Source organism: Aquarana catesbeiana, linkage group LG02 (genome assembly GCF_042186555.1).
Source record: "Aquarana catesbeiana isolate 2022-GZ linkage group LG02, ASM4218655v1, whole genome shotgun sequence".
Lineage (NCBI taxonomy): Eukaryota > Metazoa > Chordata > Amphibia > Anura > Ranidae > Aquarana > Aquarana catesbeiana.
Genome location: NC_133325.1, coordinates 179,460,965 through 179,533,053, shown reverse-complemented (window position 1 = coordinate 179,533,053; position 72,089 = coordinate 179,460,965). Strand labels below are relative to the sequence as shown.

General features: G+C 42.9%; 1 protein-coding gene across 1 annotated transcript; it reads left to right on the top strand.

Moving 5' to 3' along the window:
- Positions 1-21,865: 21,865 nt before the first annotated feature.
- Positions 21,866-63,862, top strand: LOC141127459 (transmembrane protein 198). The gene is made up of 5 exons (XM_073613941.1): positions 21,866-22,189; positions 52,072-52,305; positions 53,339-53,914; positions 57,650-57,798; positions 60,147-63,862. The coding sequence occupies exons 2-5, from the start codon at positions 52,119-52,121 to the stop codon at positions 60,294-60,296; spliced, it is 1,062 nt and encodes a 353-aa protein (XP_073470042.1). The 5' UTR covers positions 21,866-22,189; positions 52,072-52,118; the 3' UTR covers positions 60,297-63,862.
- Positions 63,863-72,089: the final 8,227 nt, after the last annotated feature.

The following is a 72,089-nucleotide window of genomic DNA, read 5'->3' as shown; positions in this document are numbered from 1 at the left end:
TGCATCTTTTGTATTTCTCCTTTATCCTTTTATTAGTCAGCAGCAATATTATTTGTTATGACATATTATAAATGCACAGTGAACATTTGGTGTTTGTGTCTGTGCTTAGAGAAGATTAATCTACCCCAGACTGTTTACTAATATGAATCATTCATCAGAATAATCTTTCATTGGGAACACAAAAGAAGGAAAACAAAGTGCTGTCCTATTTTTTTGGTGACGCACCATTGTGGGATAGAGAGATAAAGGACAAAAATTTGCAGCTGGGACCATCGTTCTCTAAAAAACATACTAAATTAAGAATATACTATGTATGTGTATATGTGTGTGTGTGTGTGTGTGTGTATGTGTATATATATATATATATATATATATATATATATATATATATACACACTATATAATGGCATGGCATCCCAGTCTTAGTCCTGTAGGGTTTAATATTGAGTTGGCCCACCCATTGCAGCTATAACAGGTTCAACTCTTCTGGGAAGGCTGTCCACAAGGTTTAGGAGTATGTCTATGGGAATGTTTGACCATTCTTCCAGAAGCGCATTTGTGAGGTCAAACAGTGATGTGGATGAGAAGGCCTGGCTCACAGTCTCTGCTCTAATTTATCCCAAAGGTGTTCTATTGGGTTGAGGCCAGTCAACATCCTCCACCCCTCTTTTATCGTTTATCCATGTCTTTATGGACCTTGCTTTGTGCAGTGGTGTGCAGTCATTTTGAAACAGGAAGGGGCCATCCCAAACTGTTCCCAGTTGGGAGAATGAAATTGTCCAAAATGTCTTGGTATACTGACACCTTAATTGCGTGTACACACGATCGGACTTTACGGCATACTTGGTCCGGCGTACTGGATTTCGTCGGACAATTCGATCGTGTGTGGGCTCCAGCGGACTTTGTTTTCTCAAAAGTTTGACGGACTTAGATTTGAAACATGTTTCAAATCTATCCGACGGACTCGAGTCCGGTCGAAAAGTCAGCTCGTCTGTATGCTAGTCCGACGGACAAAAAACGACGCTAGGGCAGCTATTGGCTACTGGCTATGAACTTCCTTGTTTTAGTCCGGTCGTACGTCATCACGTACGAATCCGTCGGACTTTGGTTGATCGTGTGTAGGCAAGTCCGTTCATTCGAAAAGTTGAAAAGTCCGCCGGGCAAAGTCTGCCGTAAAGTCTGGTCGTATGTACGCGGCATTAGAGTTCCCTTCACTGAAACTAAGAGGTCAAGCCCAACCCCACACCAGAATCCCCCCTCCACCAAACATTTGGACCAGTGCACAAAGCAAGGTCCATAAAGACATGAATGAGTGAGTTTGGGATGGAGGAACTTGACTGGCCTGCACAGAGTCCTGACCTCAACCTGATAGAACACCAGTGGGATGATTTAGAGTGGATACTGCAAGCCAAGCCTTCTCATCTACATCAGTGCCTGACAGCCTTCCCAGAAGAGTTGAAGCGGTTATAGCTGCAAAGGGTGGTCCAACTCAATATTGAACCCTATGGAATAAGACTGGGATGCTAATAAAGTTCATGTGTGTGTAAAGGCAGGCATCACAATAATTTTGGCAATATAGTGTTTGTTGTGTGTGTGTGTGTGTGTGTGTGTGTGTGTGTGTGTGTGTGTGTGTGTGTGTGTGTATGTGTATATATATATATATATATATGTATATATATATATATATATATATATATATATATATATATATATATATATATATATATATATATATATATACAGTATCTCACAAAAGTGAGTACACCCCCCACATTTTTGTAAATATTTTATTATGTCTTTTCATGTGACAACACTGAAGAAATGACACTTTGCTACAATGTAAAGTAGTGAGTGTACAGCTTGTATAACAGTGTAAATTTGCTGTCCCCTCAAAATAATCAACACACAGCCATTAATGTCTAAACCACTGACAACAAAAGTGAGTACACCCCTAAGTGAAAATGTCCAAATTGGGCCCAAAGTGTCAATATTTTGTGTGGCCACCATTATTTTCCAGCACTGCTTTAACCCTCTTGGGTATGGAGTTCACCAGAGCTTCACAGGTTGCCACTGGAGTCCTCTTCCACTCCTCCATGATGACATCACAGAGCTGGTGGATGTTAGAGACCTTGCGCTCCTCCACCTTACGTTTGAGGATGCCCCACAGATGCTCAATAGGGTTTAGGTCTGGAGACATGCTTTGCCGGTTCATTGCCTTTCCCCTCAGCTTCTTTAGCAAGGCAGTGGTCCTTTTGGAGGTGTGTTTAGGGTTGTTATTATGTTGGAATACTGCGGCTTCAATATGTCACAGTACATGTTGGCATTCATGGTTCCCTCAATGATCTGTAGCTTCCCAGTGCCGGCAGCACTCATACAGCTCCAGATCATGACACTCCCACCACCATGCTTGACTGTAGACAAGACACACTTGTCTTTGTACTCCTCATCTGGTTGCCGCCACACATGCTTGACACCATCTGAACCAAATAAGTTTATCTTGGTCTCATCAGACCACAGGACATGGTTCCAGTAATCCGTATCCTTAGTCTGCTTGTCTTCAGCAAACTGTTTGCGGGCTTTCTTGTGCATCATCTTTAGAAGAGGCTTCCTTCTGGGACAACAGCCAAGCAGGCCATTTTAATGCAGTGTGCGGCATATAGTCTGAGCACTGACAGGCTGACCCCCCACCCCTTCAACCTCTGCAGCAATGCTGGCAGCACTCATATGTCTAGTTATAAAGGCAACCTCTGGATATGACGCTGAGCAGGTGCACTCAACTTCTTTGGTCGACCATGGCGAAGTCTGTTCTGAGTGAAACCTGTCCTGTTAAACTGCTGTATGGTCTTGTTGACCATGCTGCAGCTCAGTTTCAGGGTCTTGGCAATCGTCTTATAACCTAGACCATCTTTATGTAAAGCAGTGGTTCTCAACTCCTGTCCTCAGGACTCACTAACAGGCCAGGTTTGCAAGATAACGGAAATACATCACAGGTGATATCATTTGCTGCTCAGTGATTGCAGTATTCTAGTCTGCATCTGCCCAAGGTAATACTTAAAATCTGGCCTGTTAGTGGGTCCTGAGGACCGGAGTTGAGAACCACTGATGTAAAGCAACAATTCTTTTTTTCAGATCCTCAGAGTTCTTTGTCATAAGGTGCCATGTTGAACTTCCAGTGACCAGTATCGGAGAGTAAGAGCGATAACACCAAATTTAACACACCTGCTCACCATTCACACCTGAGACCTTGTAACACTTAACAAGTCACATGACACCAGGGAGGGAAAATGGCTAATTGGGCCCAATTTGGACATTTTCATTTAGGGGTGTACTCACATTTGTTGCCAGCGGTTTGGACATTAATGGCTGCGTGTTGAGTTATTTTGAGGGGGCAAAATATTTACAAAAATGTGAGGGGTGTACTCACTTTTGTGAGATACTGTGTATATATATATATATATATATATATATATATATATATATATATATATATATATATATACAAAATGTCATTATTTTTTATTTTTGGGAATATTAAGAAAATGTCAGTTTTCCTTTAGAGAACACGGTTCCATAGTGCCACATATGTTTGGCCAAATAAAGAAATTATCTTGTTAAATGCAATTTACAGACCTGTAGAAGATATTTAGAGCAAACTACATCTTCAGAAATGCGGTGTATGCCATACATGCTAATAAAGTACTTCTATGCTAGTACTACCCATCTATGGGCAGTGCCAAAATGGAATGACTAAAGTGGTTAATGACTCATACCACACCTCAGAGCTTGTATCAATACCTTTAGGCAATACATAAAGAGCAAGATGGGACTCTAGACTTTCCTGCTCCTCTGCTGACCAAGACAATTTTGGAAAACTTCCATCAGCGTTCAACCACATCAATATGGCACACATTACTGCTAAAAGCAATTCATTGTGGGTCAGTGGGAAAAAATGTACCTTACATTGGTAGTTAGTGGGAAGAATGCCCCCTGCACTGGCTGTGGTGGTCAGAATGCCACCCTTACAGATGGCTAAAATTATCATCAGAGTTATGCTGGTGACATTTGCCCTGAAACTATGCAGACACGATCAAATAGGAGACCAGTTAGACAGAGCTCAAGGAACCCCTAGTAACCTCTGGATGAATCCTAGGGTTCCATGGAACCCTAGTTGAGAATGGCTGGTCTAATGGTATTTTGATTCATTTCCATTCCAGATATGATCATTTGCAGGGGCATAACTAGAAATCACAGGGCCCCATAGCAAAATGTTGTATGGGCCCCCCCTTACCCAGGGGCGGATCCAGAGTCTAGTCTCGGGAAGGGCACTGACAGAAAATACATTTTTTCGGGGCAATTTATCAGGGAAATGGCTGATGTTGGCGCTTCAATCATCACGGCACCATGGTTATTATAGTGTCAGGATGATTGAAACACATTATTTCTATTATTACATTGTTATAGAAAATGAAATAGTTCACCTCACCATAATGCAGAATCAGTGGGAGCCCTGAGTGTGTCACTTGCCAAATCGCCTGCCACCAGATGCAGATTGTCACTTGTCACAAGTTGCGGATTGTCTCTTGCCACGTCACCTGCCACACGTTGCAAATTGTCCACTATCACCTGCCACACATTGCTGATTGTCCACTTGCCACGTCACCTGCCACAAGTTGTGGATTGTCACTTGCCACATCACCTGTCACACATTGTGGATTGTTCATTTGCCACGTCACCTGCCACAAGTTGTGGATTGTCCACTTGCCACGTCACCTGCCACAAGTTGCGGATTGTCACTTGCCACGTCACCTGCCACAAGCTGCGGATTGTCACTTGCCATGTCACCTGCCACAAGTTGCGGATTGTCACTTGCCACATCACCTGCCACAAGCTGCGGATTGTCACTTGCCACATCACCTGCCACAAGCTGCGGATTGTCACTTGCCACATCACCTGCCACAAGCTGCGGATTGTCACTTGCCATGTCACCTGCCACAAGTTGTTGATTGTCCACTTGCCAAGTCACCTGCCACAAGTTGCGGATTGTCACTTGCCACGTCACCTGCCACAAGCTGCGGATTGTCACTTGCCACGTCACCTGCCACAAGTTGCGGATTGTCACTTGCCACATCACCTGCCACAAGCTGCGGATTGCCACTTGCCACATCACCTGCCACAAGCTGCGGATTGTCACTTGCCACATCACCTGCCACAAGCTGCGGATTGTCACCTGCCACAAGTTGTGGATTGTCCACTTGCCACGTCACCTGCCACAAGTTGCGGATTGTCACTTGCCACGTCACCTGCCACAAGCTGCGGATTGTCACTTGCCACACCACCTGCCACAAGCTGCGGATTGTCACTTGCCACAAGCTGTGGATTGTCACTTGCCACGTCACCTGCCACAAGCTGCAGATTGTCACTTGCCACGTCACCTGCCACAAGTTGCAGATTGTCCACTTGCCACGTCACCTGCCACAAGTTGTGGATTGTCACTTGTCACGTCACCTGCCACAAGCTGCGAATTGTCACTTGCCACTTCACCTGCCACAAGCTGTGGATTGTCACTTGCCACGTCACCTGCCACAAGCTGCGGATTGTCACTTGCCACATCACCTGCCACAAGCTGCAGATTGTCACTTGCCACGTCATCTGCCACAAGTTGCGGATTGTCCACTTGCCAAGTCACCTGCCACAAGTTGCGGATTGTCACATCACCTGCCACAAGCTGCGAATTGTCACTTGCCACGTCACCTGCCACAAGCTGCGGATTGTCACTTGCCACGTCACCTGTTACAAGCTGCGGATTGTCCACAAGCTGCGGATTGTCACTTGCCACGTCACCTGCCACAAGCTGTGGATTGTCCACTTGCCACGTCACCTGCCACAAGCTGTGGATTGTCACTTGCCATTGTCACTTGCCACGACACCTGCCACAAGCTGCAGATTGTCACTTGCCACGTCATCTGCCACAAGTTGCGGATTGTCCACTTGCCACGTCACCTGCCACAAGTTGCGGATTGTCACGTCACCTGCCACAAGCTGTGAATTGTCACTTGCCACGTCACCTGCCACAAGCTGCGGATTGTCCACAAGCTGCGGATTGTCACTTGCCACGTCACCTGCCACAAGCTGCGGATTGTCCACTTGCCACGTCACCTGCCACAAGCTGCGGATTGTCCCTTGCCATTGTCACTTGCCACGACACCTGCCACAAGCTGTGGATTGTCTCTTGCCACGTCACCTGCCAGAAGTTGGGGATTGTCCACTTGCCACAAGTTGCAAACTGTCCACCTGTCACCCATTGCGGATTGTCCACTTGCCACGTCACCTGCCACAAGTTGCAGATAGTCACTTTCCTGCTAAGGTGGGGAATGGGGATTGTTACTTCCTGTGTCCCAGTCTGAGTCAGGCAGCAGAGAGATGATGTAATCCCTCTGCTGCCTGCACAGTGAGTGAGGGCAGAACTGCCAGGATGCAGGGCGGGCGCCCGGCGGTGAGAGATTATGTCATCTCTCTGCTCCGCCACCCAATGACTGGCCAGTCCACCCACCAGCTTTCCGTCCATCCCTCCAACTGCCGAGCCTCCCAGCTGGCAGCTTCCCGTCCATCCCTCCCCCCCACCGAGCCTCCGAGCTGGCAGCTTCCCGTCCATCCCCCCCCCCCCACCGAGTCTCCCAGCTGGCAGCTTCCCGTCCATCCCTCCCCCCCGCCCAGCTGAGTCTGCTCACACAGTCAGTGTGACTGTACGAGTGCCGGGCAGCTCGGCGGCTCACCCGCTGCACAATCACATGCCAACTCGCCGGGCCCTACTCGGCTGCGGGCCCCATAGCGCCCGCATGGGTCGCTATGGCGATAGTTCCGCCACTGATCATTTGGTTGAATGAAACCAAGAAGTGACCAGTATGCTAGGTAGTTGCTGTGGACAGTTTAATTAAACCCAGAGGCGTAGCTTGAAGCTTGTGGGCCTCGATGCAAAAGTTGACCTGGGCCCCCCACTACTTCCAACGTGCGTTCAGATACATCCACCGCACGCCAAGATACTCAAAGTGGCTTAAGAGTTTTGAGTTTCCAGAGTTCCTCTTTACATCAGAGGACAGGGATCACCGCTGGAGAATCAGAGGACAGGAATCACCGCTGGAGAATCAGAGGACAGGGACCCCTGGAAGGTCACTTGGCAGAGCTCCTTTCCCATCCCAGCACTGTTTACAGCTCCCCCCTCACACACACACTACACTGGGCTGAAATCACATTCCTTTACACACAGTCTATCAGTCTTCACAGGGTGTATCTGGCTTTTATGTTGCCCTTCTGACCTGTGAAATTCTCTGGTTGGAACGGCATGTAGTTGCAGTAGGAAGATACACCCTGTGCAGATCATGGCTAACTGGCTGTGCTGTAAAGGAATGTGATTTCAGCCCTGCGGAGGAGGAACGGTATAGAGTGCTGTAATGGGAAAGGAGCTCAGCAGCTGGGCATAGCATTGAGGGTGGAGGGGGTGGTCAGGGGGCAACTTAGATCTGGGAGGGCAAAGCCATGTGACACAAAATCTGCAGCCTACAGCCCCTTCAGGGGCCCCCTGAGGAGGTGTTAAGGGATTTGTTTTAGCAATTTCTGAAGGTTTCTCTGTCAGTGTTGGCAGATGTTGGGGAAAGGTTTTTTTTGTCAGGGAAGTGGGGTAAGTAGACATCCCCGAGTGGGGGGTACAAAGAATCCCAGCTGGTGACTAGAAGACACTTAGCAGTGTCATATCTCACCAGTGACATCATTCCCATCGTGGCTACAGGATGGCACTCTCCTCCTCTTGCCTCGCTGAGCTCAGTTACCATTCCATGTTACCAGCACATGGCACAGACACTTCCCCATCCTGGGCTGTTCTCACCTCATTCTCCTCTCCATTCAGAAAATGGCTCACAGCTTCTCCCCAGCCAATGGGAACAGAGGGGTGTGGAATGTGGAAGGCAAAATAGAAGCCCAGTACTGGAGTGTGGCTGTGGGGCCCTAGGGCAGATCGAAGCTGGACATTGTGGAGGATAAGATAATATGACAGGGAGGCTGCAGGGGCCCCCTGGAGCTAGGGTCAGGGGTTGCGATTGTGACCCCTGCAACCCCTTATGGTACTCCTATGATTACACCCATCATAATTTCAGTCAAAACCTGATAGAAAGCTTTCAAAATAGCCAACAGAATTGCGAAGGGTATAGCTTGCATTAAGATTTGATTGGTGGAATGCTCTAAGTGCTAGGTTCCTGTATAGGTTGTGTATCACCTGGGGTTAAAAATCCATCTTCAGTGCTTTTGCTTTTCTTCTAAATTAACCTGTGTATGGGCACCACAATTATGTATGGGAAGCCCCATGTCAAGTCACAGATTTGTCTGCACAGGAGCATGAATAAACCCATCAAATCCACATGTTCTTTAACTGTGCCACATTTCTTCCTTATGTATGGAACAATTAAACTAAACCTACTTAAAGTGGAACTTTAGTGAGAAAATTAAGTCCTGCTAAATGACTTCAGGCTGACCCCATTTGCAGGTATAGCTATGTGAAACATTAAAAATAAGTGTCTATGCTGTTTAAAATCCAGGAATACACTGTCTCACCCTGCTCTGCACATGCTCAGTTGCTCTCCATTTTTAGGCACTGCCGAGTTTGTAGAGGCTGATTTGCTGACAGCTTTAAAGCGGAATTAATCCCTCCCATTCTTTACAGCCAAGGAAGCTGCTTCTGTTTGAGCTGTGACTGCCATGTTGCTGCACATGTGATCAGTTATGACACCGGCTATTTGATGATTTGACAGTTTGGTTGAGGACACAAGTAAATGTGACAGTTAGCAATCCGAGCATTCCAGGAATTTAACTTTTTTTTAATGGCTTCCAGATCGCCCACTGCATATATACTGCAGCAGGCAACCTGGCTGAGCAAAATCACACACCTGTACGTAATTTTGTGTAGGGGGCGCATTCACATTCTGTGGAGAGACGGAGCAGCGGTATGTAAACAAGGCGAACCGCTCATCTGTCAGGGAGCAAAAGAGAAATCTTGTGTTCCAGCTAAGCTGAATCATAATCTCTCTTTTCCTCCAGTGTATCCCCTCCCCCCACAGTTAGAAAGCACCTCCCAGGCACACACTTAACTCTTTGATCACCCCTAGTGTTAACCCCTTCCCTTCCAATGTCATTTGTATTGTGACAGTGCATTTTTTTTTAGCACTGATCACAGTATTGGTGTCACTGGTCCCCAAAAAGTGTCACTTAATGTCCAATTTGCCCGCCGCAATGTTGCAGTCCCACTAAAAATCGCTGATTGCTGCCATTACTAGTAAATATAAAAATGTCATAAAAATATCCCATAAATTGTAGACGCGATTACTTTTGCGCAAACCAATCAATATACGCTTATTGGGATTTCTTTTACCAAAAATATGTAGCAGAATAAATATTGGCCTAAAAAGTCTTGAGACTGGGGCAGAGGTTCACCTTCCAGCAGGACAACAACCCTAAACATACAGCCAGAGCTACAATGGAACGGTTTAGATCAAAGCATAGTCATGTGTTAGAATGGCCCATTCAAAGTCCAGACTTAAATCCAATTGAGAATCTGTGGCAAGACTTGAAAATTGCTGTTCACAGACGGTCTCCATCCAATCTGACAGAGCTTGAGCTATTTTGCAAAGAAGAATGGGCAAAAATGTCACTCTCCAGATGTGCAAAGCTGGTAGAGACATCCCCAAAAAGACTTGCAGCTGTAATTGCAGCGAAAGGTGGTTCTACAAAATATTGAGTTCAGGGGGGCTGAATACAAATGCACCCCACACTTTTCACATATTTATTTGTAAAACATTTTGAAAACCATTTATCATTTTCCTTCCACTTCACAATTATGTGCCACTTTGTGTTGGTCTATCAAATAAAATCCCAATAAAAGACATTTACGTTTTTGGTTGTAACATGACAAAATGTGGAAAACTGCAAGGGGTATGAATACTTTTTCAAGGCACTGTATTTCATGAAATTGTTTCTTATGCCCCCGTACACACGGTCGGACTTTGTTCGGACATTCCAACAACAAAATCCATGGATTTTTTCCGACGGATGTTGGCTCAAACTTGTCTTGCATACACACAGTCACACAAAGTTGTCGGAAAATCCAATCGTTCTAAACGCGGTGGCGTAAAACACGTACGTCGGGACAATAAACGGGGCAGTGGCCAATAGCTTTCGTCTCTTTATTTATTCTGAGCATGCGTGGCACTTTGTGCGTCGGATTTGTGTACACACGATCGGAATTTCCGACAACGGATTTTGTTGTCGGAAAATTTTATATCCTGCTCTCAAACTTTTTGTGTCGGAAATGCCGATGGAAAATGTGTGATGGAGCACACACACAGTCGGAATTTCTGACAACAAGGTCCTATCACACATTTTCCGTCGGAAAATCCGACCGTGTGTATGGGGCATTAGGCTCCATTCACACTAGCGCGTTTTTTGATATATTTTGCATTTTGCAGAAATGCATGGGAATTTTTTAACATGGGTTCCTATGGAACATGTTCACATCAATGCCTTTTTGTACCTCTGCGTTTTTGGAAAGGGTCAGGGACTTTTTTTCATGCAAAATGCAGCGTTTTGCATGTAATAGAATTCAATGGACCAGCATCAAAAACGCAAGTGCAGCGTTTTTGCAGCGTTTTTACAGCGTTTTTGCAGAGTTTTTGATGCGTTTTGCGTTTTTGGCGTTTTTTTTTTTTAGACTGTATACAGTCTAACAAAAACTGTAAAAAAAAAAAACGCAATAAAAACGCTGTAAAAACGCTGCTCAAAAACGTGGCAAGCATCACAAAAAAGAACTCCAGAAACGCTCAAAAGCAACATGCATAGATGTGAATGGAGCCTTATTGTGTTTTCTGCCTGCTTGTAACATCCTCTGTGAGCTCCCGGAGCTCTCCTTTTCCCCCTCGTTTGAAACAAGCAGTGCAAGTTAGTAGTGGTTATGTGCATCGCTCTAGACACACTACACATCCCATAGTCCATTTCAGGAGAGAGCAAAGGAGGGTGGCTATGTTCCTACGTACAGTGGGACCATGGAGAACAAATGTAGCCACGCTCTAACAGGAAATCAGATCACAACAGCAAAAAAAAAGAGGTATTTGGAGGAGGTTGAGCAATAGATGTTAATTTTTCTTTTGAGTTAAAGAGGAGTTCCCATTTAAAAAAAAAAAATTAAAAGTCAGCAGCTACAAATACTGCAGCTGCTGACTTTTAATTGGACACTTACCTGTCCCAGGGTCCAGCGATGCGGGGGATCGAAGCCCCGCTTTTCTCCCCCTCCATTCGGCGGAGCTGGCATTGCAACTGTGGGCGCCAGGCTGTGGCTTCACAGCCGGGTACTCACTGCGCATGCGCGAGCGGTGCCACGTGCCGTGATTGGCCGCACAGTCATCTGGGACCTGTAATGGGTCTCAGATGATTGACAAGAGGGAGGGAGCAGAGATTTTTTTTTAGGCACATTCATGCATTTTTTTTTTTTTTGGGTGGAACACCACTTTAAGAATACATACTTTTTTTTTTTTTTTTGGGGGGGACTTTATCACTCTTGCAATCTCACTTTCACTTTGCTCTCTATTTCTTGGCAGTTTGCAATTTCTTCTGTAACCTTCACTTTTCACTTCAGGTTTTGCCTCGGGGGGACCATGCCTGCCCTGGATGGCGCCCTGTGGGCTGCCCCCGTCGATCCATCTGCCTCAGCTCCCGGGGGGCGGCGTCTCCGATGGCCGGGCGGTATATGGCTCTCTGCCACCACCCTACAAACTAGAATACGTAAGCATGTACTTTGTGTGGGGCTTTATTACCCCACCTTTGTTTCATGTACATACTTACCAGACCTATTTTATTTTTTATCCTAGATAAGATACGCGCTTGCTCCTGACGAGTGGCACAACAGCCACGAAACGTGTAGAGCTACCATTGTCGCGTTTTTTACCAGCGTCATGTATTTCTAATTTTTATTTGGAACCTTTGGAGGCCTTGGGTGTATACTCTTGAATATGTGGTTGTGTAATAATATCTAATTGGTGTACCATGGAGAATTTCTGTATTCATACAATCATGTATAATTGCTGCTATTATTGCCAATATTTCTTTCCATTTATGATTGATATATATTTATGCATGCTATATTGTTATGAATTGAATAAAAAATTTCCTAGTTGTTCATCGATTTTTGTTTCTGAGCATTCACGCTATTCATTTAAAGTCCCACCCTTTTCTCTTAGACTAGTACAGGGATGGAAACGCATGACCACATCAGGTCATGCTTTCATTCAAAGTCCCACGGGATATATACTCCCAACCACTTTCTAATAAAAATGTATAGGGATGGAATATGCGTGAATCAAATGCTCTTATATTTAACCTCATCACAATTTGTTTTGCACATCTGTGATGTTGTACATACATATTTTTCCATTTTAAGCCTCCTTTCAGTTAATTGCTCGATCTTATTATTTGATTTGCTATCTTTATTTTGGATTTTATTCATTTGCAATTTAATTTAGATACCAGCTATGTCCATGGTTTGTCTGTTGGTGGTGGCTCCTTTGGCCCAATGCACCAACGGCTGTGTTGGATTTCCCCCTTCCGGGAGCTGTGACGTGCCTGTCGGCCCCTCCCCCCTCCTGGGGGGTGGATCAGCCGCCACTGCACGTCAGCGTCACGCACTCCCCATCGGACGTGCGCGTCCTCGGGGACGCTCACACGCCTGATTGGATGGTGTTCATCCCGCATGTCATGGGGATGGCGCGGTGACGTCGGCGGGTCGGGTGTTCAGTACCCGATCGACGTTGCCGCCCGCCCCTCTCTTGATTTTGCGGCGTGACGTTGGTGGGCGGTCCCCGTGGTAGCGCCTATATGGGCGTAGCCTCGGCGGTGCTGGCTCTCGAGGCTTTTACTTTACTGGATGTCACGTCCGTTTGGGGGTTACTGCTTTCTTCCCCTCACACTGTTCCACTCTGCACGCCAGGTATCCTTATTTCTGTCATGTCCTCTCATGCTTTGTCCATCCCCCTTTGTCCATATCTTCACTTCAGGGTACTTGGTCTTTTCCCTTTTCCATCCGCAGCCTTTCTTAGGTGTTTCTATCTAGATTTCCTTTCAACCCCCTCACGGGCTCAACTTTTTCTTTCCTTTTTTTTTTTTTTTTTTTTTTTTTTTTGGGGGGGGGGCTTTATCACTCTTGCAATCTCACTTTCACTTTGCTCTCTATTTCTTGGCAGTTTGCAATTTCTTCTGTAACCTTCACTTTTCACTTCAGGTTTTGCCTCGGGGGGACCATGCCTGCCCTGGATGGCGCCCTGTGGGCTGCCCCCGTCGATCCATCTGCCTCAGCTCCCGGGGGGCGGCGTCTCCGATGGCCGGGCGGTATATGGCTCTCTGCCACCACCCTACAAACTAGAATACGTAAGCATGTACTTTGTGTGGGGCTTTATTACCCCACCTTTGTTTCATGTACATACTTACCAGACCTATTTTATTTTTTATCCTAGATAAGATACGCGCTTGCTCCTGACGAGTGGCACAACAGCCACGAAACGCGTAGAGCTACCATTGTCGCGTTTTTTACCAGCGTCATGTATTTCTAATTTTTATTTGGAACCTTTGGAGGCCTTGAGTGTATACTCTTGAATATATGGTTGTGTAATAATATCTAATTGGTGTACCATGGAGAATTTCTGTATTCATACAATCATGTATAATTGCTGCTATTATTGCCAATATTTCTTTCCATTTATGATTGATATATATTTATGCATGCTATATTGTTATGAATTGAATAAAAATTTTCCTAGTTGTTCATCGATTTTTGTTTCTGAGCATTCACGCTATTCATTTAAAGTCCCACCCTTTTCTCTTAGACTAGTACAGGGATGGAAACGCATGACCACATCAGGTCATGCTTTCATTCAAAGTCCCACGGGATATATACTCCCAACCACTTTCTAATAAAAGAATACATACTTTAAGAAAATTCCTTAAGAGTCCATCCACACTTGTGTGACTTAAAAATCGTGCAATTTCCATTGTGACTTTACCCTGTGACTTGATGCGACTTTGGATGAGTGAAACTTTGTTATAACTTTGACCAATGTGATCATTTTATTTGTGCTCTTCAAAGTAGTTAGACATGTGCAGAACGGAAACATTTGTTTAGTTTTGTTTGGTTTAATTATTTTCAAACAAATTCCAAATTTTCAAAAGGATTTGAATTTGCAGCGGTCAAAAATTGATCGACCGGTTAAAATTCTGTGTGAAGAGTAGCTGGTTGTTAAGGAGCAGGCAGGGAAGCCGGACGTCGCATCCTTAACAACTGATGACTCATCAGCTGTCAGCGGGTTTCCCCACTGACAGCTTAATGTAAAAAAAAAAGAATGCCAGCAATAAAAAATAAAATGAAAAAAAAAAAAAAAAAAAGCTTGGGGTCCCCCCCCTATTCATTCCAGGGCCCTTCAGGTCTGGTATGGATTTTAAGGGGAACCCCACGTCAAAATAAAAAAAAGTGGTTTCCCCAAATTTCATACCAGACCCTTATCCGAGCATGGCACCTGGCAGGCCAGAAGAGGGCCCCCTCCTCAACCATACCAGGCCACATGCCCTCAACATGGGAGTTGCTTTGGGCCCCCCCAAAGCACCTTGATCCCATGTTAACAAGGGTCTCTTCCCCACAACCCTGGGCTGTGGTTGTGGGGCCTGCGTGCGGGGGGGCATATCGGAATCTAGAAGCCCCCTTTAACAAGGAGGCCCCCAGATCGTGCCCCCATGTGAATGAGTCTGAAATGCAAAATATGATTTTAAAGTTTGACCATAGATAGCCTTTAATTAGTGTGAAGTTTTATGGCAAAGTACTTTTGGAGAACAGATCTCATATGAACTAAAGCTGAATTATAGAAAAAATACTTGCCATATGGATCAATAGATTTATACTGGTAAGGCCCCATTCTGTCCACTGATCCCTGCAGGGAGAAGGCTTGTCCGTGTCCACTCTGCTTATGCAGCGTCGATTAAGACACAGTCCGCTGTCCTCTATAGGCGGGCAGATGTAACCGCCTGTCCATTTACCCTCGACGGCCATCCGATCCACCAGACGGATGGGAAACGGATCCCCCATCAGTCTGTTTTTGGTGGATAGGATCGGATGTCGACGGGTGTCAACAGACACATTTCCGCTGACACCTGCCGCTCCATAGAGGGCAATAATAGTCCGATTGGTCCGCCCTTGTGAAAGGGGCCTAAGTAACATACCTTAAAGCCCAATTCCAGGCAAATCTTTTTCCCCATGCAATGTCAACCTCTTTTTCTAGGGGTAAGCACAAAGTTTATACTCACCTAATCCACCGATCCTCCAGAAAACAGCTCTCCCCCATGGTTCAGTGGTGGAATGTTCCTGTCTATGGAGCGTGCTGACGTCAGAAACCATCCACTTTCAAGACCACTGGAGAGCAGGGAGGCAAGAGCCACAGGGACCGGTCTTTTGTTAAGGCCGGTCAGATAAGTATATCTCTGCTGTCCATTCCCTTAGAACAAACCAAGCAAATAAAAAAGACTTTGCCGGAGTTCTTATTTAAGCCAGTGTAAAAATTGCCTGTAATGACATATTCCACAGCACTTTGCTTTACTGCAAGAAAATATAGCTCATCTGGAGGAGAAGTATACTCATCTCAAAGGCTGTTCATTGCCGTAGGTAAGCATCTCCTGTACTGCCAAAGAATTTCAGATGACACAAGTGAATGCTGTTACAACAGATTAGACAGAAGACAGGTATATATCAAATGAAAATCTCTGTGTGATTGGTGGCTACAAACAGTACTGACTGGCATATTCAAGGCTTTGGATATCTTTTTTATATCCTTTTACATCTTTGTAAAGTTTAATTTCCTTGTTACGCAGGTCTTTTTGACTGTTCCTTTCTACCTCCTCATGGTTAAGTGTCTAGCCTGCTTAGTGCATCCATGTGAGAGCTAACAAACTCATTGACTATTTATACACAGACACTAATTGTGATCTAAAAAGGCATGTGGGAAAGGGAAATTACCCTTTAATTGCCATTTTACCTGTGTGCCACCTTCTGTGTCTGTACCAGGGCCAAACATTCCAGGGTATGTAAACTTTTTATCAGGGCCATTTGGGTGATTTCTGTTATCATTATGATTTAAAAAGGATCCAAAAAACTATGTGATAATAAATGGCGTCATGTGATTGCTATCCTTAAATAAAAGACAGTTTTTTGGCATGATCAGTCATATTTTCAATATTAATGCCAAAATTTCACAATTTCTGCCAGGGTATGCAAACTTTTGAGCACAACTGTATATAAAGTGCAATCGGTGGTCTGGTCTGAAACAATCCTTGATGAACAATAAGTCCTTGTAAATATAGTTGATGACGATCTTCAAATGTCGATGTGATCGATAAAGTGCCAAACCGTGCTGCCTTGCTATGCGCCCTCACTCACCAGCTCATAATAGGTTAATTGCATGTGTTTAAATGGGATCTGTAGTTCCCCAAGCAATGGCTGTATAGCTTTTTCCTGATACTCCAGCAGGTGGGTAGTAGCTCAATGTACTCCTCTTTTATGTGAGCATGTAAAATTTTTGGAAGCTTTTTAGATCTGCTTTCTAAAGAGCGGATGTGACGTAACCAGTGTCCACCCACTTAATGCATTTTGCTCCACCCAGGAAGCGTCATCAGAAGCTGGGGAATTCCGGTTTCCAGATGGTTATGTATGTGATGAAGTGATGGGTGTAGCAGGAGGAGCAAATGACATAAATGCAAAAAATAGGAAAAGGATTTCCCCAGGTGGGGTTTTTAGGCAGCGGGGTTTGAAATATTAGACCAATGTTGTATAAAAAGAATAATGTTTATTATACAAAGAATAAATTTACACAAGGATTGTTAAAAAAAATTAGCTCTGATATAGAGTGTTTACAAAACTAGTAGAGGCAGACACGCATTTATACAGACATAATTTTCCATAACAACATCATATAGATATTATCAATATTGAAAAAAAGGGACCTGACGCATTTCAACCTATATATTTCAAGGTCTTCTTCAGAGGTCTGTCTGTTGAAAAATATACAATGAGAATATACTTATAAAAGCTTGGCTGCATATACCAAAAGAAACATATCATATTCCATATAGCATAGTTACCCAATAGTGCGTGTCCCATAAGCAAAAAACTTCCTATAAGAGAGGCCCCTTAAAATCAAAAATGCCTGCTCACTCCCCCCGAGAGGTCCTATAACGCCTCCACCAACGCAGCCACCGGAGCCGGGGCAGAAGCCAATGATGTGGCTTACAAGAGGTCACACTGAAGATCACCCCCCCACCCGGACCACACAGTCGGTCGGGGGAAGGCAAACACCTGCAGCAGAAGCCCAAAAAGAGCAATATTGATAATATCTATATGATGTTGTTATGGAAAATTATGTCTGTATAAATGCGTGTCTGCCTCTACTAGTTTTGTAAACACTCTATATCAGAGCTCATTTTTTTAACAATCCTTGTGTAAATGTATTCTTTGTATAATAAACATTATTCTTTTATACAACATTGGTCTAATATTTCAAACCCCGCTGCCTAAAAACCCCACCTGGGGAAATCCTTTTCCTATTTTTTGCCTTCATAATAGGGGTGAGCAGCAATTTCTTTTCCCCTCCCCCAACTGTGTCTCCTTTTTGCCAAATGACATAAATAACCATCTGGAAACAGGAATACCCCAGCTTCTGATGATGCTTCTTGGGTGGAGCGAAATGCATTAAGTGGGTGGACACTTGTGGTTACGTCACATCCGCTCTTTAGAGCGCAGATCGCAGTGCCGAGCTTCCAGAGCGGCGATTTTACATGCTCACATACAAGAAGAGTACATTGAGCTACTACCCACCTGCTGGAGTATCAGGAAAAAGCTATACAGCCATTGCTTGGGGAACTACAGATCCAATTTCAACACAGGCAATTAACCTATTATGATCTGGTGAGTGAGGGCACATAGGAGGGGAGCACGGTTTAGCTCACACAGTGAGACTCATTCTGAATGACACTCCAGCACTCCTTCAGCACAACATTCCGTTAGGCACTTCTGTGCAGTATGGTGCCCAGTGCTGCCAAAAATTGTGCAGGCGTGATTTAGGCAGCCCATTCAAACAAATGCTTTGCCTTGAAACACTGCACGTTAACAGTATTTCCCATGCAGGACCAGCCTGTAAGGACCGTGAGGCCAGGAAGCCGTTTTACAGAAGCTTACCCTTTGGGGGAAAGTATAAGGATTTTTCGCACTTGGTGGGGTATGACTAACGGCAGGCCTATGTTCTACCCCTCGGCTAGGGAGCATGCCTCTATCTCCATTCCTTTTCTTATCCCTTCCTGCCCAGGCCAATTTCCAACTTTCACTGTCGCACTTTGAATGACAATTGCGCAGTCATGCAACCCAAACAAAATTTTTAGCATTTTTTTCCCCACACAAATAGAGCTTTCTTTTTGTGGCATTTAATCACCACTGGGTTTTTTTTTTTTTTTTTTGCTGAATAAATGAAAAAAAGACTGAAAATTTTGAAAAAAAAAAAACTTTAATAGTTTGTTATAAAATTTTGCAAACAGGTAATTTTTCTCCTTCACTGATGGGCACCGATGAGGAGGCACTGAAAAGGCTGCACTGATAGGCAACACTGATGGGCACTGATAGGTGACACTGATGGACACTGATAGGCACTGGTAGGCAGCATTGATAGGTGACACTGATAGGCACTGGTAGGCGGCATCGATAGGTGACACTGATGGGCACTGGTAGGCGGCACTGCTAGGTGATACTGATGGGCACTGATAGGGAGGCATTGGTGGGCACAGATTGGAAGTACTGGCAGTAGTGTATGTAGGTTTTGTGCTGCCCTAGGCCTGACTAAACTCGTGCACCCCCTAATTTAAATATGACCCACCCCTTCCTGTCAAGGCCACACCCCTTGCTGTTTAAGACCCGCCCTGATATTTTCGAGTGGGGACACTAGTTCTGAGGGCCTGGGGGAGGGGCGCAATGGATTCCCCTAATTTGCATAGATTTCCTCTCACTTCCTGTTTGGCTATGGGGTAGGAAGTAAAGGGAAATCTCTGCAATGGGACAGGGATGGTAAAAAATAAACTGACAGGTGTTATAACCCTCCCTTACTCTATCAAAAATGAAAAAAAAAAGTGTTGCCTATAGTTATACTTTAAGCACAAATTTCTGATAATTTTATGGAGAGGACTAAGAAGATATAACCATGCCAACGGTGCAGCAGAAAACATATAGCACAGTGAGGAAGGTTTGTGGTCCAGGATGAGAGGACAGTCAAAATTAGAAGCGGTGCCCCCCCCCCCCCAGTTGCAGAATGCCAGCCGCTCACATACCGGAAGCAGTGAGGCCGCATTATGGGGGTGCTAGACTAATTTGCTTCTCAGCCCAGTCTGCCCCATAAGAGCTGGCAGGGACTCTTTCCCTGCTGCCCCCCTGCAAAGTGCTGCCCTAGGCCTGGGCCTTGTCGGCCTAGGCCAGGAAGGATACAGCGTTGAGTACTGGTGGGCACTGTTGGGACTGCACTGATAATCAGTGCCCTGATTCAGTCTATATGTCCCTTTTACACAAGCCGGTTATCGGCTCTCCTCTCCTCATGCTGTTAGTGTGAGGAAAGGAGTGCTGATAACAGGCTTCTGTTTACATTGTGATCAGTTGTAACTGGACACAGCTGATCCCGCGGTAAAAAGCTGCTGATTGGCTCTTTACCTCAATCTGTGATCAGCATTGTCCGGAGGACACTGCAATCACAGAGTGCGCAGCCCATGCAGCCTGTTCACCATTATCACCACTAAGGTTGAAAGAAAATCCCAAATTTTGGGCTGTCACCGGAACAGGAATAGAGGGGAAATCTTTCAATGGGGACACAATTTCTGGTAAAGGTGAAGAATTTGCTTACTTTTTTCCTTGTGCTTCCTGTTTTGGCTAAGGGACAGGAAGTAAAGGGAAATCTCCACAATGGGAGACCATACCTCAAAACTTTTTGAGATCGGAACAAGGGGCATCTATTAGCAAAAGTATCTAGGCCACGTCCCTTTAACTGGTTCAATACAGGGCATTTTCACCCCCTTCCTTCCCAGACCAATTTTTAGTTTTCAGCGGTGTTGCACTTTAAACGACAATTGCGTGGACGTGCAATGTTGTACCCAAACAAAATTGACGTTCTTTTTTTTCCCACAAATAGAGCTTTCTTTTGGTGGTATTTGATCACCTCTGCGGTTTGTATTTTTTGCGCTATAAACAAAAGAAGAGCGACAATTTTGAAAAAAACACAATATTTTTTACTTTTTGCTATAATAAATATCCCAATTTTTAAAAAGAAAAACACATTTTTTCCTCAGTTTCAGCCGATACGTATTCTTCTACATATTTTTGGTAAAAAAAAATCGCAATAAGCGTATATTGATTGGTTTGCGCAAAAGTTATAGCGTCTACAAAATACGGGATAGATATATGGCATTTAAAAAAAAAAAATATTTATTTATTTTTTTTACTAGTAATAGCGGCGATCGCGATTTTTTTTTTCGTGACTGCGACATTATGGCGGACACATCGGACACTTTTCACACATTTTTGCACACACAGATCCACGGTCCGGCCCGGTTAAGGCGGGTGCTCGGCGGACATCGCAGCCGCCGGGCACATGCACCGGGTCACAAGCAACGCGGCGCGCGCGCGCCCCCTAGACGGCCGGGAATCCCAGGCCGTCATATGAGGTCCACCCAGGATGGTAGATCCCATCTGTGGATGTCATATTACTATGGTCGGGTACTGAAGTGGTTAAAGGAAAATTGTACAAAAAAAAAAATGATTAGTTAAAGTGGATGTAAACCCAATGTCATCCTTTCTAAACTACTGCCATAGGGGTTATCTATAAGGATATAGATGCCTCCTGCATGTATCTTTACCTGTCAAATATCTCCCCTCTGTCTGTTATGAGAGCTGAAAAACTGCATATTCTGTGTCAGTTTGTCAAGATTTCTCTCACTGAGCAATAAAAGAGGATTTCTCAGAGATGGATTAACTCTGTGTGGCAAGACTGGGCTCAAATGATAGGAAATCTTATACTCTACAGTATGATATATATATATATAAAAAAAAAAAAAAAAAATTCGGGTTTACATCCACTTTAAATGTTTTTTTAACCACTACTATTTCTTTATATTGTCTGTTGACATTTACAAATGCAGTAATGTAGAATTTGCATGAAAGGTTTAGCACTAGGAAACACTTTAAAAAAAATGTGCATTTTATATAAAACTATATAGATCAGACCAAAATGAGGTGGTAAGAGGGACAGAGGGACTTTGTTCCAAGTCAGGGACAGTCCTTCGAAATCAGGGACAGTTGAGAGGTATGGCGACATATGACAAAACTACTGGCAGGGGTTATAACCCTCCCTTACTCTGTCCTGAAGGAAAAAGTATCGTTTTGGCTTTGGATAGACTTTCTGAATGTTTCCTCTGATGATGATGATATCTCTGAGCAGTGATCACACTGTCCTGAGACAAGTCTCCCCACTTCTCCCAATGACTACAATCATCTCTCTCCAGACAAGTCCATTCGCAATTCTTCTTTGGGGGGGGGTCGCTTTACTCATTATTTCTTGCTCATATTACCCCACCCACACCAAAGCCTGCCTTTGTCCCTGAACACAAAGAGATGTATTTCTCAGAACTCCCCGTGCAATCCTCATTGTCTTCAGCACCGTGTGTTTTCAATGGATGCTGACCCCAACTCCCCCCCTGTGTGTGGCAGACATGGTGTGGTCCGGAGCGGATGACGTCACCTTCAGCTGTTCAGAAGAGAAGGGGGCTCGGGGTGAGTTTGAATGTGATCAGTGATAGGAGAGGGATGTGGCGGGGACACGGCGTATGGAGGTGACATCTGGATGAGATAGGAGGGAGCTTGTCATTACCGGCCGTCCTGGGATGTGGAGGACTCTGATCGTCCTATCAAGGGACATTGAAAACTTCCAGCAACCAACCAACGGCTCCCCCCAACCATCCCCCTTCACTATCCACCCCAGCCAGAGGAAGTGACAACAACGTGCTGCCTGGAGGTCTTCTTCTATCATCCCCAGCTGGCCTGGTGAGATCCCCCAATCATCATGTCTTCATACTGATCTGTCTACCTACTCCACATACTTACCCCTCTACCTACTGATTTGTGTACCTACTGGTCCATATACTGACCCTCAATGTCCACATGCTCACCCCTCTACTTACTCATCTGTGCACTTACTGGTCCACTTACTGGTCCACATACTGGTCCGTCCACATACTGGTCCGTCCACATACTGGTCCGTGCACTTACTGGTCCACATACTGGTCCGTGCACTTACTGGTCCACATACTGGTCCGTGCACTTACTGGTCCACATACTGGTCCGTGCACTTACTGGTCCACATACTGGTCCGTGCACTTACTGGTCCACATACTGGTCCGTGCACTTACTGGTCCACATACTGGTCCATGCACTTACTGGTCCACATACTGGTCCGTGCACTTACGGGTCCACATACTGGTCCGTGCACTTACGGGTCCACATACTGGTCCGTGCACTTACGGGTCCACATACTGGTCCGTGCACTTACGGGTCCACATACTGGTCCATGCACTTACTGGTCCACATACTGGTCCATGCACTTACTGGTCCACATACTGGTCCATGCACTTACTGGTCCGTGCACTTACTGGTCCACTTACTGGTCCGTGCACTTACTGGTCCACTTACTGGTCCGTGCACTTACTGGTCCTCAATGTCCTCATACTGACCCATGTACTTGCTCATCCATGTATTTACTGGTCTGTGTACTTGCTGATCCTGATCCTCACTCATTTCCTGGTCCTGACCCAGGTACTTACCAATCCTAAACAATGCACTGCTCCTGACCCATGTACCTACTGTTAAATATACTAATTGATTCATGTACCTACTGATCCTGACCCAAGTACTTGGTTATGATCCATGTGTTTACTGATCCATGTACTAACCATATTCTGATCCTGGCCCATGTTCTCAACCATATTCTGATCCTGATCTATGCACTCGCCTATCCTGACTTTAGTCCTGATCCACTCTGCATATACCTTCCCAGCTGTAACGCTGTTCCCTCCTATCTGACCTGACCCCCCCCACCTTTCCATGGTGGAGCTGTGTGCTTGTTTTTATTGCATTAGCACAATGTTCTGTAGTGCAGGGGCTTTTCTACTAAACCCTATTAGAATAATGAGATTATGCTATTCTCTCCAGTGCAGACTGGTTCATTGACCCCCTGCTAGAAATTTGTTTGTAAGCCCGAAGAACTCAGTCTGTCTGTACATGACCTGGGGATGACCGGGGTATAGAATAGACTACACTGGACATGGACGTGACCCGGAGGTATAGAATAGACCACACTGGACATGGACGTGACCCGGAGGTATAGAATAGACCACACTGGACATGGACGTGACCCGGAGGTATAGAATAGACCACACTGGACATGGACGTGACCCGGAGGTATAGAATAGACCACACTGGACATGGACGTGACCCGGAGGTATAGAATAGACCACACTGGACATGGACGTGACCCGGAGGTATAGAATAGACCACACTGGACATGGACGTGACCCGGAGGTATAGAATAGACCACACTGGACATGGACGTGACCCGGAGGTATAGAATAGACCACACTGGACATGGACGTGACCCGGAGGTATAGAATAGACCACACTGGACATGGACGTGACCCGGAGGTATAGAATAGACCACACTGGACATGGACGTGACCCGGAGGTATAGAATAGACCACACTGGACATGGACGTGACCCGGAGGTATAGAATAGACCACACTGGACATGGACGTGACCCGGAGGTATAGAATAGACCACACTGGACATGGACGTGACCCGGAGGTATAGAATAGACCACACTGGACATGGACGTCACCCGGAGGTATAGAATAGACCACACTGGACATGGACGTCACCCGGAGGTATAGAATAGACCACACTGGACATGGACGTGACCTGGGGATGACCGGGGCATAGATTGGACTACGCTAGACATGGACATGACCTGGGGACTGAAAATTTTAGGAAAACTGGAACTTCTGACCATTTTTTTTTTTTTTTCTTTTCTCCTTTCTCCTGGAATATAATCTTTACTTGGTCCACAATCCTCCTTCAGTTTTGGCATGTCTGTGTGTGGTGTGGGTTTTTTTTTTTTCAAAGTCACGTGACTTTGAAGCTGGACCCCAGTGCAACTTCAGCGTGACTTGCAATCGATTTCTTTAAGAGAAGTCAATGCAAGTCTGACCAAAAGTAGTGCAGGAACCGTTTTCTAATGGGGCGTACACATGGTTGGACTTTTCGACCGGACTGGTCTGACGGACGCCGACGGACCAAATCCAGCGGACAATCCGATCGTGTGTGGGCTTCAGCGGACTTTTCCAGTCGCAAATCTAACGGACTTTAGATTTGGAACATGCTTCAAATCTTTACGTCGTAACCCAGAAATCCGCTCGTCTGTATGCTAGTCCGACGGACAAAAAACGACGCTAGGGCAGCTATTGGCTACTGGCTATCAACTTCCTTATTTTAGTCCGGTGTACGTCATCACGTACGAATCCGTTGGACTTTTGTGTGATCGTGTGTAGGCAAGTCCGTTCGTTTAAAGTCTGTCGGACCAGTCCGGTCGAAAAATGTCCACCCGTGTGTACGCGGCATAAGTCTGAGCAACTCAAGCCGCACCAATTAGAACGGTTCCATTGCACTGAATGGGGTCCGACTTTTGATGCAACAAGTGCTCCAAAATCTGAGTGCTTGTCACATCAGTGTGAACCAGGCCTTATGCCTGGTACACAGGATGAGATTATCGGATGAATGATCGTCTGGGTGGTTTTGTTTATTTTTTTTGTTTGTATTCTAGTCTTCAACTTGATAATCAAGAGGTCACTAAAGTACAAAAATTAAAAGTAATGTATTTTTGGATGAAAACTGTACTGATGTAATGAAAATCGTATGGTCTGGTATCGTACAACACATTTTCGTGCTTGTCCCATCAGACAATATCGTATGAATTATGATTGGCTCTCGAAAGCTGTGTCCTAATGTACGATCGATCGATTTTTGAAAGTGGTATTATTTTTGTACGATTTTTTTAATTGTGTGTACGGGCCTTTAGGCAGCATTCGCACAGTCTACATTACCGCAGGTAATCAATAGCTTGGCAGATGGCTGCAGCCACCGCAGACCTGTCCTTGAAGTGTACGGGGCTTGGCGTCCTCAGCTCGCTGCTCACAGGTGGCAGGAATCAGTAGATTCCTATCGCTGTCATTAGGAGTATCTTTGTATACTGGCAGCAGGGAGACTTCCCAGCTATTAGAATAACACTAATCATCTCTGCAGGCTATAGTCTGCAGCGCTGATCGAGAAGAGAAAATCCGCCAGGGCGGTTGAACAGAAGTCAATCAGTAGATCGACTTTTGTTCAACCAGTGCCCACATGTGGATCAAAATTCGGCTGGTCTTTGAATTGGCTGATTTTTAAATCGTACTTAGAATACATCTGAAGAGGAATATCGGCCTGCTTCTGTTTTCCTTAAAGCACTACGCAATTGTTTCATTCGTTTGCTGTTTGCATGTATTTTGTTTTACAAATGATCCCGGATGTTGAGGCTTGGTCCTGTACATACACTTTGCATTGTGTGTAAATATTGAAGATGAAGTGACAGGTAGAATAGAAAGCAGGAGGAGGGAGGACGGGTGTTTGTGGTGACGGCCATTCTTCTGATTGATAATCTCTGCTGAACTCTATCATGGCACTCTATTTCGCTGCCTGACTTTCTCTGTAACCAAACGCCCTGGAGCTTCAGCGTTACAATGATCGTTATAAATGATCGCGCCAGCCAAAGTATTTTACAGACCTCATAGATGCAGCTGTGACCAAGCAATGTGATTCATGTTGTGTAGTTTTGCTTTTCCTTTGACCTTGGGGTTCTTTTACACAGGCAGACCAATCGGACCCTCTAGTCTCCTCTATGGAGCGGTGCATGTCGAAGGACGTGTGTTCGTTGACATCCGTTCCGATCTTCTCCATTAAAAAAGAGGTGGATGGGGATCTGTTTCCCATCATTCTGGTGGATTGGATGGCAGTGGGGTGTAAACAGACAGGCGGAGTCAACATGGACCAGCCATCCGCCTGCTCAGTGGAATGATTCTCCACTAAGCAGGCGGACTCCAACAGAGCCTGGTCCGTGTGTAAGGGGCCTTAAAGTGATATTAAAGGCCCCTTACAGAGCAGCCTCAACCCCCCTCTTCTCTGGTCCCCCGCCAGCGCTCCTGGCTCTTCCCTCCTGCTGAGTGCCCCTATAGCAAGCAGCTTGCTATGGGGACAACCTAGCAGGCGCTTCCATAGCTGCTGCTGTGTTCATTCACACACTGAGCATGGCTCATCCCCGCCCCAACTGGTTGTGATTGACAGTAGCAGGAGCCAATGGCTCTTGCTGCTGTCTGGGCCAATGAGGAGAAAGAGACCAGGCTGCTGCTCTTGTACACATTGCTGGATCGACTGCATGAAAGTAAAAAACCTTTAGCTTTTACAACTACTTTAACCACTTGCCGTCCGCCCACCGTCAAATGACAGCTGGGCGATACAGCTCTCGTTCTGGGTGGACTTCATATGACGGCCTCCCAGTACGATTGCTGTCTAGTCTAGTGTAGGAACATATCAATGAAGGAAAAAAAATACCTGTTTGCAAAATTTTATAACAAGTTATGAAACATTTTATTTCAAAATTTTCTTTTTTTATTTGTTTAGCAAAAAATAAAAACCCCAACTGTGATTAAATACCACCAAAAAAAAGCTCCTATTTGTGTGAAGAAAATTAAAAAAAAAATTCACATGGTTACAGTGTAGCATGACTGAGTAATTGTCATTCAAAGTGTGACGGCTCTGAAAGCTGAAAAATAACCTGGGCAGGAAGGGGGTGTATGTGCCCTGTATTGAGGTGGTTAATCCTCATTCAGATGGGTTCTGAGACCTGTAGATTGTGAATGGACCAGAGGCTTGTCCCCCTTTGCTAGCCATGTGGGTGAGTGGCCCCAAACAATCTTCGTTTGGGGCTGTCAAATTGGGATGAACAACTTTTTATCTGTGGAGCTTCTGTGTTCCTCAAATCACGTACATGCATGCATACCTGGCATCTTGTGCTGCATAACTACATGGCCCTATTCATGGTGTACAGGCATCGGTGGCAATGTGAATGAGGCCTAAAAGATAACAGTAACCCAACCAGTGCCCACACGTAGATCGACATTCATATTTCAGCTTGGGGTGACCTTGTTTAATTTCATTCACCAGATTCTTTTGCTCAGCAAGGCAGAAGTAGTTGGCTTTCCCCACAGTGCTCTGTGTTTCCACTGTCCACCACAAGGATGACAAGCGGCCATTCTGTCACAGCTAGATTCCCTAATCTACATGATGGAAAGTCAGTCTGGGCATAGTGACGCCATCATTTGGGTTTACAATGGCTGCTGCAGTTTGGTGGAACCATCAGTTCTAGTAGGGGTATCGCCACAAAGTCCCTGATGGATAGAAGTAGTGACTTGGCTTGCCAAGGACCATTCAGAATTGTTATATCGGTTTTGGTCAGAGATTGCCTCTGGACTGCCTCTACACAGAGGAATCTGATCCTTTGGAAATAAGCTGTCCGGTTCTCGTTCACCTGACTTGAACTTTCAGTTTTCAGTGCGTGTTTGAGCACCCCATTGCTGCTTATTTAGACTTCAGATATCGCAGGGTTAGCGCATTTCTTCATCTTTGTTGTGTCAGTACAAATATAAAGATGATCATACATGGGACAATTTTCAGGTAATTTCCATCCACCAGCATCCTCCTTACCTGTTTAAGCAATCCACCCCTTAGGAGTTTTATTGAATCAAAATGTGCTAAAAAAAATTGAAATTTTGTACAATTTGTTTTCCTCCCACGGTGTGTGTGTGTGTGTAATATAATATTATATTTGTTTTAGTTTTACACATGTGTGCTTAGTTGAGTGATGACACTTTGATGTCTGTTTTTATAAAGCTGTGGAGAATTACTCAGTCGTTATTAAACACATCAATTTAGGAGATTGCTGCATGTCAGATTCACTTTTTTTTTTTTTTTTTTTTTTGCTACGTACACATGGCAAGTTCCTTGTTCAGTCCAGTGGGCTGAAGGGGGGGAAAAAAAAGATTGCCGTACTAACACATCAGATGTTGGTGCGGCGATCTCCCTGTTGCACTATTGTTACCCCCTCCCTCTGCCAGAATACAATGATCAGCACTTGCAGCCATTGGCTGGTTTTTCAGCATGCTTGTTCGAAATAAGCCGGCTGTGCACAAAGCCAAAAGCTGGCTGGTAACTGCCAAGCCGACTTTTCTTTTTTGGTGCCGTTTGTACCTAAATCTGCCCTCTAGTGAAATAGGATTATTCGTACCCAGCCTTGAGGATTTTGCCCAGACATGTTTTCAGATATCCCAGAACACAGCAAGTGCAAATAACAGCAAACGAGGTCAGTTTAGTGTTTGATCTTTGTAGGTTGGTCAAGGGAGCGTTCACTAAAGTAAGCGTGATCTCCTGTTCAAGTGTATGTACTTTTTTTTTTTTTTTTCTCTACTTTTGTCTGCTGCATAATTTACGATATGCAGTCTGCACTATTAATACACTGCAGAGAATGTAGCACCAAACTGTATCTTGACGTGCTTGGTTAAATTGGACCTAGCATTTTAATAATTGGGCCGCATCAGAAATTCAAAGTTATTATTTTGATTGAAAAAAATGTTGTTTTTGTATTCCACAAACAAAAAATGCTGGTCATATGCTGCTCGGGTTAATGATCACATGGATTATGACTACTGTAGCATTATGGGTGCTTCATGTCATTAGAGACTGTAGAGAAACTGTTCTAAATCAAATCATACAAACCTGATCAAGAAGACTAAAGATAAAGCCTGTTGTAGAGATAAGGGGATCAGCAAGGCAGTGGAGCCTGCATGTTTAATGGGCAAATAAGCCTGTGTCCACAAATAATTACTGTCTACACACAATCTATAAAACATTTACATTCACGAACAATGTTATTTGAATTGGACTCATCCCTTTTCATGTGTATAGTAAAAACCTAATTGGGCCTATTCACACAGCCCAGTCCTCGGCAGTGCTCTAAACAAGCAGCCCATTTCTTCTCTTTCTTCTTCCTTCTTTTTTTTTTTTTTTTTTTTTTTTTCTTTCTTTCTTTTTCTCACAGGTTCGAAGTGGATGGGGAAATCCTTCCCACTGTGGTATTGCTTTCTGTCAAAATACAATGGTCAGGGTTTCTGGCTGTAGTCGGTGGTACTGATTGTCCTGGAAAAACCCGGCAGGTTGATCAATAAATTGACTTGCGTACATTTAGCCTGCCCATTCATGGATTGAAGTTCCTGCTGAACCGGCCAATCTTCAATCCATGCATTGTAGTGTGCTACGACAGTAGAAATGCTACACATCCTTTCTGGTACATTGCCATCCCATTTGAAACGGCACAAGAAAGTGTGAATGCGTCAACTGGGAAAAGGAGGCTGCCATTGCTAACCTGAAAAGTGCTGCTTCCCTCGTTGCTGCTGAATTCAATATTTTCAAGGGACTCATGTGAGAATCATGAAGGCTGCCATTGCTGAACTCTCCTTTGAAGAATGCTAGTTGTCTGGCTGTCATGCTGAAGCTATGCTTTCTGTTTCTGACCCGAGAAGTGTATATAGGTGTACATATTCCATACCTTTGCTAATCCCTGTGGAAGCAGGGAATCACTGGAGTAGTCATCCTTGCTGTCTTCTGGATCCTGGGCTTAAAGTGGTTCTAAAGCCTTCAGGGGTTTGTTTACCTTTTTTAAAGTGGTTGTAAACCCCTCTGTGCAACTTGTACCTATAGGAAGGCTTACTTGTAGGTACTGTAAATATCTCCTAAACATGCACCGTTAAGGAGATGGTGACCTTGTAGTGCTCCGATGATGTCATTGGCGCATGCGCTGTGAAGAAACAGCCCTCCGTGCCATGACTGACAGCTCCCACATGACTCCAGCCAGTTACAGAGTCCGCAGCCCCAGAAGGAAGATGGACGAAGATGGATGTGGACTTCATTTGCAGCTAAGTGCCACATAATGGGCTAGTATGCAATGCATACTAGCCCATTATGCTTATACTTTGCAGGGGAAAAGAAGTAAAACCCATCAGGGTTTACTTCCTCTTTAATGCAGAATAATAATAATTTTTATAATAAAAAAAGTTGCAATCACTTTTGTAGTAGTGGTGAATACTATAATGAGGCTCTGCTTCTATGAGGATCGGCTAGTTATGGAGTATGTATGCTTACACTGGTCCAAGCTGCACCAATGTACCAATGCAAAAAAAAAACCCATACATGGAACTCAAACTTAAAAACAAAAATGTCATCTATTGGCGCTTGCCAATCCTTCGATTATGTGTTTTTATTTTATTTATTTTCTTTTGGGCTGCTTTAATTTTACATCTGATAATTCTGCAAATGGCACACTTCCCTTCTCTGCCTCACCCCTCTACCCCATCTTTGGAGGAAGCTATGGTTACCACGGTGGTTGCCACAGTGGTTGGATTATAAACATGGCTACCTTTTTTTTTTTTTTTTTTTTTTTTTTTTTTTTTTGTTAATCTCTATTACATGGAGGATGGGGCAATTCATAGTTTACAAAAGGAAGATAACCTTGTTTGTATACTTCCAAGTTCATCTCACTGACAAGGACACTGAATTTCTGGCAAGATCAACTGATCTTTCTTTCTGAAAGTGTTCTTGGCCTGGGAACAAAAAAAAACATGCAGCAACTATGTCTAGGGGCTGGTAAGCTGCAATACTTAAAATTTTGTTCTTGGGTTTAGTTTGTTAAATCGGACACAGTCAGGCCCCCAGCAACCATATTTCCTTTAAGGCTAGGTTCACATATACTGTATGCAAGTCCGGTTTTGGTGCAAAGTCCAGTTCGGTTTCCATTTAGCAATTCAGGTGCAAATTTGACACTGAAAAATGCACAGAACCCTCTTAAAATGTGCACCGCAACTGTTTTGAGACAACATCGGCAATCGTATACACTCCAGTACATAGTAATATGAGCAGATATTCTTAGTCTGCTTCTATACTAACCAACAAAATGGCCGCCTCCACGACGGCAACAACTTTTTCCTCGTTACCCACTGTTGTCAAAACAGCAAAGTCTTCGTGTACCTGAATGTACATGCTTGCCGATGTTGTGTCAAAACGACAACTCATCGAAATCTCCAATTAATGAAGGTTTACAGTAACCAGAAGTGGCGTAATTGGAGATCTTGATGAATTGGCTATTTTGACGGAACAGCGGTTTGGTTCACATGTAATGTGAATCCCATATATATGAGCCAAGCCTGACAGTGTCCCTTTAGTTTGCTGACATGGGAAGGGGGGGGGGGGGGGAAGCATGCAGCAAGTGAAGTCAGAACTCTCAATCTGCATAATTGCTCCAGGTCAGTGACTTGGAAAGCCCTAAAGCCAGTGTCAGTATAACAGTCTTGGAATGAGGGATTTTTAGAAGATCTGCGGTAGAGGGCCCCCTCCATCTCTTTCATGATGGGTTTTATCATCATATTGGTTGTGGTTTTCTCTAGTACTTTTTTGGAGTAGTTATGTTGGGTGATCCATTTCATTTAGTAAGGTTTTAAGTCAAGTCAAATAGATTCATATTAATGTAAAGAGCCCCCAGCTCTGGTTGTTATGAGCCAAGCTTAGTGTTAAGTTTGTATTCATTTATGTCAACATTACAAAGAAGGGGCTGTTGAAAGTCCCATTAAAGAGAAAGCCGGGGTTACTGACCTTTTATGACTCTCTGACCTCCTGCAGTGAATCAGCCATGGTTTCTGACCATTTATACTTGGGAGGCTTGAAAACGGCAGCAGAACACTGCATAGACTGGGAATGCTGAGGTTAGTACATGTCATCTGAAGCTGGGCTTTCCTTGGTTGAAGTATTGCGGTTCTTCTTCTGTTTTTAGTTTGGTGTGATGGCGTCAGACAAGGGACTTTGTCCCACCTGGCACAGAAGTGCTCTTCCCATATCACACTGGTAATTGTCTGGCCGTGGAATGAAGAATTGATGCCAGACTTGGGTTTTGGCTTCCTCTGATCCCTATGTTAGCGTGGGAATGGCAGCAGCTGGTGAAGAGGTTTGGCATGCGGTAGTTGGCGTTGACATTACTCTCTTTCCTATACATGTCCATTACTCCCTGGATAGCGGACAGTTGTGGCTCTGCCCCAGCATTGCTGACATACTTTCCAGTCATGACCCTTACACCCCTGACAGTTTTCACTTACAATGTCATCCTTTTGCTATATCGTGTGTGTTGTATTATTCATCCATCATCTTTTCCTGTTGAAAACTATTTTGCTATCCCTGCTTGCAATATTATTGGGCTCCTACTGTTCCTGCTCTGAATTCCTTGCAGGCTTCCTCCTGGACTTTTTCGTCTTCGACCCTACAATTTTTTTATACTACGCAGTATAGTCCTAGTCCTCCTAAAGGTTCTATTTCTAAAATGAAATTGTGCAGTTTCCTTTCCACAAATTGGACATGGTTCGCCTACCTAAGTGAACCAGTATTTTGGATTCTCTGATCCATATCTACAATGTGAATTGACAGCACCATTTAAAGGGTGAAAAAAATGGCATATATTGTAGCTTGCCAGTCCTTAGATGTGGTGGCTGCATTTGTTTTATTTTCTCAAGCCATTTACGCTCTTCAAGTGATATTAAAGTCATTATTTTTAAGCAAAAAAAAAAAAAAAAAAGTTACCTGCTCTGTGCAATTGGTTTTGCCCAGATCCTCCTTCTCGGGTTCCACACTGGTGCTCCTGGCCCTTCCCTCCTGCCGGGTGCACCTTACAGCAATCAACTTGTTGTGAGGCCATCAAAGCAGGCATGCTCCCAAGCCGAGGCTCTGTGTGTCTATTCACACATGGAGCTGTGGCCTGACCCCGCCCCTCTGTCTCCTGATTGGCTCCCGCTGCTGCCAAAAGCCAATCAGGAGTGCAAGTTTCTGGAGAGCCAAAGCTTTCCTGGACATCGTTGGATCGAGAGGGGCTCAAGTATTTGGGGGGCTGCTGCACACAGTTGTGTGTTTTTTTTTTTTTTTTTTTTTTTTCTTTTCTTTTCTTTTTCTTTTCTTTTCTTTTTTCTTTAACCACTTCCCTACCCGCCCATAGTCATATGACGTCCACAGATGGGATCTCCCATCCTGGGTGGACGTCATATGACGTCCTGGGATTCCCGGCCGTCTAGGGGGCGCGCGCCGCCGGGAGCGCGCCCGCCGGGAGCGCGCCCGCCGCGTTCCTTGGGACCCAGTGCGTGTGCCCGGCGGCCGCGATGTCTGCCGGGCACCCGCAATTGCCCATTAACCGAGCCGGCATGTGGATCTGTGTGTGTAAACACAGATCCACAGCCTGTCAGCTCTGAGGAGAGCGATCTGTGTTCCCAGAACGGAGGAACACAGATCGGTCTCCTCCCCTAGTGCGTCCCCTCCCCCTTCAGTTAGAATCATTCCCTAGGAAACATATTAACCCCTCCCCGCCCCCTAGTGGTTAACCCCTTCACTGCCTGTCACATTTACACAGTAATCAATGCAATTTTATAGCATTGATCGCTGTATAAATGTGATTGGTCCCAAAAGTGTCCGATGTGTCCGCCATAATGTCGCAGTCACCAAAAAAAATCGCGATCGCCGCTAAAAAAAATTAAAAAATATATTTTTTTAAAAATGCCATAAATCTATCCCGTATTTTGTAGACGCTATAACTTTTGCGCAAACCAATCAATATACGGTTATTGCGAATTATTTTTTGCCTAATGGCAGGAATACACGATAAGAAAATCGGGCGAAAATTTGCATTCAGCGAACGATCAACCGTTTTTTTTTTTTTTTTTTTTTTTTCTCCCCTACTCGTTGATTCCCCAGCAAGTAATACCCGATATTGGAAAAATTGTGTCATATTGTGTGTGAAATGATCTTCTATTCGTTGGTGTGATCTATCTATCCTTCCATTTGTCGGGAGCTGAGCAGAAGGACCTGACCTCTAGACACCCTGCAAACATCAATTCTTCAGTGTGTACTGAACCAACTTGCACTTTGCAATTGGTGGGCAGGGTGATACGAATGGTGAGCTGAATGCTGTCTGCATTGTTTGGACTGTGTTTGCTTTGTAGTTTTCAATGACTCCTGCAGGGTAATCAAGCCACAACCCAAAAACACATTGCAGTGGATGTTTGGTTTTTCTCCCTCTAGCACAGATTGAATCTGATCCCCTTTACTCATTTGGGTTGCGTTAACGTGTTATGCTTTTTAAGTAATGCAATGCACTGCTGTGCATTGGTGTGCCATTTAAAACAAATGTCAATGCATTAATGTACGTTACTATGATGCACTAATGTAACTGGACCCTGAAAAATAAGAAAAACCTGTAATTTTTTTTTTCTGGCAAAGTTCTAGTTTTAGAGAGCATAAGAGCAATATTCTTTCAAGGGACAGTATGGTTGATTTCAGACACAGGGCTTATTACGTTTATAAAACTTGAGCCAATGGACTATGTGTGACCTTATTTTCAAACCTGCACTGAATGCGTGTTCTTGTTGCTGTAGCCTGTAGCTTAATTTTTCGAGCCATGTCAGAATTGCTAATTTAGCCTAGGTTCACGTATTCGCGTTTTGTGTGAGCCACGTTTGTGCAGGCTCAGCAGCCCATTCGCTGTGGGGGTTTTTTTATTTTTTATTTTTTTGTTTTCCTTTTTTTTGACCATGTGATTTCTCTGTGTTTCCAGCACCCACAAACATGCCGAGATGCGTGGAGGTGCTATTCAGAATGAATGGTTGCCGCGCACATCCCTGAGAGCAGTGTGATTTGTGGATGCAGGAACAGATGCGATTCCCGTAGCCACATGCAGAGGTGTTTAGGTTTAGACTCTAAAGCCAGCCCATACATGGATCGGACTGAATTTCAATCCTTGTATGAGTAGGAAGGTTGTATAGATGTCAATCTACTGATCAACTTCCTCTGTACAACTTGTCCTTTTGGATTTTTCCCAGCTCTACCAGCACTGCAAGCCATGGCCAACAACCCTAATTGGTGTGTTCTGGTGGCAAGGAAGTCTCCCCCCCCCCCCCCCTCCCGCCACTGTCAGAATACAGTAGCTCTATATGGAGGATGTCCATGTGGTTGGAGCACTCGAAAAATCTTTCTCCTTTTCTCTCTCTCTCCTTTTTTTTTTTTCTCACTCTTTGTGCTTTTAAAGGCTTGCCGTAATTTTGGTCATTCACCCAATCGCTGGATTGCTGTATGTGATGGCTAAAGCTTTTTGGCCATGGCTCTATTCTCTCTGCAATATATATGGAATCACTTCGATGTTGACAGTTCTAGTTAAAAAAGTTTTATGGGCCCTTCTATTCAATGGCTGCCTTGTCTTGGCACTTCATGTTGACTTTCTTTGAAGTTTCCAGCTCTTGCAAAGGCTGATTTAACATGTCAGTGTAAATAGTAGTGTCAAGTGACTTGGAACGTAGCAGCACTCTGTCCAGGAAAGCAAACGGGGCCGTGTAACATGTACAAAACCACAGATTGTGCGTCTAACACGTTGAGGGAAACAGATGCTTCCAATGACCGGTTAAAGTTTGAAAGATGCGGGTGTTCAAATCCAACCACCTCACACTGTACTGCTGAGATAATCTGAGATAACCTTAACCCTTATTAGTCTGAGTCTGCCTCAGTGCATGACTGTCCCCAAGAGTGTGCTTATGGATGTGAGATAGTTAACCACCATCCCTACCAAGAGTCTTTCCGTTGAATAGCTAATTGATCTGCTGCCTTTGTTTGCACTCAACTGATATTCAGCTGGGGCCAGCAGGTCAAGGCTGAACACTTGTAGGCGGGCTGGAGTAAGGGGTTCGGGTTCTGCATGGCCTTCGTAGAAAGGAATTAATGATGGCCGAGACACACAATTGCCACTCTTTGTGGAATGCCAGGGGTGAGCATGACAAAAGTATGAATAAACATCCCAATCTTCTCTCACGCTTTCACATGCCAGTCCTGGGCACAGTTTCTTGTTTATAATATTCTCCCCAGTAACGGCAATGAGCCAAGTGGTGTGTCTTGCCTGCTATTAATGCAGATTAGTTGGGTTCTCTCCCCTCTCCTGAGTCTGATAAGTTGGGGTATTATATGGCTGTGAGCAGAGACTGTCTGTAGGCTTTGCAGCAGGGAGTGCCGTCAGTCAGTCTCTCCCTCAGTAGAAATAGGTTTTAGGTCTCTCCAGTGTCTGGGGTTTGAGGCCATTAATTGTTGTCAGTAGAGCAATGCTGCCTAATCACACTTTTTGTGTTTTTGATGCAGCTACACTAGTGATGGTCAACCTTCTTCCCTTTTTTTATTATATTTTTTTTTTTTTTTTTTTTTTTTTTTTTTTATAGGTGGTCCTCAAGGGTTGCCCTTTACATCATCAAAGGGCCACGTGTAATATTCTGTAAATGTAATGCTACAGAAAACTGGCAAACTGAAGATGTGCAACAGGAGATGGTCAAAGACTACAGACATGCTACAGGTGATGTTCCAAGCCTGGAGGTCACTAATATTACAGCTGCTTTACAAATCTAGCCTTCTAAACCTTTATGCTCCCTACAGCCCTAATTATGAAAAAAGAGCAAAAACTTTTTGTCTGAAAGTGCTCAGAGGGTTGTACAATAGGTGGCAAAAGTCCACAGGTTGGGCACCACAGAGCTAAACATTTGGCATTTTGATGTATGGAAATGCATGTCAAGTACACATCCTATTCATTCCTATGTGGCTGGTTTACATCCTATGTCCTGCAGTTTAGTGTGCAAACAGAAACTCTCTGCTCATTCAGAACTACAGGGGACAGTGTAAACCCAGCCTTAAAGGGGTTGTAAAGTCAGAAGTTTTCGTTTATCTTAATGTGTTCTATGCATTAAGATAAAAAGCCTTTGGTGTACAGCAGCCCCACTAACTTTTACCTGAGTCCCATCTCTCCTACAGCGATGTTGTAGGATTGTCTCGGCTGCCCGGGACTCCCCTGATTTGGCTTAAGACTGCAGTGCCATTGGCTCCTGCTGCTGTCAGTCAACCAATGTGGAGAGAAAAGGGGGCAGGGCATGGCCACAGCTCTGTGTCTGAATGGATACTCGGCGCTGCAGCTTGGCTTGGGTGCCCCCATAGTAAGCTGCTTGCTGTAGGGGCACTCAGCAGTAGAGAGGGACCCAAGAAGAGGAGGATCTGGGCTGGTCTGTGCAAAACCACTGCACAGAAGAGGTAAGTATGACTTGTTTGTTTTTAGCAAAATCCCTTTTTAAGGAGATCTATGGTCACAGCATTTGTAATACAATACAAACAATAGGTTGTTTTGACAATCCAATATAGGATTGCTTGAAAAATCTTTTGTTTTGTGCTGGCCATCTCTTTCCATAACTTCTTGGATTACCTGCATGCTTTGCAGTGTCTCCTCTATTGTTTGTTTTCAAATTCTAAGGACTACATGTCCCATGGTACCTTGCAAGCAGTGTTTCCTTTACTGACTGCCTCCTGAAACTCCTCCTCTCAGCACCTCTGTAGTTCAGAAGGCAGTGCCTATGAGTCCCATCGTGTGTGTGTGTGTGTGTGTGTGTGTGTGTGTGTGTGTGTGTGTGTGTATATTATATTATATTATTTTTTTTTTATTTGGGTTTAATTAATTTTCCACAAACGAGAGTTTAACCACTTCAATAATGGGCACTTACACCCCCTTCCTGCCCAGGCCAATTTTCAGCTTTCAGCACTGTCCCTTTTTCAAATGACAATTGTGCGGTCATGCTACACTGTACCCAAACAAAATTTCTTTCATGTTGTTCCCACAAATAGAGCTTTCTTTTGGTGGTATTTGATCACCTCTGTGGCTTTTATTTTTTGCTAAACAAATAAAAAAAAAAGACTGAAAATTTGGAAAAAAATTTTTTTTTTTCTGTTATGAAATTTTGTAAAATAAGTTTTCTCCTTCACTGATGGCACTGGCAGGCATTAATGGGCACTGATTGGCATATCCCTGGTGGTCTAGGGTGTCATACCTGTTGGGGTTCCTTTTGTGGGCATCCGGCGGGGGGGGGGGCTGCGCTGAGTCAGACGTGAGTGAGGAAAAGCCGATAAATGGCTCTTCCTGTTTACATCATGATCAGCTGTTATTGGACATGGCTGATCATGTGGTAAAGGGCCTCCTTCAGAGGCTCTTTACCGAGATCGGTGATGCTGCGTCAGACTGACACACCACCGATCGCTGTGCTGCACGCCCCCACGGGCGTGTGCAATCGCAGCTTATCCTGCTGAACATCATATGATACCCAGTCAGGATAATTGAACCACCGCTTGTCCATTTGCTAAAGGCTGGGCAGGAAGTGGTTAAAGTAATACTGCACCTTCCTTTTTTGTGTTATATATATATATATATATATATATATATATATATATATATATATATATATATATATATATATATATATATATATATATATATATATATATATATATATATATATATATTTTTTTTTTTTTATTAAAAAAAAAACAAAAACCTGGCTATACTTGCAGCCCTTATCCTCTTCTTTGGGGGGGGGGTTGTGTGGTCGTCCCTTCCCATGGAGGCGCCTTTGTGTGCTCACTCCCGCATCTATCGACACCTACTGCTCCAACAGCTATTGATTGACAGCAGCGGGAGCGCTATTTTTAAACTTTTCTACTTGCAGAAGAACGTTGGGGGTATATAATATACTTGGAGTGCAGTGGTCAGGATTATGAAATTTGCAACATACTGTCTCTAGAGTGCAGGGCTCAGGAGTGCGTAAGGTACACAGTGCAGGATTTGGAAGTGGTTTCCCTCCACAGCCCTAAACGCACACCGGGATAAGCATATTAAATTCTTCTCATAGCTATGAGTAAGCACTCTGTATGAGTGCGAAACGTGTCAGCTGTTAAGCTGTATGACTCCAGCGGCGTCATATGTACCCCATGATCCTATTTTATTAAATAAAGAAGAATTTAAAGCGGAGATTCGCTGAAAAAAAAAATATTAAAAGCCAGCAGCTACAAATACTGCAGCTGCTGACTTTTAATATATGGACACTTACCTGTCCAGGGAGTCCGCGGTGTCGGCAGCCGACGCCGATCCGTCCTTCGGCTCTCGACTGCTGCTGCCGCCATCCTCGGTAAGGGAATAAGGAAGTGAAGCCGTGCGGCTTCACTTTCTGGTTCCCTACTGTGCATGCGCGAGTTGCGCTGCGCGTCCTCTCAGGTCCCTGCTGTGTTCTGTGTCTCACAGAATACAGCGAAGGAGGAGGACAGAGTAGGCGGAAGTGGCATAGGTCACCGCAATCACTGCGGTGATCTATGCCAGGAAGTGGGAGCAAATACCTGTATTAGACAGGTATCTTCTCCCTCCTCCCCCCTGAAAGGTACCAAATGTGACACCGGAGGGGGGGAGGAATCCAAAAAGTGGAAGTTCCATTTTTCTTTTGGGTGGAACTCCACTTTAATCTGCTTATCCTGATGTGTGGCTGTCCAGATCTTCCTACACGACTACATCTATACCGAAAGCCACTTGTTAAATGGATACACTTTTTTTTTTTTTTTTTTTTTTTATCTATCCTTCTTAGAATGTGGCATAGTTAAAACCCCTGGCAGGCTTTATTGCCATCTGTGTCTTGGGGATAATTACATGAACTTGATAATTTTACATGAACTTCCTGTCCCAAGGACCCAACAGGCAGGAAGACCAGATCTCTGCAAAGCGAGTGGAAATCTCCTATTGGGCCCCTTTCACACTGCTGCCACTTAAAAGTCGTGCGATTTTACCGGGTTTTCAATTAATGCCTGTCTATGGACCTCCAACTTGCATGAAAGTTGTACCAAAGTAGTACAGGGACTACTTTGAAGTTACATATATGAATGGTTATCATTGGAAATCACGGTGGACAACTTGTCATGCGACTTTGCAGTCCCAAATCTCTCAAGTGTGAAAGGGGCCTTAGTTGTCACTGGAACAGGTGTCTGAGTTGGAAGATTGGCATCCATCTCCTGCTTGGTGATGGCTCTGAAATTCAGGGTTTTCCCTGGTCAAAGTGACATTAATCACCAGGACAAATGGAGTAAATCTCTCGGATGAGGATACACCAATGAAAACCTGATGGGAGGGTTAACCCATTCCATACTATCGCCAAGTCCTGGGGGGAAAAAATAAATGAAATCTTTGGCTTTAGATGCATTTTAAGTGTCGTCATAGTATTACATGAGGTATGAAATGTGGGGGCCCAGCGATGAGGGACCTTTTTATAGAACAGACTCCCCTCTACATTAACTGTGTAGAGTGAAATTCTCAATTGGTATTGAAGAGAAATCTCTAGAAATATGTTGTCTATAAGTTTATGTGGTGGAAACAGCCCCCAGGATGTGTGTTCAGGGCAGGTTATGGAGTCCTTGCTACAAAGAAGTGTATGAGGAAAGTACACAGCTGTTTCCACATTCTGCTCATTTGCAGCCTTTGTTTGCACATCCAGCAGCAGAGGTTTTGGATGAGAAAAGGATAGTTTCCATACAGATCCTAAATAGACTTGTCACTTTTTCCACCCTCCGTATAATCAGATTTTCTCGTTTCCTTTGCTAACCGTTTAACTGCCACGAATGTTTGCTACATCAACTTTTGAAATCTGTATGGCTAGAAGATCTGTTCTTTAGAAATCCGGCACACACAATGCTGCCAGGCTTTGAGTGATTTCAATAATGTCCAATATACAGTGGCTTGGACAATATGCTAAACAAAAGTATACGGTGCTTTCATTGAGTGTATAGATTTTGAATTATTATTGCAATATTTTACTTTTTTTTTTTTTTAAAGCTTCAAAGCTCACAACAGAGGCACTGAATCGCAGCTTCTTTACCCTTACTTTTCCCTGGCAGGGACGTGGCAGCCTGCCAGCCTTCTAATGTAAAAACAAACAGCTGGCATTGTAGGCTGGTAGATATTGACTGAAATCAACTTTTATATATGGTGCCAATATTCTGTATATCACTGTCACCCAGATGCAGTATGTCACTTGCCACCAGATGCCACGTGTCGCTTGCCACTTTCATGCGAGGCAGGCAGTGAGAGATTTCATCTCTCTGCTGTCCATCGAGAGAGAGAGTTGCATTGCCTGACTGTAATGAGTGATTATCTGACTACAATACCGAACTGCAATAGGTAGGGATAAGCACAGGTTTGGTTTGAACTTGGGTTCAGGCCAAACTAAAGAAGCAAGCTGTGTTTCCTGCCATGTTGATGCCCAATCAGCCGTGGCAAGGCATTTGTCACCCCAGAGCTGCACAGAAAGGGGGGGGGTCCCGTCCCCTGATCTTTGGCCGGCTCAGTGTCCAAAATGATATGATCTAAAATGGTACCAGAAAGTCTGCTACAGAGCAAGTGGGCCACTGGACAGGCAAATATAATGCTGCTTGCTACACAGGGTATTGTTTATGTCATTTTGTTAACTCCCTGACCAGGTCACTTTAAAAACTGCTGAAACGACATTGGTTAAAAAAAAAAAAAAAAAAAAAAAAAAAAAGTTGATATAAGGGATGCAGTTTTTTTTTTTTTTTTTTAAATGGGTTGTCAGAGACCCTAGATGGACATAATGAGAATGAGGAATAAAACGGCCATTGTGTGCTTTTGAGAACCTAAATGTGGCTGACCTATGTGCATATAGAATTCCAAACAAATCATACAGTGTGTGCTGTGTGTGAGGGGGTGTTTTAAATTTTTGCAAAAAAAAAAAACCCAGTGGTAATTAAATACCCCCAAAAGAGAGCTCTCCTCATGTGCATAAAATTATAGAAATTTCTTAAGGGTACAGTGTTGCATGACCCCGCAATTGTCATTCAAAGTGTGACAGCGCTGAAAATTGGCCTGGGCGGGAAGGGGGTAAGTGTCCAGTATTGAAATGGTTAAAAGACAGCCAACATGCTTTGGGGGTCAAAAGAACTTGCCCTTCTTCAGGGCTATAGTAAAACCTAATGTAAACCTAATTGTGACTGATTAAAATAATGAGCCTAACCATCAAAACATTGTGGATAACCTGAATTCATGGAAGAAGAGATGAGGAAATATCAGATAGTAAGTGATAAGGTCCAATGGATTCATTTTCAATATTAGATTCTACATGGTTAGTAGCTAGCATTACATTACATGTGTGACAATCATTCCACCAGCTCCCGCCTATGAATTAAATAGATTCATTAAATACCGTACTTGCAGCGAGAATTATTATGTGTCTTGCAGAGCTTCAGGTGCTGCTGCTTTTCGGACACTTCTGGGTGTCTCTGATAGCGGTTCCCCCACTGAGTGCTGTGCTGTACTTCACTATTGTGCTCTGCAGAGAGGCCTACTGATGGAAAGAACATAGAATGTCCATGGGCACCTTGGTGGCAAAGCATTCCATGACATTAGTGCTGCAAGGCCACAGTGCTGCTCACTTAGCAATGGATAAACAGGAAATCTATCTACGTATTTACAGACTTTTCACAAAAAAAAGAATTAAACAGATTTTCAATGATTTAAAAACATTCCCCTTTTTTTTTTATTTTTATTTTTTTTTTATTTTTTTTTATGTAACCTAAAGTATAATCTATATGCAGGACAGTCCAATTTGCTTAACCACTTTACTTTTAGTGGTATTTGATCACCACTGCGGTTTTTATTTTTTTTTTTCTGCTCTAAACAAAAAAAACTCAAAATAAATATATATCTCCTCCCTCCCCTCTCTCTACCGATCTGTACAGTGAGAGGGGGAGAGATCGTTTGTAGCAGCGCTGTGGGCTGGATCTGTAGTGCCCATACTCTGCCATAAATTTTAACAGAAACAAAGCTCTATTTGGCCCCGTTCACACTGGGGCGGTAGGGGGCATCGGCGGTAAAACAGCGCTATATTTAGCGCTGTTTTACCGCGGTATTCGGCCCCTAGCGGTGCGGTTTTAACCCCCCGCTGGCGGGCGAAAAAGGGTTAAAACCCCTCGTATAGCACAGCTATAGCCGCGGTGTAGCCGCGCTGTCCCATTGATTTCAATGGGCAGGAACGGTGAATACACCGCTCCTTCACCGCTCCAAAGAAGCGGCTGACAGGAGATTTTTTTCTTCTCCTGCCAGCGCACCGCTTCAGTGTGAAAGCCCTCGGGCTTTCACACTGAACAAACAGCGGAGGCTGTTTAGGGGCGGTTTGCAGGCGCTATTTTTAGCGCAATAACGCCTGCAAACCCGCCCCAGTGTGAAAGGGGTCTTTGTGTGAAAAATTCCCCAAGTTTTAGAGTAATTTTCTTGTTGGTGTTGTGCAGTAAGTACTAGATCCTCCATTCTATTAATATCTTCCATCTTACAGAACGCGGAAAAGTTTTATCCCTATTGTGGGGTCACCAGTATGGTATTTGTAAATTTAAATTCTATCCCATCTCAAGCGTCTCTTCTCGAGAGAGAAGCTTTCTTCATAACTAATGTTTATTAGTTTTGTTGCCCTTCTTCTCTGTACTCGCTCAATTTCCAGCACATCCTTCCTGACGACTGGTGCCCAGAACTAGACAGCATACATCAAGTGTGGCCGGACCAGAGTCTTGTAGAGTGGGAGAATTATCGCTGTATCTCTTGAGGTTAATGCATGCCAATATTCTGTTTGCAGCAGCTTGGCATTGCTGAGCCTATCATCTACTAGGACCCCCAGGTCCTTTTCCATCCTAGATTCCCCCAGAGGTTCTCCCCCCAGTGCATAGATTGCATTCATATTTTTGCCACCCAAATGCATTATTTTACATTTTTCCACATTAAACCTCATTTGCCATGTAGTTGCCAACCCCAATAATTTGTTCAGATCTACTTGCAAGGTTTCCACATCCTGGGGAAAAGTTATTGCCCTGCTTAGCTTAGTATTGTCCGCAAATACAGAGGTTGAACTGTTTACCACATCCTGCAGGTCATTTATGAACAAATTAAACATGATTGGTCCCAGCACAGAACCCTGGGGGACCCCTCCTACCCACCCCTGACCATTCTGAGTACTCCCCATTTATCACCACCCTCTGAACTCGCCCTTGTAGCCACTTTTCAATCCCATGTACTCTCTCTATGGTCCATGCCAACTAGGGGTGCAACGGATCGTCACCAATCCGTGATCCGAACGGTTCAGCCTGTTCGGATCGGCACACATGCACTCTGCGGAGCGATCACTTGTAAACAAACCGGCATCATGTCATGACGCCGGTTCCTCTCTCCCCTCTGTGTACTGCTCTGTACAGTGGAGGGGAGAGATCAGATGACAGCAGTGCCAATACCCTGCTAATATATTATTACAGTGGGGGAGATTTTTTTTTTTTTTTTTTTTGATCCGAAAATTATCCTAACCGTGACTCCTGATCCGAGGAACGATCCGAACCGTGAGTTTTTTGATCCGTTGCACCCCTAATGCCAGCGGACCTCACTTTGTACAGTAAACGTTTATGGGGAACTGTATCAAATGCTTTTGCAATATCCAGATACACCACGTCTGAGGGCCTCCCTTTATCTAGATGGCAGCTCACCTCCTCATAGAAGGTTAATAGATGGTTTGGCAAGAAAGATTCTTCATGAATCCATGCTGATTACTGATGATACTGTTTTCATTACCCCGCCAAGAGCTTGCATACTATTGATGTTAGGCTAACTGCTCTGTAATTCCCAGGGATGTATTTTGGCCCTTTTTCAAATATTGGTGCTACATTGGCTTTTCTCTGGCTGGCTAAGTTTTCCAAGTCTATTTCTAATTCTGTCCTCTGTTAGCCATGAGGGTGCTTCCGTGACGTGTCGTGAGGATAAACACTGCAGTTTTGGTTACTGAAGCCCCTTGATTCCCTCGAAGGCTGAGGAGAAAAATGAATGCAATACCTTCGCCATCTCACCATCCTTTGTAACCAGATTCCCTTCACCATTCATTATGGGGCCAATATGGTCTTTCCTCCCTCTTTTACTGTCTATAGACTTAAATAATTTCTTAGGATTTTTTTATTTTTTACTTTCCTCTGCTATGTGTCTTGTGTTCTATCTTAGCCGCCCTAATTGCACCCTTACATTTCTTGCATTCTTTTTAAAGTTTGAATGCTGATGATGATCCCTCAGCCTTGTGTGGGTTTTTTTTTTTTTTTTTTTTTTTTTTTTGAAGGCCGCCTTTGCTTTTTTTATATGCATTTTTACATTGGAGTTAAACCACCCAGGGACTTTTATTCACTCTTTTAAATTTATTTCCCAATGGAATGCACTGGCTAATGCCCTTATTTAATATGCTCTTAAAGCAAACCCATCTCTCCCCCGTGTTCTTTGTTCCTAAGATTTTTTTTTTTTTTTTTTACCAATTAATATCTTATAGCAAGGTCCATAGTTTAGGGAAGTTGGCTCTTTTGAAATTCAGTGTCTTTGTATTCCCCTTGTGTTTCCTATTTGTGTGATTTTGACCTGTGATCGCTGTTTCCTAAATTGCCCCGTATTTCAACATCCACGATCAGGTCTGTATTGTTGGTAATCAGTAGGTCTAGTAACGCTTTGTTTCTAGTTGGTCCGTCAACCATCTGACCCGTGAAATTGTCCTGCAAGACATTTAGGAACTGGCGAGCCTTAGACGAATGCGCAAGTCCTGGATAATTAAACCCCCCCCCCCTCCATTATGATGACACTTCCCATCTTTGCCACTAATCCAAATTGTGATAGGAGGTCCGTCTCCCCCTCCTCCCTCAAGTTAGGGGACCCATAGCATACTCCCAGTATTACTTTCCCTTTAGTTTTGTCCCTTTTTGTAGCGCTACCCGTAAGGATTCCACCTCCTCCCTAGCTCCCTTAGTGATGTCATCTCTCACATTCACTTGTACATTATTCTTGATATACAGGCATACCCCCTCCCCCTTTTTTATCCTCTATATTGCATGGTTGCCAGCCAATCATGAGAGCTGTTGAACCAAGTCTCTGAAATTCCCACAAAATCTAAAGCCTCCTCGTACAACAGTATTTGTAGTTTGCCCATCTTGTCTGCCAGGCATTGGTTAACATGCCATGTAGTGTAGACCGCTCACATACTGTCTTCTTATTGGATGTTCTGAGGTTGCAAATAGGACTTGTTACTAAAATTGGATACATTTTTATAGCAGAATGTAAAAAATGTATTATATAATTTTTTTTTTTTTTTTTTTTTTTTATTGAGCCCAATATGTATTCTGCTACATATTTTTGGTTAAAAAAAACCCAAAAAGCGTATATACTAGAATTTTTATTTATTTTATTTTACAGGACTGCGATATTGTGGCTGACAGTCCGATGCTTTATGGGAACCAGTGATACAAATGGTGATCAGTGCTAAAAATATGCATTTTCACTGAACTAATGACTGGCTGGGAAGAGGTTAAACACCAGGGCATTCAGTTATGGGGATAAAGTTTGATAACCTCTCAGGGACCCAAAAAAATACTAAAAAAAAGAAAGGGGGGGGGATTGGGGGGGAGTTGAGAAAACTATCTCTTAAGTCTCCTAATGTACGAAAGACCAATAAGCTATACCATTTAAAAAAAGGAAAATAAAAATTTTGACCTCGAAGGTATGTCAAGAGACCAGTTAACAGACTCAGTGAACTGATATCTGGTGGTAAACAATCGAAAAAGAAAGGGAAGAAGAAAGAGAGAACAAGAGGGAGAGTAAAAAGGAGAAGGAATAAAATAACAAAGAAAAGTAGGGAAAAAAGGTAAGCCCCAGCTGAGACCTAGCTCTTCCAGTTGGTTGATGCAGGCAGTCGCAATATGGTCTTGGGTGGAGTTTGCCCAAAGGTTGAAGTCTCCGAGTACCAGAAGGTTTTTGGTTTTCAGGGTGTGCATAGAGATGAATTCAGTAAGTGGTGTAAGGAGATTTGTCTTTGGTTCTGGTAGTCTGTAGCATAGTAATATGTGAATGGTGTTTTGGGGTGTTGTTTGAAGTTGCAGGGGGAGTATCTCCATGAGAGGCACGGCGTTCTGTGAAGTTGGTTTGGTGAAGGCAAGGTGCGATTTGAAGATCACTGCTAGGCCTCCTCCTTTTTTTCCTATTCTATGCTCAGTTAGGATGCTGTAGTTCTCTGGCATCAATTTAGTTAGGATGGTGTTGCAGTCGGGTGTTAGCCAACTTTCCGTAATGAAGATGCAATCTATGTTGTTATCGATGATGAAGTCATGGATTTCTAGTCTGTGCTTGACTGCAGATCTAGTATTAATCAGGGCGCATGCTAGTTGTAGTTGGATTGGTGTCTCCCTGTATTTGATGGTTGCTTGTAGGTTGGTCCTTAGTAATTTTTCTTTTTTTAGTCTTTTTTGAGTGGCGGTTGGGAGAGTTGAACTGATGTTAGCCTGTGGAGGGCGTCCGGTGTGTACTTGAAATTGCACATGGTGAAGCCAGAAAGTTGCTGAAGGAAGATGATGGATGTTATGGAGGCTGCCTACCACCCTCCCGTTGATCCAGAGGAAGGCGAAAAAACCCCTAGCTGAGCTGGCCAATTGCTACAGCAGAGGAAAAATTCCTTCCTGACCCCCCGAAGGGCGATCGGCTTCGGGACCCTGGATCAACTGCTAAAGGTACCCTGATGGCTTACCTGTACAGGATGGTTTGGAGGATGATGGTGAGGGTAGGGGGTAAGGGGGTCTGGCCGCTACTTACTAGTTGGAGTGATGCTGCAGCTGGGTTTATGCGGATCTAAGATGGGCGCTGGTCTGGTCCAGTCTCCGGTGGTTAAGCTGAGCCCATGCAGTGAGGTCCAATGTAGAGGGGGTGTTCCAGGTGTGGGGGCACGGGGGCCCGCTGGACAGGTGTGGATGCTGGGTGGCTGGAGCTAGGCCGCAGCCGTGGTCTGTCCCCTAGTAACAGCTAGAAAGCAGGGTGATTGGACGGCGGCTGCGGTGGTGCTCTGGGGGGGGGGGGGTGCTGGCAAGGGGGGGGTGGGAGAGGGATGGTGGTCCTGCCTGGAGGTGGGACGGTGCAGGCCTGGGAGGGGGGGGGTCCCTGTACTAACCTGCTAGGGGGGGATCTGGGCTGGATGGTGGTGGACGCCCGGGGTGTAGGTGGGGGTCCCGGTAAGTTCCGCTGGGGAGTCTGGGATAGTCCTTGGATGGCTGGAGCTGCTGACTCAGATGTCTGCTCTCTCCTGCGTCAAGAGGTGTTTTCCCATGCCTTCGCAATAGTTTAATAAGCATAAAAATATGTGTAGCCAAGATGCGTTCTTGTTTTGTTAACTCAAGGATAGGTTTATGAAATAAAGCTTCCCACGGGTCCTTGCGTTAGAATGAAATAGTGTATAATCTGGTAACTTTCTATATGTAACACCATAGCAAAAAATGATAAAGTAAAAGTCACATAACATTGTTTAAACTTTGCAAGACTATCAATGCTAAAAATACAGTATACTAATATCTCTGACTTATTAGAATATAGCTTATAAAACTGAAAATCATTGATATTAGATTTTTTTTTATTTTATTTTTTTTTTTCCCTGTTGGACATCTTTTAGCTTCTTTCTTTTTCTTCTGGGGAAGGCGTGATAGCAGAAATTCACATATGCTTGCTTTGGATCTCTGTAGTTCCGCTGTCTCCGGGGCATGGATTGTGTTTCAGGGCTGTTGCTGGATCTCACATTTCATGCTGGGGGGAAGCCCACTGGTCCTCTGTGTTGTACACCAGATGTTGTGCTGGGAAGGGCTCAGTATTACACGCATACAAGCTCTCACACACTGGAATGGTTGGGATTCCCAGCTGTTACCTTGTTCTCCTGTTTCATGTCTGGAACTCGTATGGACCTCTTGAGTGCCGCCAGGGTGTGTATTCTGCTAATGGAGACCGCTGATGTGTCCTTTACATTTTCAATGTCCTATTGAAGCATTGCGTTCTCACTTCTGGTGCTATTCAATGTAAAGAATGTAGGATATGTCTATCATCCCTGTCTTAACTGTCAAATTTCTTACCATTTCCTGAAGAATTGCAGACCTCAAGAGCCAATTGGATCATATATGTATGACTTAGAGGTGCACAGGAATGGAAAATTTGGCGCCAAAACCAAAAGTTCAGGATGCATTTGGTCGAAACCGAAAATGACTGATGGTTTAAAAATTGTGAGATATATATATATCTATATATCTCTATCTATCAAAAAATGCAGCAAGAACGCATCAATAACGCACCCGTGTTGCATTTTTCATGTGGTTTTTGAGTCCCATAACCTATGAAGAACACACCGTAAACACACTAAAATCGTGCTTATTTCCGCACCATTATCGGCAAAATGCAGAAAACACCATTTTAAACCAATGTTTTTCAGCCACCAAAATGTCGGTGCATCTCTAGTATGACTGACTGTTCACTAATATCTGCAGCTAGCTTTATTTAAACTGTAAGTCATATATCGTGGTAATGGATGGGCAGTTTCAGTGACTGCAGAATCTGCTTAGTCACAGAAGGTCTACTTTAGCTGCAATTGTGGTAAGGAAATGCTCCTGCCGTCCTCATACAGAGAGTGAGGAGTGTCAGATTTATTTGGATTATGTGAGAATGTCTCTTGGTATATGGCCACTCTGACCACCCATACACGGTACATACTAGTGATGGGTCATATTTGAGCACCGTTTGTGATAATTGGAGTGTGTGCAGGAGGGATAATATTTACTTTTGCCTAAACACTAATGCCTCATTTCCACTGAGCGGATCGGTTTGGGATGGTACAGTTTGAATGGCCTAAAATGGTCCTGTCTATTCTGGTGAGCGTTTCCACTGCAAGTGGGACCACAAGGGGCCATACAGGGTTTAGAAAAAATGCCTCCAGCATAGCACAGCAGAGGGTTTTCTGTCAGCCAATCAGTGGAATGTATCGTAGCTCCGCCCTAACCGAACCGTTCCATTTTCTATGGCCCCACATCTGAAGCAGAACCTTGAATGGAGCAGTACGGTTCGGTTTTATGGGCCGCTTTCATAATGGAAACACCCAAAATAGCGTACTGTACCGAACCGATCCGCTCAGTGGAAACGAGGCATAAGACCCCTTTTCACACTGAGCCGGCCCGGGCGTCAGCGGTAAAGTGGCGGTATTCTTAGTGCTCATTTAGCGGCGCGGTTTTAACGCCCCGCTCACGCCGAAAAGGGGTTAAATCCGCCCGCAAAACGCAACAACGCTTTGCCGGTGGTATCCCGACGCTGCCCCATTGTTTTCAATGTGGAGGAGTGGTGTATTCACCGTTCCTCCACCGCTGCAAAGAAGCTGCTGGCAGGACTTTTTGTGACGCCCTGCCAGTGCAGCTCCCCAGTGTAAAAGCACTCGGGCTTTCACACTGGGTTTGCAGCTGAGGCTTTTTTCAGGCGCTATTTTTAGTGCTGTAGTGCTTGGAAAAAGCCCTCCAGTGTGAAAGGGGTCTAAGGGGTTGATTTACTAAAACTGGAGAGTGCAAAATCTGGTGCAGCTCTCCATAGAAACTAATCAGCTTCTAACATCAGTTTGTTCAATTTTTAAGCTTTGACAAACCTGGAAGCTGACTGGTTTCTATGCAGCGTTTTTACCAGGTTTAGCGCAATCCCATTTTAGTAAACCAAACGCTAAATGTCGGTGCTGCTGTTTGCCAGCCATTTTCAGCTACTTCCTCTCTACATGCATTAGAGCTGCACAATTGATCGTTAAAAAATTGTGATCTCAATTCAACCCCTGATGATCTATTGCAGAGTTTGCCGATTCTTTCATATAACAAGCGGAGAGACTTATCTGCTCACTCAGCTGTCAAAAGAAAACATCCCGGCAGTCTGCCAAGTTTTTCATGAAACATTGCAACTTGCTCTTCCTTCTTAGATCAAAGGGGTAAAACTTCTGTGTGGGGAAAAAAAAAAATCCAGGCAGTCTGCCAAGTTTGTAAACAATGTAAATGCGGGAAGTTTAACCACTTAAAGTCTAAATCTTTTTCTGACACTTCTTTCTTAAGTTAAAATCAAGTAAAGTTAGCCCAACAATTTTTTTGTTTTTAATGTGAAAGATGATGTTACGCCATGAGAGAATGGTGATCTATCTTCTATCCTCTAAGCAAAAAAATTGTGATTCTCATTTTAGCCAGAATTGTGCAGCTCTAACATGCATTAGTCAGCATCAACTGCAAATCATTACTCAGGACTAGCGTCCACCGAAAAAAAAAAAAAAAAAAAAAAAAAAAAAAAAATTATATCTAATATACTATTCTTACTATGGCCTCCATTGCCATTCTTATCTTCGCTCCCATAATCTCCTGGGATATCTCCGTCACACATCCCAGGAGGCTACGGGAGCAGAGATACAGCAGATGGGGGGTGGGCTTGGCACGTGTCACTGAGGGCTGGCTGGCTGCAACAACCTAGGAGATGGCCAGGCTTCTGATGACATCGGAGGGAAAGATGGTGCATGGAACTCTGGCTCCAGCACCTAAGCAGCGGATCACAGCAGAACAATGCTGGATTCACTGGGCATGTGGGCAAAAAGGACAAAAAACAAGAGGGGGGATTGGGTGTATTATGTGTATGAATATGCAGCTAACACGCATAAGTCAACTCTATTTCATTCTACTACACGTGAGGACATACAGTAGAACGAAATGTCGTATCTCACAGGACCTCGGTGCTACATACTAATTAAACATAATTTTATAAATATACAAAGAATAAAACGCACGCTTTAGATGTGACATTCCATTCGGACCTCCTTCTTCCCCTTTTTTCTTTTTTTTTTTTTTTTTTTTAAGGATTAGCTTTGTTTTAGCCATTGTTACTACAAAGAACTATTTTTAATGTGTGTTGTGTGTTTTTTTTTTTTTTTTTTCCCCACTTCTTTTTTAGGCTTATTAATGGATGCTTTCACCTAAACTCGTGGCCTACATAGAACTATGGCGTTGGATTCGTCGTCTATTGTAATACTTAGTGGTTTTCAGCACTTCAACAATCAAAATGTAGACACTGGGCCAGAAGACCCTTTTGATTTATGTAGCCTGGAAAATAATCGGTATTATGATGTGGTTCCGACAGTGGTATGCTCCTTATGTTGCCTCTTTGGCCTTGTATATACCTTTTTTGGTAAGTAGCAAAAACTTTTCTTTTTTTTTTTTTTTTGTTAATTTTTTCTAAACCCACTTTTTTCTAAAAAAAATAAAAAAATGGTGTATTACATGCTGTTCATACTCACTAAGTCACTATGAGATTAAATTTCTGTATTCTGTAAAAGACCTGAATGATACTGCTGCTCTCTTATTTCCCTTTTATGTCTGTCCCTAATTCAGCTATGGATTTTGCAGAGCAGTGTAGGCAGCTCTGCACATGTTCAGTGAGTTTCTATGCTGAGTCATACATGTGGATGTATACACAGTGGTAAATGACAGCCCTCTCTCTCTCCTCCATTCCCACTAACCAGCTAAAAGATGGGAGGGGTGGATATTGCATGTAGATTGATGAAGGCTTCACCTCCCTTCTAGTCTAAGACTCACCGACTGGAGGAGTGTGACACAGCTTGTGACTGGCAGAAATCCGGCCACACCATGTTATTGCCAAAAACTAATAGATTTGACTTCAAATATCTATTGGTATGACAATTGAAAACCGTTTTAATATCTAGTTTTCACTGTGTATTCCAAAGGCTGTTTTGGGGTGTTTTTTATTTTAATAAAATAATCAGTGCCATCATCCATATAAAGAAGGGACAATGTAAATTTAAATGGTGTGTTTAGTATCACTTAAGTTGTATTAGTTGCAGCTTGGTCACTACACTGGCAGGTTGCTGTGCTGTTTACCAGCTGACAGTGGTTAGTTACCAGCTAACATTGGGTAGTGCGCCTTGGTTCCTCAGAAAATAGCCAAAGTTCTACCCAAGAAGAAATCTATCTCCCTGGTCCCTCCGTAGGACTATGTGGAGAGCCTGCAGGTCATTGACATAAGTAGCCTGGTTTATCTAGGTGTTCACAGATCATCTGTTGTCATTGCTACAGCATACGCTGACCTACTGCCTGAATTATAGTATGTATGGTTATTAGCCGATGAGTTTTTTGTTTTTTTTGTTTGTTGTGTGTTGTTTTTTTTTTTTTTTAACCTTCACTTTTTTTTTTTTTCCCCACAGGTTATCGGTGCTTCAAAGCCATTATGTTTTTATCTGGACTGTTGGCTGGATCAGCAGTCATCTTTTTGCTTTGTTATAAAGAGAGAATCCTGGACACACAGCTGAGCCTGGAGCTAAGTGCAGGCATTGCCCTGGGCATAGGCCTTCTTTGTGGACTAGTCACCATGCTTGTGCACAGTGTTGGCCTGTTTATGACTGGCCTGCTTTTTGGACTTTTGCTGGCCATAGCCTGTCTGGTGGGCTTGGAGCAGTTCTATCATCCTCCCACAGCCTGGGTTCCAGTAGGAATAATGATGGGTTCTGCCATGCTGTTTGCTGTATTGACTCTGCAGTGGCAGAAGCTCTTCACTGTGGTTTCCACTGCAACATTTGGAGCAGCTATCCTGGCTGTATGTACAGACTATTTTGTTGAGATGATGCTGCTGGTGCAGTATGTGTATGACAGACTCCGCTTAGAAGTCTCTTTTTCCCTCTGCTGGTTCAGCTGGGTGGTGTTGGGCATGTGGCCATTGTTCAGTGTACTGGGAATTGTAGTTCAGTGGAAGCTGACTGCTGAAGGCTTTTCTCATACTGATGGTAAGTACAGCTTTTTCATTAAATTCCTGTTAATATTCTATGTACAACATGATATAGCCATGACTATATTTATGCAGCTGTGCTGAGTTTGAAAACCCATTCCCCCAGCCTCCTTAAAATTTAATAGAATTATAGACCCCTTACACATTTAGATTTTCTGCAGATTTGTCTTCAGATTTACCAAAACAATATAATATGAGGTCAAACCTTAAGAGTTTAAATTTGTATGTAATCAGGCAGGCGCTTGCACTACATGGTTTTGGTAAATCTGAAGACAAAAATCTGCAGAAAATTTAATAGTGTGTATTGGGGTCTTAGTATGTCCTTTTTTGAATAAGGGAACACATTTTACATGTACCACTTAACCTGGCTGTCAAAGACGCCAACATCCCAGGAATAGATAATTCTTAGAAGCAACAACAGAATGGAATTTTAAAGGTGTCGGAACACATCAATTTTATTATAAAACGATATTAAAATGTACATGTAAATGTAAAAACATATTAAGATCAAACAAAGAAATATCATTATACAGATTTTTAGGTTTGGGGAGGGTTTCTAAATTATTTTGATTATAATTTGGCTTTATATGGTGCCAACAGTTTGCACAGCGCTTTACATTTTTAACAGACCGTACAGTTACAATACCAGAGGGTTAAGACAGCCCTTCTTTATAAGGGCTTACAATCTAATTATGTGTAGCAAGTGGTACAAAAGGTAATGACTGCGAGCGATGAACTGAAGAAAGAATTACAGTTCAGTTTTATAGGTGGAAGTGGGATGGGCTTCCCTGAAGAGATGCGTTTTGTTAAGGGGTTTTTTTTTTTTTTTTTCTGTTTGAGACACGATTGGTAATGTATCTCGGGGCAGAGTTGTGAATGGATTGTATGTTGTAGTTAGTATTTTATTTTATTTTTTTTTTTTTTTTTTTATTGAAAAAATTTCCTTTAGAAGACCACAAACATACAGCAAACAAAAGGAGTGACCCTAGCACATTACCAGGTCACTCAAAGACCAGCCGGTCATACTTATAAACCTACCTAACTAACATAAGCACCTAACTAGTTACATGACCCTCCCCCTCCCTCTTGTAGTTAGTATTTTAAACTTTATTCATTGGGCAAGCGAAAGCCAGTGGAGATAGGGGTGGCAGACACTGAGCAGTTAGTAAGGTGGATAAGACACATTTCACACTGGGACGGTCGGGCCCGTTAGCGGTAAAGCGCCTCTAGTTTTAGCTTTGCCTTAACACTGGGGTGGCTTGAGAGGTGCTTTACAGGCGCTATTTAGCGCTAAAATGCCCCAGTGTGAAAGGGGTCCAAGTCTGGCAGCAGAATTCATGCTAGACTGAACAGGGGATAGCCTGCGTAGAAGTAGGTCAATGAGAAGGGAGTTCATAATGGTCAAGGTGAGCAATTTAACAAGGGAGTGAATGACTAGCTTGGTGGTTTCATTCGTTAAAGTGGCAAATTTTTGTGCTGTTATAAGAGGTGAATATGAATAAATGTATAAGTGGCGCACACTCAAAACAATATGAGGAATCTTCAAAAACAAAATTTCAAGTATAAAGTGCAAAGTGTATGTGCAATATACAAGCAAGTTCGATTAAAAATGAATACATTCAATAGTCCCATATTCACTGGGGGGGAAAAAATGCAAAAAAAGGAGTGATGTGCAGATAATGCAAAATGACTTCAATGTCCAATGACAAACGTGCAAAAAAAGTCCAGTATTTCAAAAGCGGTAAAAGGTGAACTTCACTAGGTAATGTAATGTGTGGTTAATCGCTCCACCAGCATCCATGATCTACCACAGGGTTACCCCAGCCTCTCACCTCAAAGACCCCAATGGGTCTAATGGTGCTTCAGGTCACTGCAGACCATTAAGAAATCCTCTCCTTGAAGTATCTCATAAGGTATTGGAAAATGGCAATGGATGAAGATGCAATATATTCCTTCTGGATAAATAAATTCTGCTTTGGGAGAAAGGCTTGTCCAAATACTCTTTAAAAAAAAAAAAAAAAAAAAGATCTCCATAATGTAGTAATTCAAATAAAACACACTTAATCATAAGTAGTCACTTGCATAAAATTTTCAGTGGTCAGCATCAATCTATGCATGAACTTCCAGTCTAAGGCCACGACCGGAAGTAGTACGTCACCCAGCTCCTTCCCAAGGAAGGGAAGGAGCTGGGAAGGAATATATTGTATCTTCTTCCATTGCCATGTTCCTATACCGCCACCTGTGGTGTTTCATGGATGCTGGCTTTTTTTTTTTTTTTTTAATTGGACTTGTCTGTATATTGCACATACACTTTTTGCACTTTTATACTTGAATTTTTTGTTTAAGATTCCTCACACTTTGTTTTGAGTGTGTGCTGCTTATATGCATTCAATATAGTGGGGACGCACACTTTTAAGTTGACTGACTGCCACTCTTAATTAATTTAGTTGATTGATTTGTCCAGGCTACCCATATTCAGTTATAAGAAGTGAATGTTATAAGCTTTTGACAGTGGGGTGTGTGTGTGTGTGTGTGTGTGTGTGTGTGTGTGTGTGTGTGTGTGTGTATAAAGATGGTTTTGGAAGCTGTGGGAGGTTATCAAGTGACCAAGCAGAGGTGTAGATAAGCAAAGGGCTCCTAGAACAGAGCCTTGGGGGACCCTTACAGAAAGAGGAAATGGAGAGGAGGAGACAGAGTTGACGGGTAACACTGAAGGTGTGCTGTGATCGGAGAACTAGGGAAGAGCAGAATTATGGAGGCTAAGGCACAGAGTTTGAGGAGGAATGGGTGGTCTGCAGTATTTAAGGCCACAGAAATCTCTCGTAAGAGTATGGAGTAGTGGCAATTTAGTTTTAGCAGTTGGTAAATCATTGAGTTTCAGAAGGGTAGTTTGTTTTTTTCTATCCTGTTTCAGTAACTGCTGTTCTCCCACTCTTTTTTGACTGTTTTATTTTGTATGTGGGGGTGGGGGATCTAGCATGTAACTGAGCCCTCCCATCCGTTCCCCTTCTGACTCCATGGGATCTGAATTGGGTTCTCTCTGCATTTCAGGAAAAATGCAGTGTTCAAGCATTATGAGCCATTGTCCGGGCCTTTGCCAACCACGTGTTGCTCATGTGATGCTCATGAGTGCGTATTAAGGTTAACAAGGGTTAGAGGCTAATAACTGAGGTTGAGGATATGGTGACTTCCTGCTCTTGGGTTACTTTGGGCTAAAGACTGCACAAGCTCTAGGCCTGTCTTGCTTTAAATGATCTATGAAAAAGCAGGAGAGTATGCTTTAACAGTAGTCTGCTCAGTGACAGAAGCTTTGACCCTGCTTGTTGAAGATGTATGTTTTTAGCAACTTTTTTCTATGTAATTGTCTATTACTTGTTAAATAGCTGTGGCTTTTTATAACCAGATGTAGAATGGTTTCATGTACACCTGTATATCTTCTAATAGACACATCAGATGTAAGCTGACACGGTCACCTTGTTTGCAGTAGAAAAGATCTGAGTGGTGAAAAAAATGTATTGTCTTTTTTGTCTAAATGGTTCTCCATCCTCCTTTTTTTTTTTTTTTTTTTTTTTTTAAGGGTTTGGCAAGAAAACTGATTTATTTCTGCAAGTTTCTTCTCAGAATCCTGTTATATTTAGCTGTGAGCTTCTCTTGCATGTAGTCTTTGAGAAAAATTGGATTCATATTTGGTGTTTCTATTAGTCCTCACTGGTTTGTTACTTGATTTTGACAGTGATCATAAGCAGACGCCAGAAACGCCTCCAGCTCTTACGAATTCGTCAGAAAGAGGCCAAGAAGAAACAGAGTGTTTCTTCTCAAGATGGGACTTACAGGCGGAAGGCCAACCCTATTAAAAGATACACTGGGGACATCCTCGCACCAGTAAGAATATGTGCATTTTATTTTTTCAAATTTTATATATAATAAAACCTTCTTGCCAACATCAGGTTGTGTTTTTTTTTTTTTTTTTTTTTTTGTTTTTTTGGGGGTTTTTTTTTTTTCTTCCCCTATGGAATAGATTTATAATTTACTATGGAGGACAGTGACAGTAGTGCAATATTAATCCAAGGTTAAAATGAGACGAGATGGACTATTACAGGCAGTCCCTGAGTTACGAACGATTCTTACTTACGAATGGCCTCAATGCTGGCCGCTTGTGCTCCACGCTGGTCCTGGATACCTCAGAGCAGCTATCTTGCAGCACCGGACACATCCCACACTGCAGTACTGCATGGCCAGAAGAGCCCCAGATAACATAACTGCATGCCCAGAAGCGCCCTGCACAGGCGGAAGATGCACTTAAAAATGCACTGTTCCGACTTGCACACAAATTCCGCTTAAGAACAAACCTACAGTGCCGATCGTGTTCATAACTCGGGGGCTGCCTGTACTTATTTCAGTGCAATAGTTATACACTATGTGGACAAAAGTATGAGGGTACCTTGCCAAAGTATTGAGTTTGGGACAGTGTTATTGATATATCATAACTATTGTACTGCTCCAACCTTGTGGCAACTTTTCTGTTTCCGCAGGAATGTTCCCCCTATGCACAAAACCAGGTCCATAAAGACCTGGTTTGGTCTATTTGGTGTGGATAAACTTTAGGCTACACTCAACCTTCTGGAACACTTTTTTGGGATGAATTTGCAAGCTAGGTCTTATCCTACATCGATACTGGATTCCCCACAAATGTTTTGGTGAAATGGGCACAAATTCTCACAGGCGCACATTGTAAAATCTTATGTAAAGCCTTAGCTAAGAAGAAGCTAAAGCTATTGTTGCAAAGGGAAGAGCCAACTCTATAATAATGGCATGGCTTTAGAGAGGAATGTCCTACAAGCTCATTTAGGTGTTGTCAGTTAACCACAAGTTCATATAGGCGTTAAGGTCTGTCGTATAGGTGTAATGCTCAGGTAACCACAAACCTTTGACTATATAGTGTACAGTATATAAAGCTTTCTAGAAAGATGGTGTTTTCAGTGAAATACAGACATGTAATTCCTATGTGAGGGTTTAATATGCGTGCAGCATTGAAAAAAATCCTAAAATTCACAAACACAGCACAGGGGAGCATCTGCTCATTCTGGAATAATTACAGCCATAGTCAAAAGGACTATGGCTGCATTACAAAAGCTATAGGACAATCCTGATACACATCTGTTCTTGCCTCCCAATTCTCTTTATTGGTAACCTTATTGTGATGGGTGACCTTATTGGCCAATAAAAAGGCTCACAACATTGAAACCCAGAGCAAGCTTAAATCGTAACTATAAACTCCACATCTCAACTGTTTCTCAAAAGAAAGTTCAATAAAATTTAAAGTTAACAAAAAAACCTTGTTACCACATATTGGTGATTTAACAGATTTTGTTTGGTAGCACTACGGGTGACAGGTGACTTCCAATCTGCTGCTGGAACAAAATAGAGTTGCCTGAGTACTTCTCAGCTATTCAGGAGAAGATTCATGTTTCATCAATGAATACAAGGCTTCTTCTAATTGACTGAAGTGGAGATCGTAGCATCGTGCACCCGCCTCAGCCAATCGGAGGAAACCTTGTATCAACCGATTACTAACCACTTTTATAACCACTATTAAAGTGGTTATAAAGCCTAAACATTTGTTACCTTCATGCATGCCTTGTGTTTTTAATGTAAAAACTGTTCACACTTTGGTTTTGGGGCCGGGAGCAAGCATGCAAAAGTGCCCCTATGGGCAGCTGCTTCCCCTGGGGGCACTGGACAGAGAAGGGGCCAGAAGCGTTGGGGGTGGGTTTGTGTCTCTCGTACCCAAGAAGAGGCTCCATTGCACAGATCAGGCAAGTATAAAGGTGTGTGTTGTTGTTGTTGTTGGTTGTTTTTGTTGTTGGTTGTTTTTGTTTTTTTTTTTTTTATAATTACTTCAAGCCCATCCTCTGTGCAGAGCTGCTGGTGGATGCATGATGCAACAGCCCATAGAAGTGGATGCACACAGCGGCTGCATGGAGACATTTGCATGTTAGTTTGAAATGCGGGTGCAAGGATCCGACCACACACACACCTGCCAGTGGTTTTGCAAACAGGGCTTAATTGCCTGCCTTAATATGCCCCTAAAGTGACGGGGTCTGGACTAGTTAAACAACGATTATTTTGTGCATTGGTCTTTCAGAGGCCATGAGCAGCAGCCTGTCATTTGCTGTTCAGTGATGTAAAATTTCAGCATCATTTGAGTTGTTACTTTTTTTTTGTTACAGAGTTACCTGCAAACCCTGAGAGAACGTCAGTCTGGTAGCGGCACATCCATGAGCAGCCTTAGCACAAATATGCAAACCGTTGTGGACATGGACTATGATTGTGGCTCCACTGTACCTCTTACAGCCACTATGCCTGTCATCCAAGCCTGAGGTGTTCCTGGTCTCCAGCTGCACTTTCTGTGATCAGACATAGCAGCTTCTCGGTGCCTTACGTGTTGCTTTTCATCTCATCTTACCATTTCATTTGCCAGTGCCACGTGTCTTGCCAGAGTATGCAAATTTGTGGAAACAGAATTCCCTGACCGTTTGTAATGAATGGACCAGTATAATTGTTTTGTTCATATACTGCTGGTTCCAGACAGGCTTGTATAGAAAGATGCTTTTTAAATGAACATGTATGCAATACTGCACATTTTGATCAGGGTTTTATGTAACTATAAAAGGGAAAACACACCTAAAATAAAACTGTGCTTTTATAAAATGTATTGTAACATGTACTGTATGTATTCACATATTGCTTCAAAGTTGTCTTTTAAACCAATCTCAAGTTATCTCCACCAAATTCAGTGGTGCAATTAACACAGCACCTCTCTATTTTCTGATTGGATGCTGCATTTGCTTCTCAGATGAGAAAGACCATCCACTAAAAAGGAGGAGATCTGAGTGTCATAATGGAAACGGATAACAAGCAAAATGTGCATGTGTTTTCAAAGGACAAATTTGCTATAAACAAAATCTCTGGGTGGGGACATAAGTAGACATTAAGGCTTGGAGTCTCGCATTTTTGCTTGATGTCTTTTCCTCCTAAAATCAATAGCAATGTATGTCGATGCTGGTTTTGAGATGCCTGCCAATGCGTTACTAAATGTGTTGAGGTGGGTTTATGATGCATTGACTTGATGTGCAACTAACCTAACAAGTTCTTTTAATTTGAATGAAAAATGCATCAAGGGGGGAAAAACCTTTTAGGTGTGGCTCCGCCTTAACACTTCAGCCGTTTTCTTTTTTGTGTATAGGACAGATAAGGAACCCAAATCCTGTTCACAAACTGCTTTGTTTTGTAACCTCTCGAATACCACCTACTAGTAAGATTTAAAGGGCCACTATAGTTTATGCATTTTGTTTTTATATCTTCTCAACTGCAAACGTCTGCATAATGAATAACAAGTGGTCGGTGCTAATATTGTACTTTTTTTTTTTTTTTGAGTCTTTATATTTGTATTTTTTGCAGACAGAATACAACCTTAAAGTGATAGAAGAAATTGTTAGAGGCTTGTATTTTTTTTTTCTTAAACTAGCTAAAAGTTGTCATGGATTTTATGAAGGACTATTTACCCCAGAGAAAAAAAAAAATTATATAAAGATGTATGTATATTTTGGTTAGAGGAAAAATGGTTACAATCCTGCATTGTTATACAGCACACTGATCTATAAAATACTGTAATTTTTTGGATGCATAAAAATGAAACTTATTGCACTTTAATAAATACCAATGTTCATTTATCTATGAGGACAACAGCAAAGCAAATGGGGCTAACGTCTGGTCCTGCTTGGTCATCCACAAAAGTCTCACTCTGCAGCACAAAACCTATTCATGTTCTTCCTAGCCATGTCTCTTTCTATAGCGAATAGATAGGATTTATCTATGAAAAGCATTCTAGGACTCTCACAAGGGTATACCCCAAAATCACTATTTCAGTTTCAGCTGCCTACAGCCTAGTTAAAGGAATTTTTTGGGATAGATGTATTCTAGGTGCCATATTTATCCTTGGTTGAGTGAGCCAGTGACACCTGATGTGCATGAGCAAAAAAAAAATGACCAACACTGAGCATGTACCTTTTAAAACAATTTTTGAACCAGTTGAAATAAATTTTTTATTTTTTTTTTTTAATTTATCTGCATGCCTGATCACCCTCCTTAGTCCCCCACAGGTTATCTGTTAAGATCCAAGCACAAGAACTCCCACCCCTGCCTTGCGGAGGTTTTCTTTGAAGAAAAAAAAACATAACTGATGTCCTCAAACTGATAATCTGAGTTGTAAGCTGGGTTTTGTTAGCACCTAGAGCATAAACTGACAGTATCCTCAATTTGCTGTTAATGGATATTTATTTTAAACACACAGGAGGTTCTGCCAAAATAACTGTAATTTGACAGCCAAATATAAATGGATCTAATGAGGCCTTTTTATCGATTCCACCCCTTCCTCCAGGGTATTATTACAACGCTTATCTTCTGTGCCCAATCACTTCTGTTTTGTGTTCTCACTAGAGCAAGCAGCCTTTCTCAACCTTTTCCTTGTTGGTGGGACCTTTTTAAAATAATTTCCAGGCCATGGGGAAAAATGCCCCTTACATTAATGGTCAGTTGGAGGAATATTACCTTTACAGTGGTGGCCCTAAAGCCCCCTACAGACAGGGGGTCATAGGCATCTAAACTGTGCAGGCACCATCAAAGGGAAGTCAATTGGCCAGTGCTCAAGGGAACCCCTATCAACTTCTAGAGGAACCCTGGTTAAAAATGGCTGGTTTAGATCAGATAATGGCATTTTAAGGAAAGAAAAGCCTTCTGTGGCACTTTAAAGGGCATCTGGCGGGCTGGAAAAATAAGCACTGTAATATAGTAAACACCTGTTGTAATTCCCTGAGGTGGTGAGCGTTCATTGCGCTGGCTTCTAGTGTCCTAACAGCCGAACAAGGCTATAGGTAAAAGAGCCAGCAGCTCAATCTTCTGCAATGAATGCATTTTTTAATCCAGGTGTAGTACAAAATGCAGGGATAAAAAAAAAATGAGAGCTGTCATTTGACTTTTTTTGTAAAGTGTGTATAATCTGGGGTTGTCATTCTAATTCATAAACCACTGGCTTGGCACAAGCATGTAACCCAGTAGACCACTTGTATGAACATACTTGTTCTGAGCCAAGGGGAGACGTTTATCAATCCTGTCACAAGGCAAAGCAATTCTAAACTGGAGCAGTGGGACAGATTTTATTACAAGTCAAATTCCTCCTTTTGGCTGCTCTAATGTCTGCATGTGTGACTGTGTTTTAAACCTGACCACCACTTATTTACAGTATGTGTCTGTATAAAGGAGAAATCTTTCTTGTCTCCAGTAATCTGATTTTGAATTGTGCAAACTGTCACACTTGGCTGCCCAGGAATATACAGATACATGGGTCTTTAAACCTGTAGTGGAGACGGCCTAATTTGTAACTAATGCTTTTGCTAATTTGCTTGATAAAATGTCCCCCGTTGTATTGTAAGGTAGTGCAAGAAGGGTCAGGATGACAGCGCACTTTGAAAAAAGTCAGCCCATAGCAGCTATATTTTAATTCTGACAGACTCCTTTCATTTACATGTACAAAGTGATGGGCTGAGAGAAAACACAGTGCTGATGGCCCTTTTATACGTGTTCTATAATAACATTTACAATTGTAAGAAAATAGGACATACCATTTTATTAAATGGGTGTGTGTAATTTAATGTTATGCAGAATTAAATTAATAGTGCAAGATGTTTCTTACACCAATTTTGATACTCCTTGTATGGGTGGCTGTGATCAACACCAGCATTGTGGAAAATGTGTGCTGCTGCCATAATCGGCTCGCATGCTGCCACCTAGTGTTCAAGTATGGAAAGAATAAATATATATAGAGATAGTGGGGACGGAAAGTATTCAGACCCCCTTAAATTTTTCACTTTTTGTTATATTGCAGCTATTTGCTAAAATCATTTAAGTTCATTTTTTTTTCCTCATTAATGTACACACAGCACCCCATATTGACAGAAAAACAGAATTGTTGACATTTTTGCAGATTTATTAAAAAATAAAAACTGAAATATCACATGGTCCTAAGTATTCAGACCCTTTGCTCAGTATTTAGTAGAAGCACCCTTTTGATCTAATACAGCCATGAGTCTTTTTGGGAAAGATGCAACAAGTTTTTCACACTGGATTTGGGGATCCTCTGCCATTCCTCCTTGCAGACCCTCTCCAGTTCTGTCAGGTTGGATGGTAAACGTTGGTGGACACCCATTTTTAGGGCTCTCCAGAGTTGCTCAATTGGGTTTAAGTCAGGGCTCTGGCTGGGCCATTCAAGAACAGTCATGGAGTTGTTGTGAAGCCACTCCTTTTGTTATTTTAGCTGTGTGCTTAGGGTCATTGTCTTATTGCAAGGTAAACCTTCGACCCAGTCAGAGGTCCTGAGCACTCTGGAGAAGGGTTTCATCCAGGATATCCCTGTACTTGGCCGCATTCATCCTTTCCCTCGATTGCAACCAGTAGTCCTGTCCCTGCAGCTGAAAAACACCCCCACAGCATGATGCTGCCACCACCATGCTTCACTATTGGGACTGTATTGGACAGGTGATGAGCAGTGCCTGGTTTTCTCCACACCTACCGCTTAGAATTAAGGCCAAAAAGTTTGATCTTTGTCTCATCAGACCAGAGAATCTTATTTCTCACCATCTTGGAGTCCTTCAGGTGTGTTTTTTTTTTTTTTTTTTTAAGCAAACTCCATGCGGGCTTTCATGTGTCTTGCACTGAGGAGAGGCTTCCGTTCCGTCGGGCTACTCTGCCATAAAGCCCCGACTTGTGGAGGGCTGCAGTGATGGTTGACTTTCTACAACTTTCTCCCATCTCCCGACTGCATCTCTGGAGCTCAGCCACAGTGATCTTTGGGTTCTTCTTTACCTCTCTCACCAAGGCTCTTCTCCCCCGATAGCTCAGTTTGGCCGGATGGCCAGCTCTAGGAAGGGTTCTGGTCGTCCTAAACGTCTTCCATTTAAGGATTATGGAGGCCACTGTGCTCTTAAGAACCTTAAGTGCAGCGGAATTTTTTTGTAACCTTGGCCAGATCTGTGCCTTGCCACAATTCTGTCTCTGAGCTCTTCAGGCAGTTCCTTTTTGACCTCATGATTCTCATTTGCTCTGACATGCACTGTGAGCTGTAAGGTCTTATATAGACAGGTGTGTGGCTTTCCTAATCAAGTCCAATCAGTATAATCAAACACCGCTGGACTCAAATCAAGGTAGAACCATCTTAAAGCGGGGGTCCACCTATCTATCTTTTTTTTTTTTTTTTTTTTTTTTGAGTTCATTCACAAACTTTTCTTCTCAGCATTACATACTCACATATTGTGTGTAATATGTCCGCCTGTGTCAGATTTCGTCGGCAAGAATAACTTATATTATTCACTGCAGGCGGTTTCCATCTTCATTGTGGACATTTGAAGCCCACAAGCATTTATTTCCTGGATGTGGTGAATGCTGTGCTCCCAGCATTCACCGCTCGTTCCCGCACATGCTCAGTGGCATCCTGGGAAGCCTGAGACTAGCTCTCAGGAGTCTGGGAGAGGCTAGAAACACGCCTACTCCCACGGGAGGAGAACCAGGAAGTGCAAAGAAGAATAGAAAAATAAAAGGTAATTACGGCAATTTAAATTTTTTTAAACGGCATGTCAGCATCTAGGCAAGGAAGAGAATACATACAGATATTGTTTAAAATTTGGGTGGAACCCCGCTTTAAGGATGATCAGAAGAAATGGACAACACCTGAGCTAAATAATGAGTGTCACAGCAAAGGGTCTGAATACTTAGGACCATGTGATATTTCAGTTTTTCTTTTTTAATAAATCTGCAAAAATGTCATCAATTCTGTGTTTTTCTGTCAATATGGGGTGCTGTGTATACATTAATGAGGAAAAAAATGAACTTAAATGATTTTAGCAAATGGCTGCAATATAACAGAGTTAAATTTAAGGGGGTCTGAATACTTTCCATCTCCACTAATATAATGTATTACAATTCTTTCAAGGTCTAGGTTTGTGGAGGTAAATAAACTAGTAATATCTGACATTTCATTAATGTTAGGAGAATCACAAAAAAAAAAAAAACTAGCAGGGCAAGAGGGACCCCAAGAGAAAAATGGCCAGGCTCATGACAGCTGGAGCCTAACCTTTTTCTGTTTTCATTGGGATCACATACTAGTTTGCTTTCTAAAAGTCCTTCCTGGTTTCCAGGTCAGACTGGCTGGCTCCTAATATCAAATACTTAGTCTTTATGCAATTAGAGATTTGACACAATATTTGCCAATCTATTTTTTTTTTTCTAGCTCTGATTTTTTTTTTTTTTTTTTTCTTATATAAAAAGTCGTTTTGTTTGGGTTTATCGATAGAGGCCAAGCCAAATTCTGGAGCCACATTGTTGGCCATCTGAGTATTGACACCTATTACATTAACACTGAAATTCAGGTAAAATTAAAATATAAATCTGCCTTTTGCAGTGGGGCTACCCCCCCCCCCCCCAATTGTAAGAGTTAAAAGCTTGTTTAGGTCTGGGGAACAACAAACAGTTTTACTTACCCGATTCCCTCTGCTTTCCCCTGACTGTAGGATCAGTCACTGCAGCCTCTTCTGCCCTACACTTAGCAGTTGCAGATCCTCTGATGTCATCAAGTCCAATACAGAGCCCATGGCCTGAAATGGGATGTGAGGATGGCAAGGCACAGTAGGGCAGAGCACCGGCTGCTCAAGACCTAAATAAGCTTAATGTTTGCAGTGTAAGGGTAGCCTTACTGCAAGAGGACTTTTCTGTTCCTTGGGGATGGGCTTTAAGTTATCCCATTGGTATGTGGTATTCTACAGTCATAATATCCTGATTTTCCCTGTGATCTGCCTGAGCCCCTGTGACCATTTACATGACCTACATAGGAAGGCCTTGTTCTGTACAGAGTTTATATAAGTAGGGTATCCCTTTTTAAGGGCTCATGCACACTGGACATTTTTACAGCTGCTGTTAGGGGCATCTGACTTTTTTTATTTGTTGTTTTTTTTTTTTTTTTTTTTCCTGCCTCTAAACTCCCCTCCATGTTGGTCTATGTGTCCATGCACACGTAAACTTTCAGAGGCATAAGCGTTTATGGACATTAGAAAAATGACAGCCTGTGCAACAAGCTTTTAGTAAAAAAAAACGCCAAAAAATACGGATAAACGCATCTAAAAGCATGTTTCTAAAGCAGCTTTTTCCTGGCAGCATGGCTGGCATTTTTTAAACGTCCTGTGTGCATGAAGCCTAAATACTGTTTTTTGTTTTTTTTTTGTTTTTTTGCAGACCTGTATTTCTGTTAATAAAACAAATGTTTTTGTTAAAATATATACTGGGCAATTACTATGCTTTGCTTTGTTTGAAAACCTTTCTATTAACAGAGTCCTGGATCCTGACCCTTTTTTTGTATGTTTTCCCCACAGGCACATCCTTGTAAGGACCACTTTTACTACAAATATTTATGTCAGTTGAACTGTTAGCAATGTTTTTTCTAAAAAAATAAATAAAATGGGGCCTTATTGCTCTATAGCCTGAATAATATTAGAAATGCCTCATGAAAGCTATTGTGAAATAAAATATTCAGAAGGTTTATATGTGATTCTGGTCATTTTGCAGTTTCCATGTGTGGGTTAATTACTTTCAGCCCAAGCCAATTCTGGCATTCCTCTTTTTTTCATGTAAAAATCATAATTTTTTTGCTCTCAAATTGCTCAGAACTCCCAAACATACACGTGTGTGTAAAATACAGTGCCTTGCAAAAGTATTCACCCCCTTGGTATTTTTTGTGTTTTGTTGCCTCACAACTTGGAATTAACATGGATTGTTTGAGGATTTGCATCATTTAATTTACAGAACATGCCCACAACTTTTATAGATAGTGATCTTCTCTTCCTTTTTTTTTTTTGTGACGCAAACAATAAATAGGACAAAATAACTGAAAAAGTCAATGTGCATAACTAAATCAAGAGTAAAAAGTGCAGCGCTATATTTCAATAGAAAGTGCATATATATATATGTATATCATAACATACAAGTATCTCTAAATACTCTAAATTTTTAATTTATATAATATATATATTATCTATCACCACCAGCTCCGTACGTCGCTCCCGCATATGTAAACAGCGTTCAAACCACACGTGAGGTATCGTCATGAACGTTAAAGCGAGAGCAATAATTCTAGCGCAAGATCTCCTCTGTAACACTAATCTGGTAACCCTTTAAACATTTTTAAAAGCATTGCCTATGGAGATTTTAAAAGTACCGAAGTTTGGCACCATTCCACGAGTACTCACATTTTTTAAAGCGTGACATGTTAGGTATCCATTTACCTGGCACATCATCTTCTACATTATACAAAAAAATTGGGCTAACTTAGGCGTTTTGTATTAATTCATGAAAGGTTTTATTATTATTTTTTTTTTTTTTTTTAATATTTGCGTCTGAAAATTTGCTGCACGAATAGCATGCAACATAAAAAATTGCAACAACCTCCATTTTATTCCCTAGGGTCTCTGCTAAAAAATAAATATATACAGTGCCTTGTGAAAGTATTCACCCCCTTGGCTTTTTACCTATTTTGTACATTACAGCCTTTAGTTCAGTGTTTTTTAATCTGAATTATATGTGATGGATCAGAACACAATAGTCTAAGTTGGTGAAGTAAAATTAGAAAAATATATACATAAAACCATTTTTCAGAAATAAAAAAAAATAATTGGCATGTGCGTATGTATTCACCCCCTTTGTTATGAAGCCCATAAAAAGCTCTGGTGCAACCAATTACCTTCAGAAGTCATATAATTAGTGAAATGATGTCCACCTGTGTGCAAAAGTGTCAAGTGATCTGTCATTACATATACACACCTTTTTGAAAGGCCCCAGAGGCTGCAACACCTAAGCAAGAGGCACCACTAACCAACCACTGCCATGAAGACCAAGGAACTGTTCAAACAAGTAAGGGACAATGTTGTTGAGAAGTACAAGTCAGGGTTAGGTTATAAAAAAATATCCAAATCTTTGATGATCCCTAGGAGCACCATCAAATCTATCATAACCAATAAAAAAATATCCAAATCTTTGATGATCCCTAGGAGCACCATCAAATCTATCATAACCAAATGGAAAGAACATGGCACAACAGCAAACCTGCCAAGAGACGGCCGCACCCCAAAACTCAGACCAGTCAAGGAGGGCATTAATCAGAAAGGCAGCACAGAGACCTAAGGTAACCCTGGAGGAGCTGCAGAGTTCCACAGCAGAGACTAGAGTATCTGTACATAGGACAACAATAAGCCATACGCTCCATAGAGTTGGTCTTTATGGCAGAGTGGCCAAAAGAAAGCCATTACTTTCAGCAAAAAACAAAATGGCACGTTTTGAGTTTGCGAAAAGGCATGTGGGAGGCTCCCAAAATGTACAGAGGAAGGTGCTCTGGTCTGACGAGACTAAAATTGAACTTTTTGGCCATCAAAGAAAACGCCATGTCTGGTGCAAACCCAACACATCACCCAAAGAACACCATTCCCAGAGTGAAACATGGTGGTGGCAGCATCATGTTGTGGGGATGTTTTTCAGCAGTTGGGACTGAGAAACTGGTCAGAGTTGAGGGAAAGATGGATAGTGCTAAATACAGGGATGTTCTTGAGCAAAACATGTAAATGTGTTGGAATGGTCTAGTCAAAGCCCAGACCTCAATCCAATAGAAAATCTGTGGTCAGACTTAAAGATTGCTGTTCACAAAAGCAAACCATCCAACTTGAAGGAGCTGGAGCAGTTTTGCAAGGAGGAATGGGCAAAAATCCCAGTGGTAAGATGTGGCAAGCTCATAGAGACTTATCCAAAGTGACTTGGAGCTGTGATAGCTGCAAAAGGTGGCTCTACAAAGTATTGACTTTAGGGGAATGAATAGTTATGCACATTAAAATAAAACTGCTGCGCCAACTCAAAAAATTCAAGCAGCCAGCACTACCAATTAGACTAATTGTATGTGAAAATCAAGAGTAAAAAGTGCAGCGCTATATTTCAATAGAAAGTGCATATATATATATATATATATATATATTATAAACATAACATACAAGTATCTCTATGTGAGAGTATATCTGTGTAAGTGACAACTCTAACCAAAAACTAGTGAACAGAATAAACTCAATATAAATGTGCTGTTGTAATCTGATGTGATAATCTCCACATTTCTATATCAAAAAAATATACATCCTCAAAAATTATCCTAATACAAAAGTGACCAATAAACATGGATGGGATCCAACTATCCTCATGTAGAGGTAGGAAACAAAGGTGATCTTGAATCAGTCTCTCAGGTTATAACCGTTCAATAAAATGTGAAGGCGATCTCAAACACGTGTGTGTGGATCTCATCTTGCTAAATACATATTCAAAATCATGGAGGTTCCTCTTGCATTCAAATATACGAGATGTGCATTAAATGCCCTTACCGGAACTGGTGGACCTGTGAGTCATGCAGGCTTTTACCGTATAAACGGTATAGAGATGTCTCCTATCCTGGGAATGGCTGAGATGTATCACACCACTCTGAAATCTCCTGGATGGGACCTCGTCCTCTTAGAGGGGGAAAGGAATTCCGTAGTCACCTGGAGTCCTCCACCGGATATCGCTCACTTGGCAATCCCCATATGTAGTGACAAAAGGAAAGAAAGCTTCCACATAGTATAAAATCCCGGGTAACAGGAGATTTTATTGAAAAAATTTCCAAATAAAAAACAAGTTTAAAATTTTGCTCAAATGAATAAAAAATCTAGCGCAGTGAATTATGATGGCTGTGGTAGCCTCACATACCTGACGCGTTTCGTCTATTTAGACTTCAACTGGGGTATTTTTTGATATAGAAATGTGGAGATTGTCACATCAGATTACAACAGCACATTTATATTGAGTTTATTCTGTTCACTAGTTTTTGGTTAGAGTTGTCACTTACACAGATATACTCTCACATAGAGATACTTGTATGTTATGTATGTTTTATATATATATATATATATATATATATATATATATATATATATATATAAAGCACTTTTTATTGAAATATAGCGCTGCACTTTTTACTCTTGATTTTCACATACAATTAGTCTAATTGGTAGTGCTGGCTGCTTGAATTTTTTGAGTTGGCGCAGCAGTTTTATTTTAATGTGCATAACTATTCATCCCCCTAAAGTCAATACTTTGTAGAGCCACCTTTTGCAGCTATCACAGCTCCAAGTCACTTTGGATAAGTCTCTATGAGCTTGCCACATCTTACCACTGGGATTTTTGCCCATTCCTCCTTGCAAAACTGCTCCAGCTCCTTCAAGTTGGATGGTTTGCTTTTGTGAACAGCAATCTTTAAGTCTGACCACAGATTTTCTATTGGATTGAGGTCTGGGCTTTGACTAGACCATTCCAACACATTTACATGTTTCCCCTTAAACCGCTCAAGTGTTGCTTTAGCAGTGTGTTTGGGGTCATTGTCCTCCTGGAAGGTGAACCTCCGTCCTAGCCTCAAATCACACACAGAGTGGTACAGGTTTTGCTCAAGAACATCCCTGTATTTAGCACTATCCATCTTTCCCTCAACTCTGACCAGTTTCTCAGTCCCAACTGCTGAAAAACATCCCCACAACATGATGCTGCCACCACCATGTTTCACTCTGGGAATGGTGTTCTTTGGGTGACGTGTTGGGTTTGCACCAGACATGGCGTTTTCTTTGATGGCCAAAAAGTTCAATTTTAGTCTCGTCAGACCAGAGCACCTTCCTCTGTACATTTTGGAAGCCTCCCACATGCCTTTTCGCAAACTCAAAACGTGCCATTTTGTTTTTTGCTGAAAGTAATGGCTTTCTTTTGGCCACTCTGCCATAAAGACCAACTCTATGGAGCGTATGGCTTATTGTTGTCCTATGTACAGATACTCTAGTCTCTGCTGTGGAACTCTGCAGCTCCTCCAGGGTTACCTTAGGTCTCTGTGCTGCCTTTCTGATTAATGCCCTCCTTGACTGGTCTGAGTTTTGGGGTGCGGCCGTCTCTTGGCAGGTTTGCTGTTGTGCCATGTTCTTTCCATTTGGTTATGATAGATTTGATGGTGCTCCTAGGGATCATCA

Bases quoted from the DNA above. Each gene is read 5' to 3' on its own strand.
- LOC141127459 (XM_073613941.1), top strand. From the start codon at position 52,119: ATGGCGTTGGATTCGTCGTCTATTGTAATACTTAGTGGTTTTCAGCAC. The intron at 52,306-53,338 runs GTAAGTAGCAAA...TTTTCCCCACAG, and splicing joins CCTTGTATATACCTTTTTTG to GTTATCGGTGCTTCAAAGCC. The intron at 57,799-60,146 runs GTAAGAATATGT...TTTTTGTTACAG, and splicing joins CTGGGGACATCCTCGCACCA to AGTTACCTGCAAACCCTGAG.